The 62500-nt window shown below is 42.7% G+C and overlaps 1 protein-coding gene across 1 annotated transcript; it reads right to left on the bottom strand.

The window, feature by feature from the left end:
- Window positions 1-26951: 26951 nt before the first annotated feature.
- lmo1 (LIM domain only 1) lies at window positions 26952-49793 on the bottom strand. The gene is made up of 4 exons (XM_008290418.1): window positions 49549-49793; window positions 35912-36125; window positions 28849-28974; window positions 26952-27469 (listed from the first exon to the last, which is right to left on the bottom strand). The coding sequence occupies exons 1-4, from the start codon at window positions 49568-49570 to the stop codon at window positions 27364-27366; spliced, it is 468 nt and encodes a 155-aa protein (XP_008288640.1). The 5' UTR covers window positions 49571-49793; the 3' UTR covers window positions 26952-27363.
- Between the last annotated feature and the right edge of the window lie 12707 nt (window positions 49794-62500).

The following is a 62500-nucleotide window of genomic DNA, read 5'->3' on the forward strand; positions in this document are numbered from 1 at the left end:
AAATAGATAATAAACCGCTTTAGGATGTGGCTCCCTTGTGATTGACAAGTTGTACAGTTTGGTGGTGTGTGATGTTCTTTGGTCTTCAGTCAGATCTAACCATTGTTCATCACATCTGGTTTCAGAAGACCGAGCCGGCACGACCCAGCTTCCAAACACGAGGCTTCAGAACCGTTTGTGTCCGTCGTTTACATGCAGTCTGTTGACAGGCGCATAGGAGAGCTTAGTCTAAGTCATCCAGAAAATTTAAGCTAAGTGAAGAGTGTCAGGACACAACACTGCTCCGTGGTGGAGATTTTTATTCAAACACAACAAACAATACAACACAGTGTGCGTATTATCGACCAATCAAAGCCTGAAGCCCGTATCTGCTCTTGTCAGGTCAGTGTTAAAAAATACATTTCAAATTAGAACCTGTGTGCTTATCTTAACGTACTTTTCAGACTTTTTTGACAGTAAACTAAATTAAAAGCGGTAAATTGACAGCCACAACAGCATGGTATTGAATTGTTCAAACAGTAAGAAGGCTTAGTGCAACGAGTTTATTTCGGTGGCGGTGTTGGAGCCGTAGTTGGTTTTTCCTCCGTGTTCTGACTGGCATCTTATTTCTGCAGCCATGTAGGGTTTCATTTCAGTCAAACAATGGTTGGAGACCTTTTCAATCTTGGACTATGACCCGGCGACCTTCATGTGACAGCTTCGTTTGCTGACCACGAGGCGGCTCGCAGGCAGGGTTACAGAGCGACTATCTGAGAACTCGCACCACTTCTGCAAATCGGCCAAATGGTAAAATTATCATTGACACAGATGGAATATACACTTATCATGTCCCCGCATTAAAAATAGTGCAACGTTTCAGTCTGTGTTTCGTGTTCAGATACTTGGGATACTGCCTTGTGACTTAAAACAGAATCCTGTATCCCACAATACAGCTGAAAATTCTGTCATAGCTGGCATGGATGAACATTATTGGCCATGCCATACACCCTCTATAAGCTTTTAATCCTAGGAAACAAATATGCATTTGTGTACCCTCTCTGGATGAATGGATTATAGATTATCACTGCCAACCAGCATATGATGCCAACAGAGATTATGGCTGCTGTATGTTGAATAAAGCAGATACCACTGTTTGGGAAATTGTGGCACCATGAACTACTTCAAGGTAGTATGGACGTGCTGCAGAATGTGACACATGGAGGGTATTAGGGATTTTAGCTGTAGCTCTTTTTCATAACGGCCGGGTATTTTAGAGACAGTTGAGTTTCGAATTGCCATTTTCACCCCTGCTCCCTGTTTCTGTTTTCTATTCCTATTATTCCAGGCAACTCAACTGTGAACTGGCTCAAAATGTATTTCCATATTTTCCCATAATTGCAGCATTGTTGAAATAAGACTTTCATCGTTCTCATGGAAACCCCTGAGTACACATCAAGCTGTGCAATTACTCAAAAAATAAAACCCACTAATGTCAGAGTGGTGAAAATATCAGAGTGCACTCCCATTCCCAAAATCCAGCTGGGAAGTATTAAATTTTGAATTTGACCACGTGCATATTCACAGCCACAAGCTCTTTAAAGAAATGACATACAGACCGCTGGCCCATTTCGGCTGCTGCCTTTGATGCTTTGTCTTCGTTCGGTGATGCCATACTGGAGGTATGTCCAATTCACTCTGCACTGTTAATACCAGCACTTGTCTTTTATCTGTTTACTGTGCCTCTCTCTTATCAAGCCTTTAATTACTTAATTATTCTTCATTGGGCTCAATTAAAACACAATGGACTCTGCTGTTGTAAAAGTCAACTATTTCTGCTCTTGCACAGCAAGTTGTATAAAGAATGGGGGAGATAGGCTGTTGCAGTTGGCCTTCTATTATGTACTTGGAATAAATGAGATTCTGTTATTCTTTGGATGAAAGTCTGGCCTTTCTGATTATTATGCTAACAGCAAAATATAACATTGACTTTTATAAAATGTTCTGGCTCCTCGAGTCGAGTGAGAAATAGATTCACATACATGGCAATCAACGCACCTTACCCAAACAAAATTACTTTTTAGAAATAGAAATCGTTTTCTTTCTCTATTCATGCAAGTGATTTGTTGCGCAATGTCACCTTACTCAATAGTAGCGAAGCAGGTTTACATCAGGTTTTCCTTTTTTTCCTCCACTCCTCCCTGTGCCTCTATCTAAATCAGTCAATTTATTTCCAAATTGCATGTCGAGTGTAGGAGCAAGGGCTTATGGCAGTATATTAAATCACTGCACTCCTACAGTATATATTTTGAGAAGGTTTAATTTTTTTCCCTCTTTCTGCTGATATTGATGGGGATGCACCTGGCTTTGAGTGTCATGAAGGACACACTGTCACAAATTTGAATCTTGTATATTCATGGAAGAAAGACAGTTGTGAGAAGTGAATGAAGTGGATTAATGGAGTCGAAACATGTTTTACAATATGAGACAGACCTTGACTGTCTTTTAGTTGTATGGTTGCCAGTCTGCACACTTTAATTTATTAGTACGAGAAGGACAGACACTATCACTGAGGGATGCAATTTAAATTTGTGTTGCCTTTATGGACCGTCATGAACAAAACATGCACAATTCTTTCTGTGGAGAATTTGAATGGGAGCCCTTCCTGATGAATGCACAGCGACAGCACAATACCAGGACCCTGGAACAAGCTCACATAAATGGAACTGCGGTTGCTTTTAATGTTACGCCTGTGTTTTCCCTGATATGACAGGCAGGAGTGTCTGTTGTGAAACAGATCTATTGCTTTGTCTATAAAATGTCATAAAATAGTGAGAAATGCCCGCCGCTAGTTCCTTAAGCCCCACATATTATCATCTGCTTTGATTTTAGCTCAACTATCACAATAAATAAAAACCCCCAAAATATTCAGGTAGTGGAGGACAAAGAAAATAAAAAGCCTCAGAAGTTTTAAAATGTTTCTTTGGAAAAAAAAAACAAAAAGGTTGAACGATTAATCAGTGATCTAAAGATTTGCCCGTTTGTTTTCTCTCAGTCGAATAATCATCTAATGGGATGTTCTTTCAGCAAAGTGCATTGTTACCCCTGTTTGAAAGAGTCATTATATCTTAACCGTGTCTATGACGGCCGGCTTTTTGTGGAGCAGCTGCAGGACACAATAGAAGCGAATACACCCTCCTGCAACATCACTTAAATGTCAAGTGATGCAAATATCTGAAACCTTAAAGATGATTTCATAAGTTGGACGATCTGGTGCTTAAGTAAAATTAAAAACAGTTTAGATTTGCTGTATTAAAGAGATTCAGATCTTTTCTTCCTTTAAACTTTGTTCACCTTTCCTTGTGATGACAGACTGGATCCTCCTCAGCGTGGAGGATACCAGACTTCTGGGGAATTGTTCGGCCCGTTTTTGGAGACTATTTTTTCAGCTGTTCCATCCTGGAAGGCTTGTGTTTCTCTGTGTTTCTCTTTAAAAATACCCGCAAGGTGTTCTGTTGCATTCAAGTCAGGCAGCATACTTGGTCAGGTCATCGCTTTCACTTTTTCCTTCTTTAGAAATTCTTGTGTGATTTTGGCACCGTGCTTTGGATCGCTATCATGCAGGAATATTCCTCCTCTGCCAAGCCTGAGAGTCAACTTGTCAGCCGGTGTTTTGGTGTAACCACAGGTGTTCATGGTCCCCTCTATATATATACCACATACCCGACGACTTCTGCACTCGTGCGACCCCTCCTCGTCACACTCCCACCTCCGTGCTTCACTGCCAGGACGAAGCATTCACTGTGGAGGTTCTGTCCAGATATTTTGGACCCCATCTGAGCCGAACTATTTCACCTTGGTCTCATCGGACCCAAGAATGTGCTCCAACATTCGTCAAGCTTCTCTTCGGACTCTTTGGTTTCATCTTGCACTTTTGTTCTCAACAGCAAGCCAAGGTATTTGTCTTGCATACCGTCCATAGAGGTTGGCATCGAGCGCCGTCCTTCACAGACTGATAACCGCTGAGTGTGGAGCTGATGCCCCTCTGCTGTTCACAGATAGATTGTACGAGTAGGGCATCATCTGAGGCATCGTTTCATGATCACAACCAAGATTTTCAGTTGATCTGGCAATCCTTTTCCACGTGGAGCCATGATGCAAACATGAAGACAGACAGAACCGATTGGGTCCAAAGTGAAGAACGTTCTGGGTTTCACATGTCAGTTTATACTCATGTAATTAGGCTAATTGTAAACCATCAGTGTTCCTACCTTTGTGGGGTGTATTCACTTCTGTCGCATTACGTTTTTACTTTGGGGTCTGGCAGTTACAGTTTTAAGTCGTTCTAAAGAATTTGATTTTGTTTGTTGACATGTTGATAGATGGAAACACTGTTGTTAATTATGAATTATGCAGCTGAGAGGGGATACAGTTTGGAATCAGTTGACATTTTAGTGCCATTTCAAAGGGGTGTACTCACTTCTCACTCCTTTATACTCTACAAACACTTTGGTTCAAACAAACCATGGTCTTTAGTGCCTCCCTTGGATAACCTTTGCTAACATCTCTTTGTTGTATTTTTGCACTTGGGTGTCTATTGGAATGATTTAAGTCACTGTGTACAGTTCAGTATCTTTACTCCTTCTTGGGGTGTTATTGCACCTAAACTTTGGTTTAAATGCTCAGTTACAATTTGTTAAGTCTTGTGAGAAAACTGTTGTTCGAACCCTGATGTGACTCAAACAGATGAATTAAAACCAGTCTTTTTAAGTCTTACTGGAGGTTTACTGCGGTTTGGTTTGTTTGTGTTCTGAAAGCAAACAGTATTTCTGATGGTAAATCTGTGGTTTTAACATGAAATCACAAACTAAACTTTAAGATGCAGGATCTAATAATCTCATATCGCTGATGAGCTGAACTGGAACAGGGTCTGTTTTACAGACAGAGTGCATCCATACAACAGTTTATTCTGTAAACAAGAGACGGCATGGTGGACAAAGAGCAGTGAAGACATCCACAAGAATAGTCCTAAAAGATGCCTTGAAGCAGAAGAGATATGAATCAGGATTTTCAGAATAAAAGAGCAAAAGCGACATACTTTGTGGTTGAGCAACCGTTCACACAACGTCTCATGTGATCTCAGGAGTTCAACGATTCAGACTGTGGATCATGATTTTGCCCTAAAGATCTTCATGTGGTCTTTTGATCAGATCAACCACCTCTCCCTGAACTACTATAAATCATAAATACATGTTTTTGTGACGCCATCTGTGTCAGCAACGTATATGTAGATTAGATGGTCACCAGGGTAACACGTATGTGAGTCAGCAAACGAGTTAATTTTATCCCGATTAGTCAAAGTGAGTTAAAAGCGGGGCCTCTTTGTTTGTATACTCTGTGTTCATTGTCAGTTTGAGAAAACCTGGAGTAAAAATACCCAAATATTTCTCTATACGACACCTAAATCATCCTTTATCTACCTTTTGTTCATAATTAAGAGTTGATTTGTAGCCTGTTCATAGCAATAAAGCTCACTATGAGATATTTGTTTAGATAAAAAGGAGAGTGATGGTTGTTACTGGTTGAGATCATGCAAACAGAAGCTTCCTCTGACTTCATATTTACTCTTTTGTTTAATGTAATCACAAACTAGACCACAACTATAATGCATGAATGTTTTTTTTATTTTAAAACTATATATATTTCTCCCCTGATCCATGGGATTTATCTGCCACCAAAGGTTAAAAATAATCCAGAAACTCCAGCGGTTTGATTTATTTGCTGAAATTCACAAAGTTCATTGTGCTGCATGTCTGCACTTCACTTTAAGTATTAAATAGCAGCATGTCTCCCCTGTGTGTTTGAGGCACCTTGAATGCCCTTAACCAGCACTAATAGGAGATAATGATTGGTGCTCAACAAAAAGAGAGATTCATTTTGAATTATTAACAAGTTAACTTTGTAGTGGAGGCGCTTTATCCCCGAGGACAAACAGCCCAAATGTTTGCAAAATATAATTAAGCCGAGGCATCTTTAAATGTCATTGCTGCCTGTGCCATGTTTCAAATTGTTCTGCATCAACAGAATTTAACGAGATGGCTAAGGAATCCATTTCCTGCAAGCATGTGATAAGCCACACATACAGTGGAGCACTTTCATTGATTGCCAAAATAAAGCATTTTGTATGCAAATGGGGGAATGGAGTGGCTAAGCTGATTCAGCCTCATGGACACCAAATAATGGTCTTTACAATTAATACTTTTACATGCTATCCATTGAAAATTTCATCTTCCATTTAGTGGCTCTAAAACATTTACACATGCCCAGAAAAGAAGGGGAAAACGCACTGTGTTCCAATGGATTAATATGAAAGCCAACAAACAAATAAAGCCATGCATCCCTCCCTCCCCCCCAGAGTATTGGTCCCTTTCCTGTCGTCTCATGCTCCTGCACATTTTGGATTAACAGATAATCTTTGAACATGAAGGAAGGTCTGCTAACCCCGAGGGGGTGAGATGTAGTGAGTGAAAGAGAGCACAGGATTGGAGGCAGCGCTGCATTGTTTGAACGTAATGTGCTTGTCTTGTTCTTGTAAACATGTGGCTGTTTTTGTGGCGGCGATACGGCCGTAAATACCCCGACTTCGCTCTTGCAGGTTGCGTTGCCCCACAGGTCTAGATAGATAAAGGGTAACATGGGTGTCAACTAGAAGAAAAAAATCTTTTAACTGGAGATTCAAGAGAATTTTCAGGACCAACAAACCACTTGTGGTCCGTTAGTCCGTCCATGCAGCCTGCTGTTGACCTTCATCTGTTTTACATTAGTGTGAAGAAAAACCACTGAACCAAACAACAAGAACAAAGTGCAGTTGGATAAACTTTCTCCAGCCCTGGTCAGTGGATGCTCAGTGTGTCCTGTCCTGTGTTTTATGGTGGGTCATTTAGTGCCTCATCCGGAATAATGGAGGCAGTGTTGTGGCCACTGTGTCCTCGCCTGACCTTTGTCCTTCTGTGTTGTGGTCCGGTTGGTGTTGTGCAACTTGTAAGGCACCAACAATTATTTATTATTGATCAGCAGCACCGCCGCGCTTTCTTCCATTCAGCCATTAAAGCTATTTTACATGACCATTACTTGCACATTTAGAAAATAATAATCCAGTTCAGATTTGTAGCAGCTGTGTAGGCTGGAAACAAAAAAAATCACATTTATGGTGGTTTGCACATTCTTTTGGAATAACTAGAAAGCCCACACAGTGACGGCTCAGAGTCAGAGGTCCGACCTGGTTCTGCTTTTTAAAAATAACTTGCATGTTTAGCGTCTGCGTTGATTAATTCGGCTGAAGTCTATTAATACATCTGAGTGCACGGATGTCACCGTTTTTCCAAATGGCCAAAGGATGTAGTTTAATGACCGCTTTAAAAACACCGAGACCTCATCCGCCGTCCCTCTTCAGCTCCGTTGCACTCGTGCCCTTCACCCCCACAGCAGGCCATTCTCAAAACATGAACCCTTTTTTCATTTCAGAGCCAAGGACGGCAGCAAAAACTGTTGACAGCAGTGTTTGAAGTAAATGGGAAAGCTGAGCCCTTCCAGAGTTACTGAAAGGCGGCGAGAGTGCAAGATGGGCAAGAAGTACGATGATGATGGGGCTGACCTTCTCATCAGGTGAGTGCGAGGAGGCCTGAGGACAGAATCCCCTCTCTGCTGCCCAGGCTGGAATTTTGTGCTGGAGAAGTGTTTAACTTTCTCAAATCCCAATTGCACTCAGTGGGGAGTGTCCTCTTTCCTCTTTGCCCACAGGTTTAGCGACTGCCCTCGCGCCTGGGCCCCCGAGGAGGGGGCTGGGCATTTGGAGGCAGGGGGGGATCAATAGGATGGCGGCTGGTCTGTTTAACAGAGCTAAAGTAAAGCTAAGAGAGAGGGAGTGGGGTGAGATAGTGAAGGCTGTAGATATCAGAGTGGGAATTATCCATGACACCTGGGCTCTCAAGCTGCAACCTTTAAGCACATGATTTAGGATCACCTCTATTTGTGGGGTAGCCCCGGCACATTCAGCACATCCAAGCCCGGCCGTTGTGCTCCGTGTTAGCGCTCTCAGCCCAAAGCCACTGGCAGTTATTTGTTTGGAAATGCTCTCATTGTTTTAACCCCCCACCCCACCCCACCCTACCCCACGTTTAGCCGGGCAAATTTCATTTTATTTAGCTCCTTCTTTATTTTCATTTAGTTGTCAAGAAGACATCGGAAATCTCATTTCAGTCGTCCTGCCGATCCGTGTATTTCTCTGCACTGTTAAATTGATACAAAAGCCTCCTTTTTTTTTTCACAAGCAATGTCATTACTAATAATCTCCCTTCGCTGTGAGAATGGTGTCAATAAACTGACATGTGAAGAATAAAACGCAGTAGCCCATTTCTAAAAAAAAAAATTCACAGCCTTTGCTTCAAACAGACACCAACAAACTCTCAGCTTTCATGTTTTGCCTTAGTTTTTAAAAGGGGATAACCCTGGATGAGACTGAAAATGTTGGCTTTCAGAAGGTTGACATTTAACTACTGTAGATATTATGATGGATACAAGAGATGGAGCACGTTAATGGAAAATGACGATGTCACGGTTCGTCTTCCGAATTCAGGCAACATTAATCTAACAGCGTTATGGGAAACGCTGATAAAAAATAAATGCAGTGAATATTCGTAACAAGTGGCATCAATTTCCCTTTTGACTGTCAGTGAATGAAGATTTCTTAGCAGATTGCATTATTTACTTTGCTCAGAAAATCACAGAGCTGTAAAATCCTTGCTAGCATATTTCTTGGTGTTCTTGATTTCAGGGAGAGATCCCAACAAAGGCGATGTAAATGTCACCGATTTGAAAAGCCCCATAGTGACAACTTAGCTTTCATCATACCTACATTAATTAAACCTTGCTTTACCATAGACTCTGACACAGCCATCCGCGTATGCATGAGTGCTTCTGTCTCGGTCTGCTTTCTGATGATAGTCTGATGCCGTATGTTGGGGGGGAATAGCTCGAGATGATCCGAATCTCTGAAGAGATGACAGAGGTAGGGAAGTTTATAGATCCTTTAATTAAGTAAAGAGCATCAGATTGAGTGGCTAAGAGATGCCCAGATAAAGACATATTTAAAGGATGAAATGCCTGTAATGTAATGAAATATGTTTATTCTGTCCATTAAAGCTGAACCTGTCGGCTTGATACCAACATCCGTCATATTTGAATGTTTAAAACAGGAGATTTAAAAAAATATCTCTTTAAAGAATTGCAACCAAAACACTGCAGCGGCGTCACAGCAGCTGCTGGGAGATGAAACATACATTTCAATACGGTAAATGACACGTGTTTGTATCTGCGAGACAGAAACATGATTTAGAGTGGGAACCTCTCAGAGCAGAGATGCAAACAGGCTCTCGCTCGGACATCTCTCCATCCCGTGTACTTGTTGAATAAAACATCTGTCTCGTGCACGAGGTAGCGACAACGAGAGGGCTTGTGTTTACAGAGATGAAACTCCCTATCCTCCACTATGCCCGAGAGAGTTTAGCCTTGATGCATTTTACACCAGCCCAAAAACCTGCGTTGACAAGTTATCTGTGACCTGTGGTGAGAGCGGGAGTGGCTGCGGTGAAAATCAATCTTCGCCTCTCCTCTCGCCTTGAATACCAGCAGAGCAAACAAACAGGCCTAAACAATACGATATATACCACATATCAATTACACTAAATGCCTCAGTATCTATACTTCACTGTCCCAGGCACACACCGGTTACAAGGCACACACGCTGCTGTAAGACGATAATGGTGCTGCATTGTTCCTCACCATCTGGAGGACTGATAAGGCCTGCCTGTGCATAGTTGATAATGAGAACAGGCAGAGGAAAAACTGAGTGTTAAACATTTCCTTGGCCCATGAAAAAGGTTCCATTAAGTCCACTGACCCCAATTGAATATTAATGAGCTAATTAACGGATTTATTGTTATGCGCAATTTCTGGAGGGGCAATTTTTTTCAAGTGCTATTATTTTTTCTAATTATTTTCTGTACTTTTTATAATTGAATCTTTGTAGCTGCCAGCATCCTGTTTGTGCCTTGGCAACAAGAAAAAAGCGGCTGGCATCTGTTTTTCCTTCTTTTAGCTCGCTGTAGCTGCACGACAAAAACAAAACAATGTCCCCCTTCGATGGGAGCGTGCGCATCATCGGGACCACTCCCCACGCCGCCGTACACGACACAACGGCGCTCTTATGGTGCACCTTCTCGTAGCCGCGTTTTTAGGAATATACGGGGTGAGAGATGTTCAGGTGTTGGATTACAAAAAGTGCAATTACTTGGTTTACTGCAGGCTGCATTGCACGCAGGACTTGACAAAGGTTTAAATGGGCAATGACAGCTGGGCTTGATAGATAGCATAATCAGCTGATGTAGAGGATGCACTGAAGCAGTCCTCAGTGGACAGCTGGCGAGTACAGCCAGCTTCTGAGAGAGACGGTAACCTTGGGAGGAGTGAGCACTGATCATTTGTTTCATGGATGCATGGACGGCACCTTCAACATCCACCCACAGTAAATTGTGCCATTAATTGTGGGATTGCTGTTAAAGATTGCGTGTGGAGTCACTCGGTCCAGGGTTGGCTTTATGTGGGTTTTCAGATTCACCTTACATGCTTTAAATATTGAATAATGTCAACGAGTGCCTTTAAGCTCCTCCCTTTGGATGAACCCCGGATGTGCTGCAGGGACTACGTCTCCCAGCAGATGCCTGATGGTTCCATGTGGAGCAAAAGAACAAGCGAGATGGTTCCTGCTACTCTCACCCACATACTATTGGGCCTCTTGTTAAGCTTAAAACAGTAGCCTGGAATTGATGAATAGCAAACGTTGGATTTCCACCTGTGTATGAAGCTGTGGCCATGAAGTGAAGACATTCTGCTGAAGGCAGCGAGCGAGAGTTACCCCAGAGCAGAAAACACTACCTCTGTTTGAAAGCGATAAATAAGAAGAAGCAGCAGGGGCCGGTCTGATAACCTTTTCGATAACGCAAATGTAATTATTATTACATTTTGCAGTCTGCATGTTTGCCTAATTCTGTTTATGGCTGAAACTCAATTCTAGCTTAATAAAACCATCAATTTCTTTTGGTTACTTCACCAATATAACTTAGAGTAATGAACTCATTTTGCTGTTGTATGGAAATTTTGTCTCATTACAATAATTTTGCCTGATCCACTCCGCAGCCGATATTAAGAGTAAGGCCCTACAGTCATGGGCCGGGTTATTATGCTATACATCACAAAGTGCATTAGGCTCATAAAACCTGTCAACAGTAAGGTTGGAAAGTTTGTGTGCAGCCCAGCAGGTTAATATATTTCCTCCAAAGACTGACTGGAAGTGTCCAACATATATTGCTGCCGTACAGAAACCAATTTTCTGCTACTTGGGGATTCCAGATTCGGGACCCATCCCCCTCCTCACGCGCACGCCGCTTCGTCCTTAATCATTTCCCATCAAACCGCATAATTCGTCTGTCATCATTTCTTTACAGATTTGTAGATTTGTAAAGTTGAAATCTACATTCAGACTCACGGGGCAGCTGAGGGAGTGCAGTCCTTCAGTAACTGGGGATTTGTTTGCCCCCCTCCTCAGCATAGAGAAAGCAAGTGAAGCTAAATCAAGTCCAGACACAGCCATGTTTTGTCTTCATAAGGCAAACACTATGGTTCATTCAACCTCCCAGGGTCCCTGAAAAAGCCTCGGTATCCTGCAGCTGGATGCTATATTGACAATTTTAGCCTTTTTGTGAGTCATTCTCCACACCGAGGCCTGTGTAGGTTTTTGGAACGCTTGTAATACATTTAAAAAAAAAGAAAACGTAATGCTTCAAACTGCAACGCCGGCGTCACAGCGACTCGTCATGGGATGTAAAATAACTGCGTGCGGCCACAACTTTTCAACAGCAATTCATTATCATTTTAACTACATAATTTTGAAGCAGCTCCGTGTGTGTGCAGCTCTTTTTTGAACTTGTGTAGGAAATATGCGTCCCATTTGCCTACATCTCACATCCCTTGATGGAAGCCATGATTGCCGGCGTGGCTGGCAAGTGAGTTGTACTCACACTTATAAAGAACCAAAGTGGGGACAAAGATCAAACAACAGCGCATGGTAATTGTTTTGCAAACTGCATGTCAGCGTGAATGTGCGGCGCTGGAAGAACGTTCTTTGCACAGCACTTTAAGGCATCAGATGCAGTTCTGAAATAGCTCGGTGTTTTTCTTGAAGAGGTAATCTTTTGTAACAATCAATTACGATACATTTCCCCCTTTGTCTCGCCGCTAATAGCTCCTGTCTGCGCACATGGTGAGGCATGTCTAGTAAATATACACTGTTTTCCTTTTAAATGTCTTATAATATGCATGGGGAACACAGAAACACACTATGACAGAGGGATTGAGCATTAGAGCCGGAGAAGCAATTCAGCTGAGTTTCTCAGTCAAAGAAATGAGAATGGAGCAGTTTGTGGCTTTCCTCCCATTAGCCAGATTGAATTACTGTGTTTTACTTTTAAGGGCCATCTGTTCTGGTTTAATTCATATTTCTAAATCTGTCATGTTGTGTGTGTGTGTGTGTGTGAGCGTGTGTGTGTGTGTGTGTGCAGAACACTTCTTTGATGGGTGGTAACAGTTTTTTGCTGGAAATAAAATGATGTGTAGAGACTATTGTGACATCTGTGACTTGCATGGAGATGCTGTTGCAGTTTGCAGACTTCACGTCCTGAATTCAGGTCATGTGGCTGCAACGACAACAACGTGTAGGAGCCTCCTAAAGGTCGCCGACTACGGGACGGACGCCGACGCGTTCGTGAAAGTGTGTCCCATGTTCTTTCAGATTGGGAAGGATAAAGATGCATAGATAGTGTGTACAGATAGAGAGGAGGAGACAGCATTGTGGGGAGACGGATAAAGAGATGTAGTTCACTTAAAGGCTGCAGTGTAAGAAGCCTCATATTGAATTGCAATGTGAAAAGATTATTGAAATGCCAGAGAGTGCGTGAATGAGCCGAGGGATCTGACACTGCTTTATCATCAGTTACTTACAGCCCTGCAGATTGACTGTTTTAGTCATCAGCACTCCCACAAGCACAAAATTTCAAAGTTCTCACAAGAAAAAAATCACACCAAGCATGATGTCTGAGCAAAAATACTCAAATACACTGAAAGGAAACTTGTCAGCCTTCTCGCTAGCCCTTTGTCCTTCCTGCATCCATTCCCTCACACTTGGCAGAGCATCAGAGGACTCCAGTGGTGGGTCTTCAGCAGCAGACATCATTCCTGATTCTCCCCAGAGCAGAAAATCCCCCGACGAGTCGAGGTGTTGTCCTACAATAAACACAAAAACATACAGAAATGATGCAAAACATCATGATTTCTTCACTTCAGTTACTTGTGGTGGTAAATAGTTTTATGCTAAGTATAAATAAAAGTAATAAATCTTTCTTTATGTGCCTCATTTATGAATTAGAGCAGGAGGCTTCCTTTGCCAAACAGTCCTCAAACAGTCAATCACAAAAGAGGCCGTCCAAGAAATAGAAGAACGATGCAAAGAGGCCACACTGTGGGATTGTTTGTCTTTGTGTCTATAGGTAAAGATAACATCCTCAAACGATGTTATTCTGTCATTTTCATAATTTAAATAATAAAATCAGCAGTTATGTGAGAAAAAAAAGTAAGTACACCCCAACATTTATCACACTTTCAAATCCATAAATACATTAGAATTAATAGTTCAGTTTGGTACCGACATTTCCAACCACTTCCTATAGCAGCAGTGGGAACAGGTCTGATTCCTACCTTTAGAGTCTAAAGGTTGGAATAAGACCTCTAAAGTTTAGACCTTCAGAAAAAGCCGTTGTGGTTGCCTGTGGGTCTAGCAAAGGATTTAGAAAGACCCCTAAAAACACTGGAAATAATTTCCTGAAATGAGATGGAAATGTTTGCTTCACCTAATATGTGACAAAAGCCTCCCAATACTCCTGGGATGTATTTGTTTTTTCATGACTCTATCACAAATCGGCCTTAATGGTTGGAAATGTAACTGCAACCCGATCATGTCCTACCTTGATATAATAAATTCAATATTTGGTTTTGCATTGATCAAGACAGCGATATTGTTAATATGTATTCAAAATGCAGAAAACCGTTTCGGTGCCTGGAGACTTGATGTATGTGTTCCTGAAATCATCTTTGCCTGTCTGTGCTTCATGAGGATGATTGATGCGTCTAGTGTTCAGACAGGCTGTGAACACACCAGGATCTTAGTCTGTTCCATCCCTGCTGGCAGGCCTCAGTAGGACATCCAGGGCCTTGGACACATGTGGGAGTCATCCTGAGGTCCTCTTGGGTTGAGAACTCGAGCTTCTAGAGCTGCTTTCTAGGGGTGGCGCTGTAGGTGGAGTTTCAGATCAAGTCCAGCATTTTGTAACCGAACATCGTGTCCCTCTGATTTAACACAGACATCCTCCAGGGATAGTAACCCTTAATGTTATGAGTCTCATACAGTTGATTTTATTTTATTTATTATTTAAAAGGGACAGTGCACATTAATGAACAAATGTAAAATATTGTAAATGCGCTAAAGTTAGCATAAATGCTAATTTGCAGCTGTTGTCCCTTGGTGGGTCACAGACTAAAAAAATCAACTCACAAGGCTTTAAAATACACAAATACAATCAATCAATCAATCAATAATACAAAGGACATGATTATAAGTGTTAGAGTTGAAGTCCTGGAGTTTGAAGTGCTGAAGTTAAGGTGCTTATAGTGTGTATTAAAGCCAGTATGTGAGTTATTTGGAGACCAAATCAATGCAGAATTCACCATTCAATGATCCCAAAATCACCAGGAGCAGCACATGTATGCACAGGTGTATGTGAACATGTCTCGTTGGTGGTGATTGGGATTTCCTTTACAGATCGATCAGCTCATGAGGACGTATAGAAACACCCGCTAGTGATTGATGGTGGGGAACACATGTTCTCCTGCTACCCCTGAATATGGACAGCGACCTCTCTGCTGCTTCCAAGATTAACTGCTGCACCATCTGCTGTCAGCGCCACTGTTTTCTCCAGCCCCTCCTGGCACCCGTCACCCGGCTCTGCAAACCCAGTTTTTTTTTTTGTTGCATCATAGATTCCCAGAAGAACAATGATTCAGTTTTTAGCGTCACCCTGAGAATTCATAAAATCTATGGGGGAATAAAAAAAACTTAGATTTCTCTTGTTGAGAACCTAATGACTAGAGAAGCTGCGTTCTACAGACAATCACAGGCTGTTTGGTGCTAATTGAAAAACAGCCGTCAGCATGCACACGCTTTACTTTGATGTACTGATACGTTTCCTATTTTTACAAAATGCAGAGTCACAGTGTGAGATTCTTTGTCTCCGTCTATCATGAAGCTCTTTGATGAGGACAGAATCTCTGTCCACTGATGTGCTTTAACACTGATGTAGGATTTAAGTCCCTGTTTCTTTATCATTGGATTGGATTTAGTCCACAGAACATCTTGTTTTGCTGTCGTACATGCAGGAGAACTTAACTGCCTTTGTTACGACATTGATGAGCTTCCTGTGGTTCTGTGCATGTCTCTAAGGTTTTCAGTATTACCTGTATTTCACATGTAAGCTAAATTTCATGCGACCTTCAGAATCCAAAAGATGCACTGCTTGAATGTTTTCATGCCCCCATGTCTTCTCCTTTTACCTCCTGTAGCCAGAGAACCTCACTGAGCCACTGATCCTGGTATTTAGATTTCTTCTATACCTTCTTTAGTTTGATGAGATGGCTGTGGGTCGACATCAACACCGGCCTCAGCCCGGTACCGTGAAACTCTGGACATGGTTGTCATCGTGGGTTTGGTACACGGGCTTTGGTGCTCCGAGCCGAGCTGGAAAGAACAGTCACTGATGTAACCTAAGAATTTTTGCATGAATTTCACTTGCATGTGTTAACATAGATCCATTTAAAGGATATTAAGCCACTGTCCTGTTGTTTATTTGGTTTTTGGTTTTGTTAGATCTGCACCTACAGTCTTTTGCTCCAGTAGGTTGTCGCACGATTAGGTTTGGCCAAATATCTAAATGACATATGAGTTGGATATTATTTTTCCTGCCTTTATTATGACACTAAAACAAACTAGCTTGATGCTACGTCAGATCCATTTCTTTATTTCTGTGTATCCTTCATTGCTTCATTAGCTGGTAATGAGAAATGACGAGCCTGAAACTTGAGCCTGATTAACGAGCTGCAGAGGGTAAATCTGTAAGGTCCAGACCAGAGATCTCCAGCTCCAGTCCTCGTGAGCTTCTGTCCTGCAGGTTTTAGACTCCAGTTCTACACAAGTCTGTTAATGATCCATTAGTTTGAGTCCAGTGTGTTGCAGTAACGTCTAGAACCTGCAGGACAGTAGCTCACGAGGACCAGAGCTGGAGATCCCTGGTCCATACCATGTTAAACGCTGTGAGATGGCGTATGTTGTTAACTGCGCTATATAAATAAAATTGACTTGACTTAAATCTGCTCGCCACCAATATTGGGTCAGCAGGCAACGGCTGCTGGACAGAACCGAGGATCTGATTTTTGTCGATGTTTGTGAACCCATTTGAACCCAAATGTTTAAAATGGTGTCAGACATTTACAGTGTTACATCATTATCATTATAAACTACACAAACAGCTTGATGACGTAAGAGGAAGGTGAATGGTCAGTTATCAATAACTCTTTTGCAGCAGCAATCTGAACCATAAAAACCCAGACCGAGCCCGACCGGGCCCTTGTTCTTATCTCACATGTTTCAGATCCAGATGCACTCAGTCATCCTGCTCTTTACATCAGATGCACTTCACTGTATAGTTTAACACTTTTAATTTAATTAGCGCTCTCAGGCATGTTCCGTCATGTCCCGTTCTTTCGTATGAAACGCTGACACGAGGCTCGGCCCGGAAGAGCCTCTGAAATGTTAGCGATCCGCTGTGCTGCTGCAAAGATGGAGGTGCATAGCTTTAGGGGACAAACCATTTCCCTGGCAGCAGAAAGACTCTCCAGAACAACCTCTTCACAGCCCAGCAGGCCTTGCACTGTCACTGAGTCCCACGATTGAATTGAATGGTCCACAGATTACTCAATTATTTCTATATACCAGCCTTCCATGGCAGACTAAAGGCCTATTATTGGAGGGACTGAGACCATAGGAACTTATTACATGTGTGACCTTTTAAAGCCTTTCACCGTGATGGATCTCAGGTGAGAATTTACTGGAATCAATTTTTATCTGAAAGCTCGATGCTTGCTCACCAACCCAGCCCTGTGTGAAACATTCACTTTATGAAAAAAAGGAAAAAAAGGAAGGAGAGGAGAAGAAGAAGAAGAAGAAGAAGACAGGCCCTTGACTACTGGAAATGGGCAACATTTTAAAGAAGCCCAAATGCCTTTGTGTCCTTTCCTCCCAAATTAAAGAGACTTTGAAATGGAGGGCTGGAGGAAGTGCTGGAGTATTGTGCTTAATCAAGGTAGAAATACAAAGACAGAGCCAGCTCCCCAAAGGTTCACATCAAAAGGTGCATCCCACTTTGTGAGCTATTTAATCAGTTAAAACACAGATGGCAGGCTGCCGCAATTAATTAATCATATATGAGGCATCCTGTACCTGCTAGCAGAAAGTATGTCAGTGCTACAGAGATCTAATTTGGATTTCATTGTAACTATGTGCCACCAGAATAATTGCTGAATTTGAAAAGGACGAGCTGTGGAAGTTACAGTGGACCTAACGTGCAGAAGGCGCGGGGTAATATTCGGTTATTAATATTGGCAGGCGTTTCAGGAAGTCTGTGTTGACTGTGTCGCTGCTTGACTTTTCCCAGTGCGGTGTACGACACACACTCCTGCAGGGACGCACATGGAGACGCAGCAGAGCAGTGTATGTACAGGCCGGTGCTTTCTGCCGTATAGCGACACGGCGCCGAGGAGGGAGGAAGAGAATTGGACAACCTTTATTTAAAATCCTCGGTGCATCCCGTAAACCAAACACACATCAAATGAGTGATCACACTTCTGAGGAATTCCTAAACAAATTACGAAAAGGTGTCGGCTTCCCGTTCACAACGTCGGACCACCTTTAAATCACGAAGCTTAACGGTTATCGCTGTGGCTGCAGGAGAAAACCAGGTTTAACCAGCTCAACAACTGGACATTTTGTTTTAGACAATATTCATGTCGTAGATGGAAACTCACAATCGAATTTGCTGCCACTCAGTTATGTCCAGAGTTTCATTTACTATAAATATGAGAAAATGGGTGAAAATCAGTAACAGATAATAACTAATGAAAAAAGAAGCGAAGTCATTGGCCCAACATGTAGCATTGTGGTAGACAGCATGTACGAAAGGATGTTATGATCGTCTGTTTTAAATATAAGAACCAAACTACTGCAATAAAAGCATTAATCTGACTGGAAATAATAAAAAATAAAAAGCAAGCTTGGTATGTTTCCTTTCAAAGTTATAGAACAAAATCTGTCAAACTATAAAGTTGCATGAAGTCCCTGCACATTTAACTGAAGTTTAGTTTGCAGTACTTACTTTACTTTACAGTCCGGGTGCAGTATGTAGCTGTTGGATATTCTGTAGATATCATCTGTGGTCTGAACCTGTGTGACGTGCGATCAAAAGGTTTTAAAACTGTGCCTATAGGAAACAAAACCTGCACCTGATTTACGGTTCGTCGTCGTCCCTTCAGAGTCCTCTTCCTGTGCAGCGAAGCACTGCTCCCAGTGCTCCCAGTGCTCCTTACACGTCTGGATGGTTCCCAGGAAGTCCCATTGTGTAGCACCATCTGTGACGCTCTCTTGATCTCCCGCAGCTCGCCTCCACCTTCAGCTTCCTTTTGGGAAACAGGCAGAAGTAATAAGTAGTGTTGGTCCACAGTTGCACCAGAAGTTCTCCCTCAGGATGCCACGTTGAGGGATGAGTTCGTGATGCACGACCCCACGAACGCAGAACAACAACATGTTCTTGGCTTCACTGCTGACCTGATGAGTCTTGGGGATCCTCAACACGGAGGTCGGGTCGGTCTGAAACAATCTGGTGTTTGTTCTCTGTGCAGGTTTAACCTCCACGGTGAAACTCCAAATATGCAGGTGGACAGAAAGGGACTTGAAGAGAGCCTGTCAGACGTGGCAGGAGCTCCACATCGCTGCACAAGAAGTCGACTTTGAAGGAGACGGCAGTTAAATCAGCCTGTTTTTCTTCCAGATACAATAGTTCTTCATCACAACTCTTGTTGACTGGTTCACAGATTAGTAATTAAAAGCGTCGATGTAATTAGAAGTATACGTACAAAGTTTGATAATTGCAGTTATCTTTTGTGCATAAAGGTTCGGTTGTATCGACTAAAACCTTTTGGGGTTTCTGAAGCTTTTCGTACATCATTTTACAAAGGATAAGACATGACACAGGTTGTGGCACCTTGTCTCATAGTAGAGCAGCAGCTTCAGCTCTGGTCCTCTATTTGGGTCTACACAGGATGTGTTCAGGCACAACAGTGAGTGTAGGTCACCCGTGTTCTGGCAGCACACAGCCACTGTATAAAAATACCCTTCGGGTCAGGTGTATGCACCTGTAGAGGGAATGAAATACAAGCCATTACGCAGCCCATGTAGACAGCTGAATTATTTAGCATATAAGCCTGTTCATTCCATCACACGCGTGTGGGACGGGCGGCTGACAAACGCCTCTGAAATGCTTTTTTTTTCTTCTGGATGCTGTTGGAGACGTTGAATGAGCCGCTCAGAAGTCGCCCGTCAGATGTTTTGTCGCTCATAACAGTGGTTTTGATTTAGAGTTGATTTAAAATTGTGTTGTTGAGACAAAAAAAAGAAATGAAAGGATTCTTTGAAGTTGAACATTTTATTTTTTTGTGCCAATATTGTGAAGACTGAAAAAAAAAAAGCAAGCGTTTGAGATTGATGTCGGGGATTGGTTGAATTTCATAGCGCTGCGTGTTCTGTCATAGCTTGTAGTAAAATGCATTCACAAAGCTTAAATAAGATGAAGTGAAAACCAAAAGGGTTCTGAATGCTGACAACAAAGCCTGAAACAAGCCAGTGGGGTGACGCCGTGTTAGCTTTACGTTAACGGCGCTCCACAAAAGCACTTCGTACGTAATGATGGAACCGTGAAAGCAGCGCTGAGCACGTGCTCTGAGCAGTTTGTAAAGTCGAGCTACATCTTATCTTATATTCCAGTTGTACGAGCAGCACAAACTACTCTCAGTTTCCTTTTCTGCTCTCGTACACAAACACACAGTAACGCTGGTAGACTTTCTGATCCCTGTTTTTTGGACCTTTTTCACATGAACTGTCTTCATCCGTTCCCATGGTGTCCGTCCTGAGGAGTGTAAGGAGACGTAATCAAAACAGAGATGATAAAAATAATATACTATATACGTCTGGATCATCCGGACTCAACAAGGTGCTGCTCGCTCTGGCTGTTCGTTATGAGGGAGCAAAATTGCACATGTAATAAAATCCAATTTTATATTTTATTCTGAGAACTACAATAAACACAAAACAAGCAGTAAATAAGCTTTTCAAAAAGCTGATTACCAAAGCAATTTATTGCCAAGTCCAGGACTGTGTTAAAGCAGAGCGGCGCTGGAAAGTGGAGGGGCCCACATTCCAAATCTTCTCTCCCTCAAGCTCTTTGCTTGCCATGTTATTAGCTGGGCCGCTTGGTGAGGAGCCAATCTGATCAACTTATTTTACTATACAATGCCCTAGCTCCCGCTGAAAGCAGTTAAAAAAGGCTTGTGATTGAGGTCATCCTTGCATCCATGGCGGCGGTAAACACCGCCACGTCTATTACTAAGGCAGTGTTTGGGTTGGCTTTTGTACAACAGAGGGACGGAGCTCAGTAGCCATAACTGTAATGCCATTTTAGTGTTGACAAAGGGTCCCTGTATCAGAAGTATAATTGTTTATTCATGATCAGGCCCACATGCTCCCGAGCTGCGCTTTGTTATCAGGATTTAGATGCTGCTGAAGGGAATAAGTGCAGGACAGAAATGAAGGCCTGCACTCTTGTTTTCACTTCTGCACTAATGACACACATTCCCGTTATCACACACACACATCAGGTATTCTGTGAAACCGTTTGCTGTTTTACTCTCTGCTTTTTGTTCTCAAAAAAAAAAAAAAAAAAGTAAGCAATAATGTGAAAAACGTTCTGTTTTTTTGCTGCATTGCATTGTAGATATCTTAAATTAGCTCCAACTTTAGGTAGGGATGATTGGGGGGAATGAGCAAAAAAAAAAAAAAAAAGAAGTAAAAAGTCTGCATAATATTTTTGAATATAAATTGAGGCTGTGATGGCACAGGAGAAAATGCTATGTGGGGATTATTCACAGTTATATAATGTTAGGAAGAAAACCAGGCGCTTCTCATTTTGGTCACTTATCCCTCATTGTAAAGGTCTGTATATTTCATTGCTGGTGCAGCAGCTTAGGGGATACATTTCAAAGCAGCAAATAAAAATTGGCTAAACTTCCAAAATTAGCACTTCAAAGTCAAACATGATTTGCAGCGAGGGAAGGGGTGGAAGCAGTGTGACTGTGAAAGTGTGTTTGTAAAAGCTAGCTGTGTGTGTGTGTGTGTGCGCGCCCGCCCGTGTGTGTGTGTGTGTGCGCCCGCGTGTGTGTGTGTGTGTGTGTGTGTGTGTGCGGCGGAGCTGATGTGCAGAGTTCAACATTAGGCCTTAGAACCAATTTCTAGGCAAATTGGTTTCATTTAAGAATGAGATCACAGAGTAAGCAAACCTCTTTCAGGGCAAGTTCATGCATCTGTAGCCATTTATTTCAGTTTTATATGCATTGCTTGGCGCAGGCTGTTTGTAGGTAGAATATGCATAATCTTAGCCACGGGCACCATGCTATAGTTAACATGTTCACATTTACCTGTTATTACCATGAATTTAAATAGTTTCTTCCATTTTATTGCCGTTCTGTCACAAAGAGCTTCGGCAGTAATTTAGCATTTTGTTTTCTGCACACCTTCCAGCGCTGTTGTGGAATCGGCGCTAATCAAAGCCACGTGTAGCTAATTGCCCTCTGCAGTCTCTTGCGCGCAGCACAGGCAGCCCCATTAGGAATCAATGGAACATATGTTGGAGTTTCTGAGTGGTTGTGAAAATCTTTTTTTTTTGTTTTTGTCAAGGGGAAAAATAATCAGTTGACCACAGTTAGAATCTCTGCACATATTTTCACTTATGTTACATAACTGTGCTAAAAAAAAACATGCTTTGTCTCTGAAACATGATGGTTTATGTAAATTATAGATTTCAAATTGTATTTTTTTTTATCTTACACTGACGTTCTAGTTCAAAACTGGGTGACATTCGTTCTTTTTTATGTCACAAAACACAAACTGCCGTAATTATTTTGATCCTTTTCTTTGCTGTAGTTTGATTTCGATCTTTAAACTCATATTGCATTAGCTGCAAAAGTCTACTAGAGGACGTAATTGCATTTAATGTTTCATAGAAAACGTCTGAACGTGGAGCTGTTTGGGCTGCGTGCTGTCAACAGGAAGCTTCTTGTACTGGGAGCAGTTGGATTGTTGCACCAGAACAAACTCCTGGTATTGTGTGAACTATACCTGCCAATGAATCTGGTTCTGGTTCTGATAAGTTAATGTAGAATAAGAAGATGCTCTTCCTGCTGCAGCCCACCTGCGTAGGAATTAATGCTTAGACTCCTCCAACGGTAGAAAATGCCATCTCAATATCGACAGTTTTGACCCTGTGGTGTATTTTTACTCTGAAACAGTCGATATCTTATGACGCTGATTAACAAAGACGAGGAAGGTACGATTCCTGCCTGTTTCTCTTATTGCGCCCCCTCCTCAGATATGTTGTTGTTGTTGTTGTTGTTTTGTAGCCTCCAGAATGATTATTGTTGCTGCATAGAAGAATGAAATTCTTCATTATTGCGTAATATGGTTGAAATGTGGGCGTTCGATAGACTGTTTACACCGACCGTCGCTTTTTCGACGACTGTTCAGAGAGAAAACTCTTACGTCATGAACCCACGTTGCACTGGAATAATTCTAGTCATGAAATTGTTGTTTTGACTCTGATTGTGAACCAACACATGCACAACAGAGTTTTATTATTCTAATTTTGTGCTGCAGTAACGTGTAAACTGAAGGCCAACAGGTTCTGGACGGTTGTCGAGTTTGTAGCTCGTCTAAACTTGATCAGAGCTGGTAGATCAGAGTTTTCTTCCCACGTCACACCTCATGACTATTTATGTTTTTTAACCATAACATTGATCTTTCAGTTAACCGTAGCTTAACTGCAGTTCATTTGGTCGTAACCAGATTGAGTTTACTTTATCCAGACTATAGTTATCCTGAGCACACACTGTAGAAACACAAAACGTTGGCGCTGAATGGTACAAACTTTGTAGATCTGTTGACTCGTGTTGTGTGGTGGCAGTAAACCCTGACATCACTGTAGCACAGCAACACTTTTGTATTCCGACACAGAACAAATATCCTTCCAATCCTCGAGCTCTTTCCTCCACCAAGAAAGTTGTTGGGATTTAACTGATTGTCCAAAACTGTTTTGCGGATAATGATTAGGATTTCCCATATGGCAGTAATGAGGTTGATTCCTCGCCAAGAGTCGGACACCGCGCTAATTTAGAAAACACACTGGCAGGAGGTTAGTTTTGAATATTACCTGTAGTAATCAGAATGCATAGCCTACTATCAGTTCCCGCTCCCAAAAAACTCTCAACCATAAAATTAAATTCCGTATAATTAGAAGTGTTGCAGAGCCGATGGATCCAGAATGAAACGAGGAATCGCTAGTTTTCATTTAGGATCTTGGCAGTCTCTCCACTTATCTGCTCTCCTTGTGGTTTCCGTTCTATACGTGCACCCTTTATGACCGCGCGCCGCTGACAGCTGTCCCTATGTCAATATGAATGCCTGTCAAGAGAGATTATACATCACATGAATCGAGGCAGATAATGAGCAAGAGGGAAGGGCACTTTTTAACACCCCCTCGTGTGCAACATATGACACCAGCCAAGCTAATTAAGCAGATGCCATAATGCAGTAATCAGGAACACAGAGGAGGTTGGAGAATTCACAAACTTGAGTCATAACAGCGCAACATTTGGTGCTTAAGAACTTCTCCACCAACACAAGCAGATGGGAATGCCAAGCTGCAGTGCATGTGTATTTATGTGTGTGAGTATGTCCCCGAGTGTGTGTGTGTGTGTGTGTCTTGTTTTGTAATTCTTTGTGTGTATGAGTCTTAATAGCGTCTGTGAGCATGTCGTGTGTTTTATATGAGCGAAGAGAAATGTGCATTGTGAGCATGTGCACACGATAGATAGATAGATAGATAGATGGATCAATGGATAGATAGATGGATAGATGTGCATGCCTTTACAACATTCAGTCTGTATATGTGTGCATGAACCTACAGCTGAGGACGGTTACCTGGTGAGGGGGCTTTTCCTCATTATTTTGGGGGAAAATGAGCAATCAGCCATATTGCGTGGAGCCTGATTGTTTCCCTCTGTAAATCAATCCAGGAATTGCAATTAAAATGTTCTCTTATGTGGTATAATTGATGTCTACCTAATCCTTTATTTGCACACCTGCCGGTGAGTCTGAATTTTTAATGAATTTCTAATTAATGCTCTTTGCACACTTGATTTATGTGTTAGCAAATTATATTGCTGTTCTGTGTCCTGCTGCTCGGAGAGTGCCTACAGAATGTCACACCTGAGCTGAAATCTGAAGTTTGCCCCCAAAAAAAGGAGGAAGTGATGCTGTGCTGGATGCTAACGGTGGTGGAGATGAGACGTATGAAAGGCTCGTTCAGCTGAACCACATTTAGCCAACCTGCGTGTCTTAATTTATTTTTTTTAGGATTGTACGGCTATATCTGGGGCCTTTACGTCAAACGTACATCAATCGCAAATGGACGAGCAGCTTGTGTTTCAGCACAGACTGGTGAGAGGAATCCTCCCACTGAATGAGCGCCGGCCAAACCTTTTTGTTTCTCTGACGAATACGAGGTCTGGTAACGTGTGATATCTTTATACCGGAGTGAAATTAAAATCTGGTGACCTCTGTGCACGCCCCATGAATGTTACTTGGTACCGAGCTAGAAGGTAAATAGATGATTTAAATTGTGCTAATAGTTACATGATGGCAATAGTAAGATTATCAGAATTTGTTCATATTTGCTCCAGAATTAATTCTAAAATTCTGCTCAGTATTATAAACTATATTTAGTACCACTGGGTTACAAAAAAAATATTTTTTTAAGGTGTCCAGGATTTTGTTTTAAACTGATTTTGGACATTTTTGTAACCCTGAATCCAAAAACGACGTCAGCTTTCCTGTATCGGTCAGGTTTTTATGCCAACTCGATTTTTAAAAAATCGATTTTGCCACTAAATCGAATACATTCTTTGACATTAGCGATTAGCTTCATGCCAAAATAAGCATGAAAAGCAGGTTTTATGAAGTTGGTGAGTGGGTATCTGTTTGCAACCAGAGCGTATTCACCACAGATGAAGACATCAGGCGTATTTCTACAAGCCCTTCTGGCCGAAGCCGTTTGTTTTCAATGTATGTATTGAGGGAAAGAACACTAAATATAAAACAATATTGAAGCAGAGAAAACTATCATAAACTGCAACTAAAATTATGATCACACCATCCGGCGGCGTTCACTCAGATAAAATCACGTGACTCTAATGTGTTGCTCATAAACCAGGGGCTAAACTTTCCATCTAAATTTAATTCACTTGCAAATATTTACAGCATCAACTTGTAAAGGTTTCAGAATTTGTTCATTTCAGGAAATAGAAAAATAATTTTGTACGATTCAAAGCACAGATACCCGTACATGTGCACAAAAATGTAAAAAAAAGTGCATCAAAATTTGACCTCATTGAGCAAAACCAGTGTGATGTTTGGATTCAGCTCATTGAAATGGTCCAAAACCAGCTCAGAGAACTTTGACACCAAACTGGGTGCAGACCAGTGAAATAATAAACTGAAATGAACGACTGGTTATGGCTGCAGCGCTCTAATTAATCCTCCTATATGGCTGTTTATCACCGATATCGGGTTACCTGCTGCGAATAATCTTCATTTATTGGTACCTGCTATCATTTTCTCTAATATAGAGATCAATTCATTCAGCTACGTGTAATAAGAGAAGTCACTGAAGTGGATTATTACTTGACGGATCAGCCGAATATTTGACAGCTCTACCAGACGTGGTGCGTCGTCGGCTCCTGGTGTGTGTGTGCATCAGATATAACCTCATCAGATAAACAGACAGCGTCACACGTCTCCATTAACCCAGTCTTCTGGGAAAAGGATTTTTTTAATACAGCGCCGCACTTCTGTCGCTGATGAGTTTGAATGAGCTCAAAACTCAATGAGCATTTATTTTCTCTCTAATTTATTTGCTGTTGCATTTCATTTCCAGGCCAATTCACCCTCATAATCAGATGGCAATTAGTGAAGCATGAATCACAGAGAGCAGCCCGGCTTATCTCACTCCCTTTCATGACACCTGCACGCTCACAACAACACAGTTTTGGAGAAGCATTCTTTTATTCCAAATAAAATCTTATTTAGTTCATTTTAAACAGCATTTCTAATTCCATCAGAACTCTGCAAAATGTAATAAAACTTGTTTTGTTGCATCATGTTTTAAAGAGGACTTCAAATATATTTTTCTCTTGCAAGGCTTTTTTTTTTTCTCTTTTTTTTTTTCATGGCATTGCAGTTTTCTGGATACATGATTACATATCAACACATGGGCTTAAACCTCCTCCAACAACTTTGGTTTTGGTAAGAGAAAAAAACTCACTATGAACATTTAAGAATCTTTAATTCACACTAGTAATAAAATTGCATTACATTTCATAAAATAAATGTTCCAGTTTATATATACAGAGAAAACAGACTGTACATACCCTCCAGTGAACCATTTCTAAAAGAAACAGAAAACAAACCTGAAACAAATTTCACAAAACATACAAGCAATACAGTGCTCAGCTAAGCAGGCACAACTGTACATCAAAATCTGTAACTGCTCAGTGTTGGGGTGTGGGAGGGGCAAAAAGATGAACATGTACAATAGAGTCCTTAGGGACTGATAAAGGGGTCTTAAAAAGTATTGCAGGCAAGCAGACAGACGCTTGTCTTTTTTCCAAGTGCAGCAGAACATCCATCTTTCTGTGTAAAGTGTGGAGCCGACTGTTGCTGCCGTGAGGTTCCAACTATTGAACCTGTGTCTCAAAGCTGCCGTTCAGCTGGCCCTCCTCATAGTCCATTTGACACAAAATCATGTTGTTTTTAAGGAAAAACTTGTCCCCCACGCAAAACCTGTTGGCAGACACAAACACAAGACAAAAGCCGCCGTTAGAAGCACAAAGACGATTAGCGCTGGCGTCCTGACAAAGCCGCCGCCCGGCCGACTCCGTCCGGCTCTGGCAGTTAGAGGCGTCGCATTTAAGATCAGTAGGTAACGACGGTTTCATTTGATTGCGCACATTTGGCTCGCGCACGCCGACGCCGTGCCTCGGCGCACTCGGAGCCCGTTTTGATGGTCATCATAAATGTGCGGCTTCAAATAGAAGTAGATTAAAAAGCTATCCTGGTTCAAAGCAAACGGACACGAGCGCTGGCACCCAGTGAAAGGCAGGTCAGCTCTCTCCGGCCTGGCAAAAGCCGCGGTGGCGCCGCCAGAGTTTCCAAGGAAACTCTGCTACGGGGTTAGCAGTTTGGTTCCAGTGCTCCAGAACATTTTTCCCTCTAAAGTCTCAGAGCCAATTGAAGAGGGAGAATAACACGCAGCAGCCTGCCCTGCTGATGTTCTCCTCCTCTATGCTGCTGTTTGTTTGTGTGACAGTGGACACAGCTCCATAATGTGACTGAAGGGGAGCGAAGATAAGAATATAGCTGAAAATAGCTTGGCTTTAGTGATGTGCCAGGCTGGTAACACAGTAAATAAAGCTGGTAACAGTCACAGCCATGGCAATGCTATGCCAGATGAGACCTGGCTTCGTGTCTGCCAGCTGAGAAGAGAGACTGCAGTCATAATTCCCTTACAGCAGGTGTTCACTATGGTAACTGAATCTGGCCTGCAGAAGGTTAATGGGCTTGTGCTGTGTGGAGGAACAGGGTCACAGCACCCCTGACAAGCATGCAAAGGACGTTCTGCTCTCAGAGTGGTGCCATTACTGACAGTATATTAATGGGAAAAAGCAATATTTGGGTATGTCATATTCTATGTACATCACAGCATAGGCTTTGTGCTCTCTCCAATTTCATAATAGTTCCTCTCCCTTAGGAAACATCATTTCACACCGATGTGGGTCTTTTCTCCCTCATGCACACCTCTGGAGGAGGTTTTTTTTTTTAACCTCCTGGACACATAAGAAAAAGAGCTAATTTTACATCCCGCTGGCTTAAAAGATTTACAGATTTAGGCACAAACGAGGACAAATTGGCTGGCAGTGTGTCATAATAGAAAATAATTAGCGGGGCATTGCACATGCAGTAAAGCAACCTTTATTCCTACAACACAACAGGACAACGACAGTTTGATTTTTTTGCAACCTGTGGTTTGCAATAGAGCGCTATTAAAACGTACTAGAAGATATAATTTCAGTTGCACCAATGAGTCACTAATATTTAAGCGACCGGCCGTTTTAGCGCTTAAAAAAAAGGCGATGCTGTTGTGTGCGATCCCCCATTCTTACCTCTGGTTACAAAGCTGACAGGCAAAACAGTCCAAATGGTAAACATTATCTCTGGCTCTCATCACCATTTCAAAGGCTGGGATCAGTTTACTGCAGGCAGCACAGTTCCCTGTTGTACCAAAGAGCCTGAAAGACAGAGAGCACAGGCAGAGATTAACCCACCTTCCCTTTACCTTGATGCAATAAGAGAGCAAACAAAAACGTAGCAAAGTGACAGAAAGAACAACAGCAAAGAAAAAAAAAAGAGCCGCAGTGGAAAGAAAGAGGAAACGGACCCAAATCAAAAATATGCAGGATGTAAAAAAAATCTTTCCTGGCATTCGGTTGGTATTTTTGTTAATGAGAGTTACAAACATAGATCTTAATTCTTGGCTAATGATCTCATTAAAATGATCACATGGTTTTAATCTCCTTCTTCAAAGAATTTCCCCACTTGAACGCTGCGAAAGCAATGAAAACAGGTCCGAGGCAAACCATTTGAACCGCTGAAAGTTTTCGTCTTTCAAAAACTAAAACACCTAATGAGTCTGTCTCCGACCAAAGCCGGCTGGATTTTTACACAGAGGCTACGTTCTATAATGTAGTCATAAGTTCAAAAAGATTTCCGCTGCAAGGATTCACGCTCAATCCCTCCTCTGGCTGTCTGTCTGTCTGTCTGTCTGTCTCTCGCCGGCGTCCTCTTTCATTCAGAGAAGAACCTGGAACAGTGACGGCGGATGTAACCTTGAAGAGTTAACTAAATGTTTCACGGTGAACAGACTCTCTGCAGCTTGTTTAGGGCTTATTAAATAGGAGCCAAATGATAAAGGTCACAAACACAGCAAGAAGGCGCTGGTGTAGATCTCTTTCTTTCCTCAAAGCAAAGGAACCTCAAATGCTTTTCCCAGTCAGATTTACATTTTCATTTTCCAAGCGCCTGCCTCTATGTTTAATTTGGAGATTCTGAGGCACAGATAGATTTATATATTCTGCAGCAGGAGAAGGACCGCTTCACAGCTTTGCAAGAGGGGATAAGGCAACAGCAGATTGTCATTCCAACAGTATGTTAAACACTCTTCCCCCCCAAAACTTGTAGAGCTCAGACGGAGGAGTCGCAGTGTTGATATTCTGCCTCGTTTATGCTAGTCCCATTCAGTTGCTTTCACCTTGTTAAAGAAAATGTCTATCCAGCAGCTCTGCTTCTAATTAGGGGCCACTGCCCCAGAGGAGCAGGAGAGACAGAAACAGAGGGAGAAAGGTTGTTATGTTCCATGAGAGGGATTCACGGGGTGTTAAACTGAGACATTGTTACAACTGGTTACTGTTTCAGTGAGAAACCGAATGTCCTCGTACAGTCGACATCTGCCACCCACAGGGCGCTCTGTGGCACCGACATGTGTGTGTTCACAGGGAGACACAAAGACTTTAGCTTATCTACAAAAAATAAAAACCCGACACATTCAGTATTGATCCAAAACACACCAAATATCACAAACCCACCTTGTTATCAATATATTCCAGCGTTTGTATTTGGAGTTTTTTCTTGCACAAAAACCAACAACTACGAGTTTTTCAGTCTCCAAACTTGGATTAAGTGAAGGTTAATTCACGCAGCGATGTCCTTTTCTCTCCCCCGGGGAAGCGAGCGAGTGAAAGAGCCCAGAGAGCCTCGGTCACTCTCACAGGCTGACTGGCACACACCTATAACAGCTCCTAGGATTATTCTAACCCATCTCCATTACGCCCTGCTGGGCTGCAGACATGGTGCTCAGTTGATACATACAGGTTGTGAAAACGCCTGGTGGGGAAGCCCAGCTTGCTGCTGACACTAAGTTCTACCTTCAGTCAAAGCAGTGTCTCACATCTGTGGCCAGTTTTTTTTTTTTTTCTTACCTCGCAGCTCTATATTCTCTGCAAACCAATAATTCAAATACTGTGGGTATAACCTCTTTCCGGCTTTATTATGAGGCTTATTTGAGCTTGGTATTGGAAACTACAAATTTATAACCTCTGTGTCTGGTAAACGCCCACATCTTTCAAACTCCACACCCTGGGTCTGTGAGGAAACTAAATATTCTAGAAATAGCACAGAACGATGACACGGGCCTTGGAAGCAGCGCTGTGGCGTGTTCTCCTCACCGACGCCGCTTCCTCCTAATCACCTAAATAGTCTTCACGCCATGAAGCAATTCACTTCTTTCATGCTAACCTGATTTCCTTATCTGCTTTGTGATTTACAATCACAGGCAGAGTTTTGGCACAGAAGAGCCGGATTATAGGAGAGTGCTCCGGATGTGGCTGTGTCCCACTCACACAGTTCTTCAGCCAACAGTTGATGTGTCTGGGTTATAATGTGGCATCAACATATGGCTTAATTGAGCTCCTTGTGCTAAGAGGAGATTACAGCCTGAGAGAACTGTTCAAACACATTACACTCTTCTCTTCCTGCCCCTGTGAAGCTAAAAGCAGCCAAAAAAGAGCCACCGATGCAGCAGAGTAACAGCTGAGGGGCCACGCTATGTTTAGTAAGCAATGAATTTCACACCAAAACTCGATGTAAGCGCCGAGGATGCAGCGCGTTACTGCAAAGAAACCAAAAAGTACGTGTGTTTAAGGTTTTGAAATGGAATCCAGTGATGAGGTCAATTATCAGCTGTGATTAGAGATCTGTGGAGCAGCCCAACGATGGCTGTTTAGGCGTTAAAAGGTGTTTTACTGAAACGACGCCTTCAGAGAACACAAGCTGTAAATTGCTTTTGAAAAACACGAATTCATTTAATTAAAAATAGATTTTTTTTTGTTGTTGTCGTCTGAATGGACTATTTTCTAAAGAATTCCCGCGTTTTGTTCTGACACATATCCCACATTGTAGGTGTGCAGTGGCTCATGCACTTCCATTTCCCGCTCATTTGGATTGAATACACCAATATTCTCTAAGGCAGAGTAGGAGAAAAAAAAATCAACATCAACACTGTTTTTTTTTTTTTTTTTTCAGCCTTTCTGTTTAAATAAAATGGCAAATTTCTCAAAAATGTTATTATCCAAGCTGCCTGTAATACACTGCAGCCTGCGTGTTGCACAGATCAGGCATCATGAATGATTTAAATTTCATTTTAAAAATAAAATTTAAATGGATTAGAGGGTTAGGAGTGCTGATTTGGATTTGCTCTCCACAACCGGTGAGACATTCAGGCGCAGGTTTCTGTGCAGGAGAATTCAAAGTCAAAGTGAGTGTGTTTTTTTTTCAAATTTAATTATCTGATGTATTCAGATATAATATGACATTTTTTTTTTATTATTCATTCATAATAGTTTGTAGGGCTGCAACTAGAGTAGCAGCTTCTCATGTCTGGTTTGATCCAGCACAATAAATGATATTTAGTTTACTTTCTTATACGACAAGTAAAGCAGCAAATCATCTCTTTATGCACACACCTGTCCTACATCTAAAACATACCTGTTACTGCACCCACATTTTGTTTTACTGTGCAATACATATTTTAGTATAATTCTTTTTACAGTCTGCAAGTTCATTTCATTTTTACTATTGTGGCCTAAATGTTGTTGTTTTCTTCACACATTTGTTTTTCATTTTAATTCATGACCATACTGTACTTCCAGCGGTAACTTCTATTATATCTACCAGACACTGAGTTTCCCTCTGACTGTCTCAGACTGTCGGCTTTAGCACTTGGATCACTCGTCACCATTGTTGTAGCGCAGATCTAATTATATGTCTACTGGCTTGGTTTGTAAACAATCCAGTTTCGGTTCTTAATTTCTGTTGGCTCATTGTTACGTCTGGAGATACTTTCCCGCTGCTTACAGGCCTCCTATGGCGGCGTCTCCACCGCCCGCTCTCTGTCACCTGTAAAGGAGTTCTGATTCAGTCGCTAGAAACCAAACTCTGTTTGCCGGTGTGGGATGTTGCGAGCAGCGTTGGACCGCAGGAACGTAAAGCGGCTCTCCTTCCTCTGTTATTGAGTTATTACAATGGGTCTTTAGAGAAAAGAGGGCCTTCTTTAGTTCTTTCAACTTCCTGCTTTGCTAACTTCAAACCCCTTAAAGCTCCTACAGTGCATCATCTGCCTCTCTGTATTGCTTCCCTCAGATTGGGCTGTGGCTCTTGAAGTTTTCTACCTGTTCTCTGAGCTCTTTGAGACTTCCCTGCCTGCTCTGGGTTTGTCAGATTTCATAAAAGGGAAAGCTGTTAATGCATGCATCGCATGTTCTGACCTTCCCCAACAGTTGTGTCTTTTTTCAAAGTGTAAACCTTTCTGTTCAGATCCGTCTCGCCTAAAAAAAGAAGAGCAACTGTTACGGAGGAAGAGCAACTGTTTTACTTCCTAGAGGAGCGAGGAGAGGACAGATTTGAAAAACAGTCACATCCAGATGGAGCTATCATCTTCCCCCTGCTATTTCATCGGTTTGTGGATAACTTATAATGTTCATTATCTTGAAAACGTTTTCCTCTTACAGTTAATTATACCCAATTTTGATAAGTGGAGGACTATTATGTCCTCTCTAGTATATGAAATAGAAGATTAAATGATTTCAGGCTCCGAGTCCTGATGATCACACCACGACTATATTGTCAACCCTCTGGTGAAGTCGTAAATCCTTTGGCCCCAGACATAAAGGAAATGCCTAATTAATTCCTGCTTCTTATTTTTTGATGAAACAAGTTGCTCATAAAAAAACCCTCTCTTGATACAGAGCAGGTAGATTGGAGCCGAACTTTTTGTTGGTGCATGATTTTGAAGGGCAGGGGAGGACACTGGCAGAGGTGTGTGTGCGCATTTCTGATGCCTGTGTGTGTGTGTGTGTGTTGAAGGGAAAGATTGGGGGAAAGTGTGAGTGCATTCAATAAGTTGCTAATGCCACTGAAGGACAATCACAGATGGAGCTCCTATAATAATTAATGTGAGCATGGCAGGGTTCCAAACCCTGGGAAATAACCAAAGTGTGTTTGATCCACTGCTTGTCTTTAATGAAGTGCAGGAGGCTAATTCAGTGCACAGATTTAACTTCATTACTGCAGGTGAGGGGAGCCTTCGTCTTACTGCTCAGAAAAGAAGGAATGAAAAGGAAACCGGCGCCGGATGGAGGCTGCATCACCTACTTTCGAATACTCTGGTCTCTCAAACTGCCTCTTCTCTATACGCAAGGCAAGGTTTTTAATTTGTTCCATAATAGAATTCATCTCAAGCATCTCAGCCATTAAGTGTTCTGCATTTGTCGCAGGCTGAAGAGCAGGCGAGTGGGATGGATTTCATTAGACAATCTGGGGCAGCACAGGAGCACAGGAAGCTCTCTACTCCTCTTCCCTTTTTATTCTTATTTTAGTATTCCTTACTCTTGATTTTATATGTCATTCTCCGTATTTTATCCCTTCTCTGACCTCTACATCTCGCCGGTCTAATGTGCAGGAAAGCTTCTCCGTCTCCCCTCGCCGTGCCGGTGAGGCCCTCATGACTTTGGGGTTGGGGTTGCTATCCTTTCAGCTGATGTATTTTACCAAGCGAAACTCCGAGCTTCATCATTTTTGCCTTCTCTCGGTCATTTGCCCATTTATTATTACCTCATCTGCACCATCTGCCCCTTCTGGGGGCAACATCAGGTCTTACTGGACCTCTCACTGCATCTTAAAAGCATTAACTGTGGGTGGGGACTGATGGATGGTAATGGCCTATCTCAACGTAACGTCCCTAAGCGCCTCTCAAGTGGGCTGCGGGCTTCTTCCAGGTCAGAGAAGAGCCGAGATGAAAGTGAAATATCATTGGAAGCCGTGAGTGGGGCAGGAGGAAGACCAAGCTGATTAAAGGCCTCCTTGCGTTGGATTTTTAGCAGTGATTTGAAATTAGGAAGCTCTTTTTAATTTACTCTCTCGAATTAGAATAATAAATGGATCCGAAGCGAGTCAGTAAGTCAGAGATAAGAGTGAGGGTGAGCTGAAAGACAAGCAGGCAGAAGGGCCACGGGGAGGCGGCGGCGGGGGGAGGACGGTGCAGGATAGGCAGTTTTGAGAAAGGGGGTAGTAGGGGGGGGTAAGGCACCGGCATCCCTAAGTCGGCCCCAAGGGGATTCCCTCCCGGATAAATGGTAGGGAATGTGACCTAACGCCCAGGAAATGGTCATGTTTAATTTAACAAGCAGATGGCAGGGGCATCTGACAGGGGGGTGGGGGGTGGCACTGGAGAAGCAACAAGCCTGCCTGGAGGTTTCTCACAGCTTACAGCTCTGGTACAACTGAGAGCATGTCTCCTCCATGACACGAGTAAACACACAGAAAAAAAAAAGACTCATCGACGACGACAGAGTGTGATTTTCATCTTTAGGTCGCGTCATGTCTGTTAAAGCTAAAGCCAGAGCTGCTCATCCAGATTCAGGAAACATCTCCTCACAGTCTGCTGTCTGTCCATTAAAAGAAATAAATAAAAATCTGCTGTTTCCACACAACCCGGACCGATCCAGACATCACTATTCGAGGCGAGAGACAGTGAATGAGAGGGATGCTAGTTAGCTACTGTCTGAATGTTAGCAATAGTTCTCCAGAATCACAGACTCCACCTTTAATACGATAAAACTAATACTTATTAGGAAACAATCAGTAACAGCAGTTAAAGCTAGAAACAGTTTGCTGTCATAGATTTTATTTGCATGTCTGCATTCTGTGGATGCAGCCAAACACAACGACTGTGTTTCATGCTTTGCAGATTATTTTTATATATTATTTATGGAATACAAAATATGGCGTAATGCTGCTCCCAAAATTCCCAAAATGTTTTTTGTTTTTTTCCTGCCTATGCAAAATACAAGCATCCCAAACCAGCATTACCTTCTGCTGTATGCAGGCTGTAAAAAGAATATGATGCAAACTCATAGCGCCGAGTCATGGTTACCACAATGATGACGTCGGCTGATTTTAACTGTGTTCAGGAGCCACGGTGAGCTCACCGACAAACCGACGGGGGTTAAAACAAAACAAAGAGGCGTAGTGATCCCTTTAAGTCACACAGCTCATGAAATGGCACGGCTTTTCTAATTGTTGTGAGTGGAGAAAAGGTAATTGTGTCTTTCTTGCCTCAGGTAGTCCCTGCGACAGAGGATGAGGTTGGCTTTCGTATAGAGGGTGGAGCCCACCTCCCCCAGGCGGCAGTCACAGCAGGCACATTTGAGACAGTCCTCATGCCAGTATTTGTCCAGGGCCTTGAGCAGGTAGCGGTCTTTAATCTTGCGATTGCAGCCAGCACACCCCTTCTGTTTCCCTTTGGGCTGGACGGAGAGCATCGGCACACCTGTAGTGATAAGGAGACAAACAGCCATGCGTGATTTACGGCCCAGGAACACGAGTGACTTTTCATGTTCTCTTTTTGATAAGCTGGCTGCTTCTCGAGGCGTCTAAGCCTGGCCTCGCACACGGCCACAGCACACTGCCACAGCACACTGCCTACCTGCTTCATATGCATTAAAGAAAACATTCTTCCATGTAGATAGGCACACAGGTCACATTGGACTACAAAGCCTTGACTTACTTGTTCCACTACGAACACGCTGTAATACAAAAGTTACACGATCACTGGCAGCGGGCTGCAGGAGCACGGCCATGTCTTATGTATTCCTGAGAATAGGAGACACACTGTTTGTTTTGCCTACTGTGGTATTTACAACAAGCTGCGTAGTATGTTAGTTACCTACCATTTCATCAAAGCCCATTTCACTCAACTGTCCACAGCTGTAAAAGCTCCTCATGGGCTTTGTTTGGTATAGATTAACATTAACCTTTTAAAAAGCCTCTGACCACAAAAACGTTGCTACCAGACCCCAGTGAGATATGTTATGGCCTAAGTGCCTTTTAGCATACACTCACTGTGTGTGTTTCAATCCAGACACACTCAGGGACACACACACTGCCACGGACTCACGCACACACACACACACACACACACAAGCACGTGTGCACACAAACCACAAACACACACACACACACACACACTGTTCCCTGCTCAGTGCATTACAGCCTTTCCTCCTTTTACACTTATCTGTACTCATGTGTCTGCAATGAGCGAGCCTAAGTTACCAAACTCGCAAATTGCCCTGCTGTCACGCAGGTCCCCTTTAAGTGCGCCTTTTAGCCTCCTAAAGGACAAATAAAGTCCATTTAATAACTGCACTAAACACTAATAGTCTATGTGTGGTTGACATTTGTGTTTGGACTAAAAGCCCCCCTCAGGCCACTGCTGGTACAGAGGCAGGGGCGCGCAGCTCCCCTCTGTAGCACTAACAGGTCTGCCACAGCTGAAAGCACAAGACAACAGCTCTTAAGACACTCTCTCACACACTGAGCTATTGATCCGTCTAAAAGAACACACAGTGGACGCCACTTGCCACTCTACTTTCAAAACACATTTCTCTCTCTCTTTCTAAAAAAAAAAAAGACTGGACACTCTGCATCACAGGGGGTTCGACCAGCGGTTTGTATGTGTGGGTATCCGTAAAGGCCCGTTTTAAAGACATTACACAGAGTTTTACATGAAATGTCACTGTTCTGCTGCTGCACTTCAGCGCCGTGCACAGGTACATGTTGTCCAGGCCGGATAAACTTTTTGTTTGCATTTTTTTTTGGCAGAAAAGTATGCGCGGTTGCGACGGCGTGCTCGGCAGTCGTGTAAAGCGTGAATACGGTCATTTTGGCTTTAACTTCTGCAGCTGGCTGTGTGATAAACACGGCGTCGGCTGGCGACGTGGGACTGCTTCACTCTGTGCACTGTTTTTCTTAGTTAAGTCTGTCAGGTTCACTCTCTTTCACAAAAAGCCCTATTCCACCCTTCAGAAGAACTTCTTTAGAATAGCAAATCATTTCTCGCTGCCTTTCTGTCTCCTTCGTATGCGCATACACACATGTAAATGGACTCACAAAGTACCTTATTGAATCCAGATTTGCTCTGCAATTTTTGGCCATCCCCACATCAATATTGCTATGAATGTAATATAATTAGCATTTCCCCTTTTAAAAAAGAGGTGAAAGGAATAGGAGAGCTTGTTAGTCAAATTTATGGCTTTGGTTTATATGTCAGTAAGTGCTCCAGTGGTGTTGAGCCGTCTTATTTCTTTATCAGAAGTGGAAAGGAGAGGCTAATTGGTCCAGTGCTGGTGATGGGAGCCATCAATTAGCGTTCTGCCTGCCCTCCAGCTCCCTCACCTCCCTCCCTTCCCAAAACAGAACCCTTGAAGCTGCCGCATTAGGATCACAAAACCTGCTATAAATACCAATGTTCAGTGTAAATGAAGCTAAAAAGCTTCAAATTCAAGCCACACTGGATAAGGGCGGACTCTTCTACCTGTATTTCATGGCTTGTTAGGGGAGCTCTCTGCAGGTATGCCAACAGTGCTCGCCTGACAGGCTTCTACAGAACTAAAAACAGTCTTAATGAGGAGAGAGAGCGAATGCCGGCGTGTGTGTGTGTGTGTGTGTGTGTGTGTGTGTGTGTGTGTGTGTGTGTGTGCGCGCCTGTATATATGTGTGTGTGTGTATGTGTGTCTGTGTACATGTGCACGCGTGTGCGCTCCAGAGCTTGTGCAAAGAAAACGAAAGGAGTTGCTGCAATTCCCCCAGGGATCACAAAAATCTTTAATTTGCCTTTTATGACACCTAATTAGTTATTCTACTCAAAATCTTTGCTTTAAATAAGAGAACTAATTATACAAAAAGGTCGTTCCTCCACCTCCAGAGAACTGCTTCTAATTGGTTGAGACCACCGCCCGCCACACACTCCGCAGCCGTATCATGTGTGTGTTTTACATCACGTTTGAAAAGGCCAAAGCTTAACCTATCCTGCAGTCAGCGTGTGCAGCTCAACCCCGCCACTGGATGCACGCGTTGCTTAAAACCCTGCTCAGCATCATTAAAGTGACAACGCCGTCTGTGTGTTAGCGCGACCCGGCTTCCGTGTTTGCAGTTAGTCAGACATTCATTTCTCCAAGCATACGTCCCGGTCCTTGAGGCTTGTCTGTAAGAGAGAGAGATGTTTCTGTGAAGGCACACCTAATGTCTGCCAGGAAACCAGTGTGCACATTTCAACTGCTGCCTTTTTCTTGAAGCCATTGCGGGGAACAAACACGGGTTTGATGTCTTCTACCAAAGCAGCCTCTGGAAAACAGCTTTAATAGTAGTGTAGCAAGCAGTAGCTAAAACCTACTAAACAAAGAGCGGTGACAGAAAAAAAAAAATGATTGTGTAAAGTAAATGTCTTTTCAATTCCCTTAATGCCATGAGACATTTTCTTGCACCTGTCACCACTCCCGGCGCTCTGTGAAACGGTGGAGTACAACAGAACCTCCAATGCTTGCCACCTCCCAGAAAGAAAAGCTGCATTATGAAAGGAAGCAGCAGCCTCCACTTAATCCAATCCATTTAACAGATACAAGTGCCACTGACCTTCCAGTGTCATTTGATGTCACCAAAAGCATGCCTCTCCACATCACGATTCATTCTCCAACAAGGGATGCATTTTACCCCTCAAAGTGGAGAGACAGCACTTGCCCTGCCAAATATCCTTTCCTGAGAAGGAATTTAATTTGCCATTAGCACCGTGTGTAAAGGCCTGTCATCTCTCTCCCTTTTTTTTAAGATTCTATCTTTCAAGAATATGTATAGTTAGTTTTACTCGGCCCAAGCAGTCTGTCAGAGCATGTATTTTCCATTATAGATAGCATCCGATTCCTGTTACCCCATTTACACTTCCATCTTTGCAGCTATCAAAAAATCACATCAGTCCACTAACCTTTTTTTTTTTTTTTTTTTGATATATTTAAGGTTTTAAAAGAAAATCTGTTCGGAGCACTCAAGGAAATAGAAAATAGAAAACTACAATTACCACATAGACATGGTGAGACTGAAAAGACAGATGTTTTGGCCCGAACCCCGTTTTCCCGTCATTATCACTAAACTGTTTGGTTGCTATTTTTAAAGCAGGCAAGTGAGCAGGTGCTTGAATCGTATGCGACATAAGAGTAATGTACACCGGCTCCCTATGAATCCAAAGACCATCATCACATTTGTCATTTAATTCACATCACAAGGAGACTGTTTTCTTCTTGGCATCAACTGCTATGAGTTTAAAGCAGCTAAATTTAACGTTATTTTCTATTCCAGCTTCAGTTTATATAAAATAGAAAAGCTCTGAGAACTTAAACTTGCAGATGTTAATGTGACAAACTGCGAATCATTTTAAAGTTGATCAACTATTCGGTTTATATGATGTTTTCTTGTAAATTGTGAGGAGATTCACTTAGAAACTGGTGGTTTTTTAGCACTACACTAGTAAACATGATCCCAGAGGAACAGCTGCTCTCACAGGCACTCAACCTTAATGGCAGAGAGGACAGTTACATCTGCTTCTCTGTTTTGTTAAATGTCTTTTGATCAATTAAGAGCACTGACGCCATGGTGTGATGCAGACTTTGCCGGTGCGCGGGGAGGTAAAGGATCTTGATGAGAATCGCTCTGCCTTCCTGACACATGGGGAGGGAGGTGGGCTTTCAAGGAAGTGGAAGCCGGCCCTGGGTGGGCCTCCTCTCGGGGGCCCCTATAATTCCGACTCCCAGCTGCACTAAATAAGACGGCGTTAGCCACCAGCGTGGTGAATAAACAGACTGCGAAGCTCGAGGAAATTAGATACTACATTACCAAATGATTGCATTTATCTGGAACAAGTGCATTTGTCATCATCATCAGCAGCAGCAGCACCCCCATCATCTCTTAATTCAAAGCACTCCTGCACAAGACATCAGCCAGACGCTAATGGCCGACGATGAATGTCTGAACTGCTGCATGAAGTTACCAAACCAGCGCACATTAACCCCGAATGACTGAATGAATCATCTTAAATAAATCCAAGAGGCAACTATATTATATTATATTATATTATATTATATTATATTATATTATATTATATTATATTATATTATATTATGTTTAAGTATACAGTTATGTAATTCCTCCTATGGATGGTAGGAGGCAAAAACAGGAATGAACGTATAGAACAGGAAAAAAATCTGAAATGACTGTGTCGGTTTTGTATTAGACAAACTCCCACAGTCTCTCTGAGTCTGCAGTTTACAGGCTTCAGGGGCCGATTTGCCCCAGTCCTTTGTGTTTTAGCCACCACTGTAAATGCTGTGGCCATGGCAATTCCAAATAAAACCTGTCCCTGGGCCAAGGTGTCTGCCACTAAGGTTAATGGGGATCTCATGCAGATGTCTTGCCATTGTGCGCATAAATCAGCCCCTTTCATTCAGCTTCCATCATGGCTGTAATTGAGCCCATAGACACGTTTCTTTATCGCCAAGACAAAATACAAGACATCTGGTAATAATATCAGCTGGAATACACATGTCAGTTGAAAGCTGATGAGAATATTCTGAATGATAAACAAAACGAAGACCACTAATTCATGTTCCTATCGTTAGCTGGAGCATATGCAGGAAAAGATATGCATGAAAACACACACACACACACACACACACACACACACACACACACACACACACACACACACACTCAGGGAGAGGGACACATGCACTCTCTTTCAAATTAGGTAGTTTCTTACAAGGCCCAAGTCAATATTACATTTCATACGGGCTGTGTTTTTTTCTTATAATTTGCTCTAAGAGCCTTCTATGTTACTGTACGGCATGCTACTTTTCCAGATGGTTGTGTATGAATGCTGGGGTCTGTGAGGTGATTTCTGGGACTGTATGCATGCTATGATTATGACATAATTAACACCCACAGTAAGTGGGAGAGAGAGCAGACAGGGCCGGTGCAGTTGAGGAGGGGACTGTTCATTAACAAGATGCACTCTCTCAAACTTTGCAGCTTGCTGTGGCTAATAAGCCCCGCTGAAACGGAGACCAGCCGTCCCTTGCATTGACCCTGGCGCTGCCCAGGATAAGGGAGGGTTTTGTCTCCTGGAATAATTGCTCTTTTCACATGTTACAAGTGTCCTGACCCCCACGGTCGGCAGCCACTTTCCCTACCATAATTACTCCTGATCCGCTCCAAATGAGTCAGCCGCATTAGGGCTGCAATAACACTGGCCCAGCTTCAAGCGCGGCATGGGGAGTCTCAGCAGAGCAGCCTGGAACAGGACTGCCTTTTCTCCCAGCCCACGGTCATTTCCATCACGTCAGAGGTGCATTTCTTACACTTGAAGTCAGCACGAAGGCCCTGGGCCCTTTTCTGAGGCTTACAGAAGGCATTGTTAGCTCCTGGTGCTCGCTGCTCACTGTGGTTTGGCTGCAGACTCCATCCCAATTAACGGAAAACTTCATTAGGGTGTTTTTTTCCACACTTTTCAGCCCCCTATTATTTTTAATTTATTCACATGGGGTTAATTAAAAGAAATGTATCACAGAGATATGCAACAGCTTTCTAATTAAATTCATTGCTGCTTTTTTTAAAGACATGAAACTGGCAGAGTTTCCAAATTATTACAGAAGGCGACTTGTTCCAACACTTGGTTGCTCAGTAGTAGGTTGAGATTAGAGCTCTGCAAGGTAAGCTGTCAACAGCAGAAAGAGTGAGAAACGGAGAGCTGGGAAAAGAAAATGAGAGTGGGGGAATAAGATGAAGGAGGACGAGGAGGAGGAGGAGGAGGAGGAGGAGAAGAGACACAAAACATTCATGGTTTTTATCATGCAGGTTTTACCCCAAATAAACCCATGAGAGCTTTTAAAAAGAGGAGGACTGTCAGAGTGTTAACGAAGCGGGGAGAAGATTTGGAATTTCATCTAGCCAATCACGTGTGACCGCACTGCTGGGCTTTGACTGCTGTTGCTCTGGGATGTTTAGTTCCTTAAACCTGCCATTTAACTGTTTTTCATTTAGATGCGAGCTGCCAATAACCGAGAAGGTGGACGCATCTTCATCTTTGGTCCTTGTACATTCAAGATAAACTGTCCTCCAGCATTTGAGACTGAATACAGAACAAAAAAACCCCAAAACATATACTCTCAAACTATATGCATTTAAACTTTCATGGAAGAGGCAGCCTGATCTGCCACTTCATGATTCCTGTCAAAAACAAAAGAAATCAAACCATTAGACCTGTCACAGCCACTTTCCGCCGTCCGGAACAGAATGCACAAACACTTTTTAGTCCGCATTAAAAATGCATCTGGAGAGGAATAAATGTAGCCCTCTAAAGTTTGTGTCACTCATGAGGTCAGGAAGTGATGTACAAAATCCTCCCCACTCCCCTGCAATTACCGCGCACTTATTATTTCAAAGGATATGCCAGGAGACAGGTGTGCCATTCAGGGTCCTCGGTGTGTTGAAAATGGAAGGGAAGAAGGAACACCATACTGTGGTGCACTGTGTGAGGTTCTTTAATCTTGAATAATGCAAATTCCCCACAGGGGGCAGTTATTTGGCAGCATGGGCCTCTAATGTCATTCAAGCACCTATTCCCACACCTGATAGGGTAAATAATGAGGGCAGTCGGTTGGCTGGGTGGGTGCACAATTAGAGACGCTGGTGTTGGTGAAGATTGGTGGTGATGTCACGCGGGACGGTAAAACCACGCCGTCATTCTATCCTAAAGCTCTCAGGAGGGAAATACTATGGATAACACTGGATGTTTCATTATGGATTAATGAATTAACTCTTTTATATTAGCTCATAATATAAAGACTGTTTCCTCACGGAGTCGTTCTGGGTACCGGCTAAAGTCAAACGGCACCTCAGCTCGAGACAACTGGTCAAATGAAATGAAAAGCAATGCGAGTGGAGGGATGGAGAGTCTCAGAGGCAGGTTTAAGTTCACGTGGAGTTCAGCTGGAACGTGTGCGAATGGCAGCTGTCATTTACATCTGAATCTGCAGCTACAAACATCTCAGTTCTTAAATCAACAGCTTCATATCCAGAAGCTAATCCATTAGGTTTAAGGGTAAAACGAACTACCCTCCTTAATCACAAGCTTTAATTAAGATTTTATTTACTGAAGGTCACCCAATAAGAGGTTCGCTCTCAGCAAGTTTCCTATTTACCAGCAAGATTACTGGAATATCTTGTGAAAGTGTGAAGCCTCCATCTTCATTTTCTTTGAATTTTTGGAGTAAAAATCAGCTCTAACGAAGCTTTTAATTGAGCTGTGTTTGACATGAATGCATTCTTGTTAGATTTTTTCCACCAAAAGCAAGCAAAGGTGATTTTAAGCTGAGTTACTGTGTGTGAAAACCGAAGAGCTGCAAGTTACAGGGCTGCAAAGCAGAGACTAAACCAACTTATGGGTTATTAAACAGAGCAGCATCTTCATCTGACTGTGCAGGCAGGTAGAAGGCAAAAGCAGTGTGAAGGAAAAGTCACGGCGCGTCACAACAAGAACCCCGAAGTTCAGACCGAAGGCGAAACTTTACTTTTTGACATTCAACCTGCAGGAAACTGCAAACAGCAACGGGGAATTCAATAAAGTGGTGTGGAGTTAACACTGCCAGTCTAAAAGCCCCGCTAGCAGCCCCTAGAGGCCGTCCTGCTCCTTACACCCACAAGAACAAAGTAGCTTTGACTGACCGACCAACAGTGCCATCCTCAGAGCCACACACTCGCACAGCAACGGCCGAAAACGAATAAAAACGCTCAGCATAGGAGACCGGGGCATTTGGAAATGGCAGTTATGGCAAGAAGTCCTGTTGGCACCATGGCCTGTGCTCTATAGAGGGAACACAACAGACCTCTTCATACAGACTCCTAAAAATATATTAGTAATATAATGTAATATTGGATTTCTGCAGGTGTCCATTTCCTCGTGTTTAGAGTAGAGCGGTCAGTCAAACCGATGAATACCTGCTTTACAACTTGAAATGGCACACGGCCGCTTTTAGAACCGTCCGCTGCTTTTTCCACCTTAAAAAATAACATCAGTTTCATCAAATGCCATCATTTTTATATTACTTTTTTTTTTTACCCTGTTCCATAGATGCCGCCAAGATCTGCTCCATACTAATAAATAATAGCGTTCAGTGAGTAATGATCAAACAAACAGATCAACTTTTATTTCTATTCTGGTCTAAAATCCTCTCAGATGTGTCACATGCTGCATGTTGGGCTGTAATACAGCCCTCAGCTACCTGGTGACACCGTGCTTCTGACATCTGCTCATCTCAGGAACTTTGCTGCATGCCATTTCTCTTTCCTGTCTTCCTTTTCTAAGCCTACGATGACAGAAGAAAGGAGAAATGATTTTGCATAGAGCAAAGAATTAGCTTAACAAAGTACATCCGAGTGCCACATGAGTCAGAACAGAGAGAGAGAACTGATAAACAGGTGAATAAATAACCTTATGTAAAAAAAAAAAAACACTACTAATGAGCCGTTGCAGGGAGTGTGTGTGTGTGTGTGTGTTTGTAGAGGCATCAGTGTATGAATTCTTGTTTTTTCACCTTGACATGAGTGTTGTCAACAGCAGCTGGAGACAGGCAGCTTTGCAATGGCAGGTGGCAGTGAGACCTGCCTGCAGCAGGTTCAAACTTATAAGTAACTAGCAACATATACATGCTATATGCAGTGTGTGTGTGTGTGTGTGTGTGTGTGTACATGGTAGTTATATTTGAGAATGCGTACTTTGCCTATGCATGTTTACTGTCTACATATATTTCAGAGCTTTACTAGGTCACTGTGTTTCCCAGTAATTCTTCATCTCTGTTTGTCATCCTAACATTTCTACTGCTCTTACATTTTTCTAGGAGTTTGAATTTTCACTATTCACAAACAACTTCATACCAGAAATTCCTCTTGAAGCTGAAAATATCTTCCGGGGTGAGCAAAAAAAAAAACAAAGGGTCAGGCCTGGGACAAAACAACAGAGATCGACTGTTCTCTGTGATGCATGTGGTAGCCACGGATCTGGTTGTGAGAATTTGTGCGATAACGTGGCTAGCATGTGGCCTCTGGCAATAATAAAAGGGATGCTCTTACAGCTCAAGAGTGCATAATTGAGTTTGTGCGCCACACTGATGAGTGCAGCCATTTACATCGAAGGCAGGTGGGTGCACTCGCTAACACGTGTCTCTTAAGTCTCAATTCGGTCCCTTTGAATTCCACTTAAATCGCGGAAAACGATACAAATCTCCCGCACTCGTAAATGTGAGACGATCAGGACTGATAGGGATCTAGAGGTTTAGTGGTGACGGACGAAATTGTCTCTAGTGAGAATTCTGTATTTGTAAGATCAGACTCAGATTAGATGGAATTAAACACTCGCAGCTGAAAATAGTATTAATGTGATTTTTTTTTGTTAATTTTTTTTTCTTCCCCTGAGCTTAGCTAAAACGAATAATGAGAACAGACTTAGTATAATATGGTCGGACTGAACAGTGAGGGTGCAGGACGTGCTACCTGTCAGTGCAGGGTGGATAATGGTGTTACCACATGTGTGTGTTGGTGCTGCTTTGTGGAGTGAATGCAAATGCACGAGGAGATTAATCTGTGCAACTTGCAATTGTTTGAAACACCGCTGTCTCCTGACAAACTGTGTTTGAGTAGAAATTGGAAAAGTACAGCAGAGGCGATGCAGGTGCCTATAATAAAGCTTAATGAAAAAAACTGTAGTGACATAAGAAATATCAAACGAAGCAATGTGTTTGTAATATTGTTCAAGGCCTAGAGCACAAAAACCAGATGTAATTTCAATATTTGAAATGGGCAAGTTTAATTTTGAAGTAAGAGCAAACCAATAAGCTGAGAAAATAGCAAATACAAGAGAGCAAATTGCATTCCTTTGTAAAAGTGAAAAGACTTAAGGAACATATAAAAGTAATCTCCAACTGGAAATTAGAAATCAACCCTCAGAAACCAAATAACAGAAAAGAAATATTACTGTCCACTTTCTAAATCAATATAACATCGCTACAAGACAGTATTACCATGGTAACACTGGTAAAGAATGAAGCAATTCTTATTATTTCAAAATAAAAATCGGAGCCTGAAGCCCAAGTTTTATTACAGCAGCCGAGAGATCGTCAGTCTGTATTCATCTGAAGCATTGCTTTTCAATCACATGCTTTATGAATGTACAAATTTCAGTGGACAGGATGATAACAGGATCTTAAATTAACAAGCAAAGGTAACCAGAAATTTATCAGCAGCTGGAGGATTTCTCTTTTGCTCAGGTCTGTAAAGAGTATACTGTAGTTATGTTAATGTTCAGCAAAAATATGCCTTCAGCGTGGACCCACTTTCTTCTCCTGCAGTTGGTATGAAGAAAGAGAGAAAATGGCTGAGTTGCTTTTTTCCCCCCTCAAATTAGACGCAAATTGGAACCTCATATCATGGGGTGAAATAAAATGTTGACACAGAATATTTTGGTACATGTGTTGCTATTCATTGCTAACTATAACCTGCACATTAGGTCATTGCACAGAGCACTGCCTGTATTCCTTCTGCAGTCCTCCTCCGTACTCCCAGACTCAGGCTCCACCACAGAGTGTATATTACAAGTTAGTGACCTAATCATCTGAAAATAAAGTGATTAGTTTACAATGTGCATGCGACAGACGGGACATGCAACGTGCACATGCAGCATGAAACTGGCATCATCAGGAATGTTTCGGGTTTGATCCCAGCAAGTAATTGTGGAAATTACAACTTACAGCAGTATGTCTAAAAATGTTGGATTTTGGCTCCTAATAGGCCGATGCAGTGGGACGTTATTCGTTTTAGGCAGATTTTCTCAATGGAGCTAAGATAAGGGAGCACAGGGATTCGTTTCTGGTAATTGCTTTTGCAGCACAAATTGTTGCAGACTTTTCTAAGACAAGTCAGAGTTCAAAAACAGTCTGCCAAACAAGCAGCATCATTACTTGGTTGCCAACTTGGATCGGCGACTTTGAACACAAGACCAGACACAGCGACGATCTGTTTCATAGGCCGCATACGAACCTGAAATATGAACACTTAAAGCCACTCGCACAAACAAATGCAGGGATAATCGTAAATCAATCAAGAAAAACAGAGCGATCGCACGCCCATGTGGCCGCCCAAAACACCGACGCACACCTCCCTCGCCACGTACGCACGCATTTATTTGTGCAAGGCACTAAGTGGATACATTAGACAAGAAGGTTGAATTGACAAGCCTATAACTTTAGAGCCAATAAACGCTAAGAGGCACCACAGTGAGGGGAGACCAGATCCAAGCTGCTCTGTCGACAACCTGGCCAAAACGCTGGAGCTGCTGGTAGGGCCCAGCAAATAAAGGGTGAAGCTTTTAGGCAATGAGCAGCAGGTGATCTCAGCTTTTCTGCAAGTCCTAATGCTCCTAAAAGCCTCTCTCCCTGGTTCTGTAATTGGGCATCAGTAGTTAATGTAGTATTGACTGCATTACATGCTCCTGTGCATCCTTTCCCACTAATGCCATTTGCATCACCTTGTACATTTACCATATTGCTTAGCCAATAACTGTTAAAAGCAATCTGAATCATGAATCATATGGCGAACTTTTAGCTAGACAGACATCCAAAGGAGACAATTTACAGTTGAGTTAATTTGAGTACATTAGCAGCACAACATGGATTCAGTCAGACAGACCAATTTATGTCTCTGCCGCAATCCTTTTATTGGTTTTTAGATGTGTAAGTGAAAGGATGCTCTGCTAAGATAAATGAAATATCCATTTTCAAACATAAATAATGGGTTACAAATGCATCCATTACTTTTGGGTGGAGGAGGAACCCCGGACAAACTCGAGTGCAACACTGGAAATACACTTTGCTTTGAGAAATAACACCGAGAATTTGTTTTATGGTGTGTGCAGGCTGTCATTGTGCATGCCAGCAGGTGGTCTGAATTGTTTGCAAATCAACCCTCAAAATACTCTTAAAGAAGTGACAGGATGGAGGGGAAACATCCCCGGATTGCTTCATCTCAGACCACCTAAACCCTCCAGTGGGACTCCTGTAAATAAGTCTCTTTATGAATATTTCCATCATGTTGCATAAACGCATTGGGTGCATGCACACCGAGAGGCTGGACGTGATGAATGCACTGCACATCTCAACATCAGTTTAATCCAAAATGGGACGTCATTAGAGGCGAGTTTGATTTAAATTAAAATTAATTAGATTGCCTCACCCATTAACCTAAATACATTGAAATAGATAAGTAATGCAAGTAGGCCTATTTTGATGGAAAGTAAGTGAACGTTGCACGGCGCTATCCATAATTTGCAATCAAGTTAAAAGCACTCTGCTGTCATCTCCCATCCCGTGGTGATGTCAAAGGCTGCCTCGCCAACTTCACAGACGCAAAAAGCACTTAGAGGAGGAAAAAGAAACGAGGAGCCACATGCACTGCAGTCCGCGGAGTATCCTCAAACTCCGGGTTACCCACCAGCAAAAAAATCAAATCATAAAAAAAATCTGCTCTGAATAAACATGCAACTCCTCCAGGAGAAAAAAAACCCACAAAAAACTAAACTGCAGGTTCGGCCGTGGCGTGTATTTGTGGCAACTTCACGGTGCAGAGAGCAGCCCCGGTTACGCACGTTTCTGGGGCGAAAACACGGAGCCTGTCGAGTCTGAACGGGGGCTGAGAGGAGCCACCGTGGAGGCTGCGGGGTCCGGGGCGGACAGGGGGGGACGCGTAAACGTGTAAAATGTCAGTAGTTTGTTTCTGCCCCCCTCCCCAGGCTCCAGCATCCCACGGCGGTGCACGGTACTCACCCTCTTCCTTGTCCAACACCATCGTCCTGAGGAACGAGGAGTCCTTCCCCGGGCGATCCGTCCTCGGCTCCAGCGGGCTGCACCGCTCGGTCTGCTCGGAGCTGCTCCTGGAAATGGCTTTGAAACGCGCGGCTGACTAGACTACGCCTCGATAAAAACCGAAAAAACCCTGGAAAGATGAATTGCCGTCTGCACGTTTTCTCCCCCCTCCTATCAATAATAATTCATACGCGGAATACGGCGATAAACACGGCGAGGAGCCTCTATCCGGGCTGAGCTGTAACGCGAATAAATAGCGATCAAACCGCGCTGGTTGCTCTTGATAAATTCCATGCGAATAAAGCAGAAGGGCTACACAAAAAAAGAAGAGAGGCAAAACAATGAAAAGCGATAGAAATCGAGTGGTTTCCTATCTGTAAGTGTGCACACACGGTCGGATCAGGCGCTCAGACTGAACGGCTGAGTCTCCTCTGCGCTTAATATTCTCTCTTTCTCGCTCTCATTTGCTCCCAAACAGCAACTATATTCAAACAAATCCAATTGCAAATCTGACAATTGCTAAAAGCGAACTCGCGCCGCCTCTCTCCCAGTTTATGTGCCGCGCTCGCCTCTGCTGCTACTGAATAAATGCGCGCAGTTTCCAGAGACCCTCGGATTCCCCTGTTAATTAAATCAATTCATTATGCTCAGATCTGATTAGCAGCCCTTCCCCCCTCTTTGAATCAATTATTCAATACACAAACATAATTGCTTGTGCCAGAGGTGTCTAAGTATTAGCTTATTTAACTCCAAGGACACTAATTACCCCTAGGGCAAGGGAACTTTTCTCATTAATTCTGACAAAACACAAAAGCACAGCTAAGGGAAAGTGTGTGTGTGTGTGTGTGTGTGTGTGTGTGTGTGTGACTTGGTCTGCCTGCCAGTCTGAATGTGTGTGATAGAGAGAGAGAGAGAGAGAGAGAGAGAGAGAGAGCAGGAGGGAGCGCGCATGCACGTAAGGTTGTATTGATGCACGTGTGCACGCACGCGGGTGCGTGTGTCAAAGAGAGAGAGAGAGAGAGAGAGAGAGAGAGAGAGAGAGACAGTGAGTGAGAGTGATGCTGCTCCATCGGTGCCTGGTACAGTTTGAGTAAACACAAAATGCGCTTATTGTTTTCTTCTTCTTCTTCTTCTCCTCCTGACTTTTTTCTTCTCTCTCTCTTTTTCCTGCAAGAATCTAATAGAAATAGCATCTAATTGCGGTCTATTTAGCAGTTAATTAGTGTCCAGACGCAGTTATCATACAGGCTGCAGATAAACAGTCGTTTCAAAAGAGACGGCACAACAGATGGGCTGCGTTTTTGATTAGTGGGTAGATAGAAGGTTCAGTTTCGAATCTGGTAATATAATTGTTGCCTGTTATTGCCAAGATGAAAGTGTTGCTGTTTCATGGTGGAGCCTTAAATAGCACCACTTTCACTTGCCCTGCGGAGACTGTTAACCAATTAAGGGTGAGATCCAACAAAGATTAGCCATTTAGGAGAGTGGAGTGGAGTATAGCTATAATAATGCTGGTTCGTCAGCAGCCAGCAGGCTGTCTGTGGTGTGAGCTTGCTCAGTCTGTCCTTGCCTTCTGTTACATTTTGCACCAGATATTACAGCCCTACTCTAAGCACATTATCATTAGCCTCTCTATAACCAAATGACTGGGATAAATAATTGTGATAATAATTATTCTCAAACTACTTCCATTAGGCCACATTTTAGGGACTGTTTGCTGTGAAACCTCATCTTTTTGTGTTTAAACTTCAGTGGAGCAGCTCAAAAAAAAAAAAACTTTGAAGAATATGTGCTGGCTAAAAATCCACAGAGAAGTGCTTTTATTTTTTAGTTAAATCCGACTGCAGTGTTTCTACAGGCTGGGTTTTTACAGTAGGCTCCAGTGTGTGGCCTACGCATGCATTTCTGTGTGATAATTACCCTGCTCTGCATTCGAAATAAAGATTTTATAGTCCCTTCTAATGTGACTATGCGCTACAAATCTGAGGTATAAAGCTCACTGTACATAGCCCATAGGGATAATTTCAGTTCTCAGGGCAGCAGGCTGTGGTGAGATTGGGTTGGCCCTGAAATCAATGGGCTGATCCCTCTCTGTGCAGCTTTCTGGCTGACACGCCTGACTTTTCATCTCCACGGTCACATAGATTGATGACTTATGACCGAGAATGTATGTTTGCTGACCTCTAGCAAAGTGAGTGACACATAATTAATCCAATCACACAGAAAACTGGAAAAGGAAAAGGGAAGAATGGTTCAGTATCATCAGGGCTCGACTTCAAATAGCCATTTGACATTTGAATGTGAGGACCATTCAGTGGGAGAATGAAAGTGGTGTGTGTGAAGGGTGTGTAATAATGGATGGAGCTGTGAATTTACCACAATAACCTCACCAGTGAATCAGGTTTTTGAGTCGACGTGTTATATAAAGTCGTGTAGCTGATGAAGTTTCCTGTGTATTAAAGTGTCACCAGTGTTTGGTCGTGTCTCGGTGAAGCATCTGCAGAGTTTAAAGTCCTGTTTTAACGATGATCATATGTGAAGACACGGTCAGGCTGCACCTCAGTAAAGCTGCTTCTTATATTACCTTTGTGTTAGGACACAGCATCCTGTGTGTCTGCGATACGTGGTTCATGGAGGCCGTGGCGTACTTTCCAGCCCCTCACGGTGTCTTGGGTGCAGACCCTTCCCTTCTCCACATCCAGCGGCTGGGTCAGTGAATACTAGAAACAAGCCCCTGAGTGGGCTTCTCTGATACACAGTTAATTAAAATTCATTTCTGAGCATGCATTAGCCATGCCCATCTATTTATGGGCGGCTCTCAAATGCAGCCACTACAAAACAGTGCTCTGTAATTAACCCCACCTAATCAGATAGCGCACTAGTGTTGTGTTCCTATTCGTCCTCAGGCACACAGCCATTGGACAGGGGTTTCAGAGAGAGGATGAGCCCATTCTATAGTTCAGAATGGCTAAGCAGATTAAAACCTCATATCAAACATGATATTTACAGGCAAGGCTCAGTGGAGAGTGCTCCTTTTATGTGGGATGGGGAGAGGCTTCAGGGCTGGGCTTTTAAAGCCATGTCCCTTAATTGTATTCTGGCTAAGTGGGATGAATGGTGCTTTTTAATCAGACTACTGACGGGGCTCTGTGTTGTAAAAGTATAGAGATGGTGCCTGATAGTTAAGATGCTGAATGATATGCTTTTAGTCCAGGCTTCCCAGCTTCCAACAATATTTAAATGCATTCTAGCATCACACTGACACCTGTAAACATCAGTGTGATTTCTCCTCTCTGCTACTGGAGGAAGCATCGGTTTGGGGAGTTATTGTAAAGCAAATTACACTATCTGTCTGCCCCGAGTTTATTAGGTCTATAACTTAAAAGCAGACATTTAGTTACTGTTGGTGAATGTACACTATGCTTAATATATAATTTAATGTTCAGAGAGAAAAACATTGACAAGCAAATGAATGAAGTTTCATTTAACACTGAGCTCCTGTTTCTACTTTGCTGCTCTGAGGCTGAACGCTCTGCTCCTCCTAGTGGCCGATGCCGGCTATGTTTCCCCTCAGACTCAGGCACAAATGGCTCTGATAGCAGAGGTTTAGCACATCACACAGGAAAAACTGTGGCCGCTTTTCGTTCTCTTTGTTTCTCTGACGGTGGGTGGAAAACAGGAATTATTGGAATCTTTTTTTTGACGCCACCTGACAGGCTCGCCGTATAGAAAGTAATAGAAACAGTGTAAGCCTTGCTGTTCACCTAGTCAATTTGAATTTCATGACCAATCAAATGTAGACAAGGTGTCATTTGGTGGGTAGGGAAGAGGGGAGAGTGAATCCCTTTCCCAAACAGTTAATCCAACTTTAATCCTAGTCATTAGGAATTAGACATGCCGAGCTGTCCGGCCGTGCCTCTAAATTACAATCAAACGGTTACCAATTACACAAATTATTGATGGTAGATTCTCTTTTCAACTGCAAATTAAGGCTATTAAGGAAGGCTCCTTTTTAATGCAAAAGTGACTAATTAACCAGCGGATAGGAAATCTGCTGCCCAGATATCAAAAAAGTTCTCAGCACACATTGCAGAAACACAAGGGAACCAATTAGTTTAATTATCAAAACAGCTAATTAAAATTGCACAGTTCCTAATTAGTTCTTTGCTTTTGCCTCTAATTGACAGCATGGAGATAAATGGGCTGCCGATGAAAATGGGGAGAGGAGAAAAACAGGAGAAACTTCGGCAGAATATTTATGCTGACTTTATCTCCGTCTGTGTGGCAGCCCTTGAAAGTGGAAAATTAATGACCTTAATTCCCAAACTGTTTTTCCTCTAACGGTGCTCCCCTCTGCGCTCCTGGTGCATGCTCCTTTGTATGGCCCTGCCACCCTGCCAACTGCTGGAATGGGAAAAAAGGGGGTACTTGGGGGTGGGAAGGAGCCACGATTCTCCTCCTAATGTGACAGCTCCCACCTAACAATGGAGAAAGATGAAAGAATGGAGCAGATGTAACCACTGGGAGCGTTGCATCATGGGACTGCGACTCTGTTGCACGTTTTTTTTTTTTTCTTAAAGCGCCTCTATCATCTAGAGGGCCACTAATTTGTCCCATGAAAAAGAGGAAACTCTGCTGGGACACAGATAAAAGACATTTGATGTCCCAGAAATACTTTAAATAAGTTTTTTTTTTTTTATTTGAATTTTAGATTGATTAATGCGCCTTCACTCAGCTGCCTTTGAAACTTTGCACAAACACATATTTGTTGGTTGGTCGTGTTACCAAGTTGGTCCAAAGCCTGCAAACACGACGGAGAACCTATTGTTGTATCCTTCAGATTTATTCTTACGGTTCTCCCTCCTTATTGGTATGATCTGTTTAAAGGTCCTTGAAAATAAAGAAGAAAGATGGATCCTGTTACAGAGAATTGCTACACTGGCAAACCTGAACGACAACCATTTACCTCGCAAGATTCTGTGCTCGACTTTGTGTGTGTTTGCGAGTGTGTGTGGTACCTTTTTATCTGCTGTCTGTCCTTCTGGCAGGCATTGTCTCTTTGTCTGTGTTCCTGCAAGGCCAACCTTGTCATGTGTAATCCTGCCCCCCCCCCCCCAGCCTGGATGCAAGTGACATGTGGGTCCTATTGGCACATTAGTAGATAACTATCAACTAATCAGTTTACTTTTGGGACTGTGTTAAAATGTAAATTACATTAATGCTCGAATTATGCATCAAACTACGCAGATAGGCCAGACCAGAGGACACATAATGCTAGGATCATTCAGTTAGTGCCTTCTACATGCAGTGTTAATGCACTCTGATTTCCCCTGCTCTGGTTCAAATCAAGTGTGATACGTCAGCCGGTTGGTGTCTGGGAAACTGGAGGAGCTTTGTATGAAGTGGAGGAGAAAGGCTTTTTGCAAAACTCCATTAAAAGGCAGAGAGATGACAGCTGCCCTTTGGATTTCTTTTGTGTAATTCAGTGGAAAGGACTTTCTGCTCCATGTGCATTCTAACATTTTACTCATCTCTCGGCTGAAACTGTAGATATTAATTTACTTGTAATCTGTGCGAGCAGATTGCCCGAAGTGCATTCGCTAACATTCAAAATGTGATTTATCTGAACTCGTCCTATCTATTTCAAAATTACACCCTGAAGAGGCAGGTCTGCTGCAAAGCCTTGGCCTGGAGGAACTTGCTGCCCGTGACTAACAAACACACGTCTACCACTAATTGATTGTCTTGTGTTTTATTTATGGTGCAGTAGTAATTAGTGGACAGCATAATGTAAGCCATTCATTAGCACCTGGCTACTGCTATGGATTTCACTGCTTTGTCTCAGATGCACACATCATTAGGGAGAAACAAAGACTGGAATTTATTAGCACGGCTTCTTATAAATATTCTTAAAGTCGGTGTGCCTTTAAGGAAGAACACAGGCCTGTAAAACTTTTGTCAGCATTTGCTCACTGATTCCATTTTCTGCAGAATATGTTAAGGAAGAGCAGTATAAATTTAATTTTAATTGTTTTGTACACACGCCAGTGAAAAGGAACTGATTGGATACAGTTCAGAGACAGTATATTAATACGTTATTTTCATATGTTAATTGGTTTGCATAATCTCTCCCTTTGCTTGGTTTGGAAGTACCTGGCATTGAGAAGGGGACTGAAGAGAATAGAAGACTCCAATTTACATAAAACCAGCTCCTCTGAACATTAAATAATAATGCATCTGCAAGCTGAAGGTGTGTTCAGTTAGCAGAAAGCACATCTTTATAATTTATAGTCCAGCTGTTTCAGTGCTTTTGAGTCCATTTTCCTCCCTGCCTGCTTTTAATGAAATCTTGTTACTGGAGAATTGACTGGAATGAATTGAGATTTTAATCCCATTGACGTTCTCGCCTGGTAATGCACACTGGTAGGAACTTTTAATGGTTGGCCCGGTAATCAGAAGACACTTGTATTCAGCTCCCTACAATAATGAATCTCATCAAATGTTAAAGCCCGGGTCGTGTGCAAGGGGCTCAAATTTCAAGGTTTTTGACCATCCCCATTTGAGAAATTCCTCAGGGAGTGTGTGATTACTCAAGTTTAGCAGTTTATTGCCTCATCTTTCAATAGCCACTGAAGCACAAAATTCTCATCTAGGTTGCTCTTTTTTTTTTTTTCTCTCCCCCCCACTTGAAGAACAGGCCAATATAGACTGCAGAACAGCTGCTCGGATCCCGAGGAACTGCTGTTGGCACCGCAATGTTATTAGCTGCCACCATCATTGTCCACTCACTGTGTCATTTAAAGAATGAAAACTAAATTCCATGACAAAAATCATTGGTGTGATTTTAATTGAGGGCTGTGTTGTCCGCGGTGCTGCTCGTGCCTTTGTTTCTGCCGTGGCTCTCTCACAGCACGAGGTTTAATACGTAGATATATCCTGTCATGTTTGTACGGGTAAAGATAGATGGAACAATATAAAGATGTACATGAATGTATAGTTGCAAGGTTTTATCTCAAACCCAACTTAACCTCACGGAGGAGCAATGCCTCATCCCTGAGCATTATTAAAACTGAGTTTATAGATATACTCACCAATATATCTACATTAAACATAGGCAGGAGCATAATTTTGGTGACCTCAGAGGCTAATTATTGCTAAAGGATAAAGTCCAGCTCGTCTTACAAACTGCATAGATGTGCAACTTTTGCATTCTTTATGGAAACCGATCCGTCTGTTGTCGCTGCACCTCGACTCCGGAGAAGACCCGAGTCGGTCACATGGGCGCGAGGGATGTGTGATGCTGTTTTTTTTTTTTATTTGAATGACTAAATGTGACCTTTGAGATTAGAGGAGGAGTTGCTTCTCAGGGGGCTGAAGAGAGTCCCCGCTGCTATGAAGCTCATGTCCCTTTGATCCCTCTGTAATGAGACTAACACCAGGCGTTGTGGTCACTGAACACATTGACACACCACTGGAGAGCCGACAGCTCTACTGCCTGGTACTAGAGGACGGTGGCTGTGTGTGTGTGTGTGTGTGCATGTGTGTGTCCTCAGGTACAATAGCGCCCGGAGACATGCAGTATATCCACTGGGATTTACTATTTGACTATAATACACTGCTCCATGCAGTAATTTGCAGTTAACATACCATATGAATGATGTATGCAAATGGACACAATTTGTCATGCCAATTAAAAACTCTCATGTGGCAGCGACGCTCACGATCACACACGCCAAGACATCTCATTTTCTCCACACAAAGGGACTTAAATCAGCAAAACAAAAGAGTTCCAGCGCGTTTGTGTCGAGCTAACCAAAGTTTCCAGTTGTGATGTGATGCCACACACTCAAGTTCGAGGTCATTCGCTCTGACCTGAACGCGACTCTGGTGAAACCCAGTTCTCTTAGACATCTTCAGAGATCCACTGAAGATCAATCATGACCGGGCCCGTCCCCACGAGACCCTTAGTAACAGCCACTGATTGCTTTCTGCTGTGCAGGCCGTTAAGTGGAGTCTGGCAATGGGCTCCTGGACAACACTTAACAATCAATCAGAGGGCACAACCACTTCTCATTGCATCCCAGTTCTTCCCCTGCATTACACACAAACAATAATTCAGGTGGACACAAGTGACACTTAAGAATCACAGCCGGAGCATGCCCCATGATTTAGCTGGAGAGAGGGTACACTGGACTGTAGACAGAAACTTGAGTTGTCAGATTTACATAAAGCCAGCGTTGGAGGACTCTGGTGACTTTTCACCCGTTGCCGTTGGGACGGTGTTGTAAGGATACGGCAGCAGGAATGTGATGACTCCCCAACATAACCAACTGTTTGACTTTGAGAATAAAGACCAGACGTTGCTGCCGATCAGTGCTTCCCCGTCATTATTGTCTCAAAACCTCCACACAGCACTGAGGTTTTGGAACATATCTGTGAAACCTTTTCTCCATGACTGCTTGAAGTAACGAATGATGTGAGCGTCGTGTAGGACGAGCTGTTTACCGAGGACCAAACACACAAGTCAGGAAGCACAGGATTAGCATGAACATGAGACGAAGGCTGTTTACTGCTTCGTCCCTTAACAGTGTAACTACATACGCAGTAGAAAGTCTGCCATAAAAGCCTGGACTTAAAGTTTGCCTATTGATTAAGGATTCCATTGACTTAATGAACCTTCAACCCTCCATCAGATGACTAGCCAATATACGCACTAATCTCTAAAACGGATGTCTGGCTGTGGTTCCTTTTAAATGAATTGATCTACTCAGCTCACCCCAAATGGGGAAATGGGCAAGTATTGATATGATTCCTGACTTGGTGATGGATGTGTGTGATGGTAAAACACGAGCTACATGGGCCAGCTCTCTGAACGGTAAGCACAAATTGAGGGGAAAAGCTTTACCGGTGCTCTTCATAGACAATGCAATATCATTTGTGTCGGTGCCAATACTCAGGCCGCCCGTTTGTCGACCAGGATAGAGAAAAAAAACATAAAATCTCAAACATACAGAGTAAAAACCCTCTTTGCATTGCTTTGGATGTTTTCATGTCAAGAATAATTACATCATTTTTGTGTTGTTTGTGAAGTTATTGGAGGCACTTTGGCTTCATTCTTCACGGGTTTTCATTCCACTTTCAGCTGCTGCTTGGTTATATATTTTACCAAAGAATGAACATTTTAAGTGAAAGTCACTTGAAGGCTGAAATCCATCTCTGCAGTGGAGTAAAGCAATCACAGCAAGCGTCGCGAGAGCATCACAATGGTTTTGTGTGATGTTCAGACTGCATGGCAAATATTTATCTAAGTCAGATTACACCCAAGGGAGACAGAGATGTCTGCATCCCTCCAGCCCTCTGTTGTTTCACTGCTGAGAGAAATGCATAGGACGATTGTTTTGGCAGAGGTTAGAACTTCTAACTGCTCACTTCCCACAACAGAAAGCCATTGTTCAATCTCTCCACAATAATAAGCGTGAGTGCCATGAATAATCACCAGTGTGTCAGCTAGCTGTATTGTGATCCTCAGCACTGGTGAGCCTCAGATGGCATCAAATAATTTTGTCTGTCTTCCCTCTGAGAGCTGCGCAGCCAAGAATGTTTGATGTCCCTTCAGTTCATTTCAATAGCAGAAAGGCATTTTGAGAAAATTGAAACAACCTATTTCTTTCTCTGATCTTCTTCTTGCCGTACTCGCTTGTCAAAAATGTTCAGCTTTCCTTTGACACACAGTAATGAGTCAGCTGTGCAGGTCAAAGGCCCTGATCATTTGAGCTCTTGCTTTATGAACCCATTTCTCGTCACAAACTGCTCTGATGAAGAAATAATAAATCAAAAACACATTTTCTGAGATCTGAAGATTGCATTGTAAATGCCAGCCTAGAAGGAAATTGTAATTAGGGAGAGGAAATTGTTTCAGTAAAGTGCTCGAATTTTAAAATTAAGCAAAATGAACCGATGTATTATGCAATCATTTAATTATAGTCCCATGTTCTGAGAGCCCGGCGACCTGTCCGGCGTGCGGCCCGTCTCTGGCCCAGCGTGAGTCAGGACAGGCTGCAGCCCTCCCACGACTCTCCAGGATGAAGTGGGTTTAGCTAATGGACGGATGGATTCCTTGTCTGTCACTTCTGCTGGTTCTTGTTCTATTCTCGTCACCAGAGCTTTTGAAGGTCGGAAACAAACAACAATTATTTCGGTCCCAGCCTGATCTGATGTATGTCACTCTATTTCTGACTCGATGTACACTCGACGAAGAACATTTACCAAAAAAACAACAACATTTTGCATGCTGTGCTACTGTTTTCAAGGTAATACAGTAAATGGAGCACGACACGAGCTGCTGTTTCTGTGTTGTTAAAGATTATGCAGATTAAAACCGAGGCTTTGACCACAGGTTGGTTGGACACCACATGGTTGGTAGCTGGTCTCTGACATGGTCCACATGAACATGCAGGTGTAGCAAACCGACAATGTTTTCCTGCGTTTGTCTTTCTGTGTCAGACAAAGTGCAGCTCGTTGTCTGAACCTTTCCTGAAGCATCCATCCACAGCCTGCACTTCCCAAATCAACACACGCATAGATTTTCCCACCTGGTCGACCGACTCTACGTTAGGTTTGGTGAATCTGTGAGGTGGCGATGTGACACATAACCTCAGTTAAGATCCAAAGGCTTTGTATTGGCTTCAGAGGCTGAAACACGACACTCACGCCTCTTCCTGTGACATCGGTGTGACATAAAATCAACATCAACTGGTTGCACTGGATCAAGCGCTGTTCCCCTTTTGTGAAGGAGGACGGCAAAATATTGTGATCGACTGACGACCAATATATAAACAAGGACTCAGAGGTTAACCTGCAAACCGCCACTGACTCCTCGAGTGAAAGGACGTTAGAGGGACGTCGGTGATGCAGGTTCGCTCACATTAAACAGATTTTCTTACAACTACATGTGCAGTACACAACAGCCGACCACAACAAACACCAGCTCAAAGGGGAAAACGCCTGACAGCCTTCAGACTTGGACCAAACAGAAGAACTACGAGTCCAACCAGTTTCCATCAGAAGCCTTTAGCATCCAGATTTGGCCCGTCTACACATGGCATGAGGTGCTGCTCCAGATGCTCGACACACAGCTGCATGCTCCTCATATGCAGGCGACCCGAGAGATCGACTGTCGCCAACAAACCTACAAGATGCAGGAAAATCAAAGCTGCCATTCTTGTGCATCTGGACCCAGAGGGTCTGTGGCAGAAGTCAGTCCCCCTCCCCTATTAGGCACCTGTTTGATGGGACATTTTTAACCTATTTTCTGATTTGTTGAGCTGCTCCATCGACTGTGTGGAGCATCTTTAGGTAGAAGCAGAACCTGTCCACCCAGACAGAAGTTCAACGACTTGCAAACTGCTTTTTAGAAAGCTACACAGAACTTTTTTGTCTCGGGGCAGCGCTGTAAACATCTTTCAGACTGATAGTGGAGAAGCGCTCGGCTCAGCCAGCTCTAGTAGGCTTTTAATGTGGGTGAGCTGAGAGGCAAGTAGATCACAAACAGATCCAAGAAGTGTCTGGTGTCCTGTTTTTGTTAGAACCAGGAAATAGCCAGACCAAAACCCCTCTTGCTCTCTACAATCTGAATTAACCTCCTTAAGGCAACATGTGCTTCAATACGACCAAGAGGAGTGTTCACATCCTCTTCAGAACCTTCCTTCCAACATTGAAATGATATGAGAGCCTCTGAAGCTGGAGTGAGTAGCCATAATGCTGCAGTTCATCTCCTTTATTCCAACCAGACTTTGTGGTAGAAGAGCTGAATGACGACATGATTATTAAAAAAAAGAAAAGGTATGGTGACATATGAGTAAACAGTTATTAGGAGTCACCAGTAATTACTTGCAAGCAGTCAAATCATTGATCTTAACGTCTGTTTCCTCATTTTATGAGTTTGTTTGGATCCCTGTGCTGTGACAGTGGTGCAGCGCCGTCTCCAGAGCAGATAGCAGAGTTGTATAAAGCCGGCAAAGTACGATACGACTGGACTTAAGCTTGATTTGACACACAAGAACAGGCACAATCCAGCAAGCCTTTTGTTTCTCTGCACAGCATCGAGAGCGTCTCTAACTACGTCTAACATGTTTGCGCTGTGCAATACTCGATCAAATCTTCAAACAACGAAGCCGGCCGGCTTTAAATTAGTCCATAAATCAGATAATAATCATATGCACGCACAAAGGGGGCTGTCACGAATGCAATGCAAGTAGCAAAATAAAATATCCATAAATAATGTACTTAAAGTGAGAGAATCAAGATTTTAATTGCTAATGTTCATAGAGTTTAGAAAATTTTGTATTATGTGCACATAGAAGTTTGTCCAGAGCTGCTCTGTGCAGGTATTACTCATATTGTGGGGACTTAAATCAGTTACATTATGGGAATATGTCTTTCTTATGGGGATGAAAAGCAAATACACATAATAGAAATAATTACATTTTAAGGTGAAGATATGTTTTCAGAATAAGTTTAGGGTTATGTGAGTAGTAGTTAAGGTTAAATTAAGTCTCCAGGAAATGAATGTAAGTCAATGTAATGTCCTCTGAAGTAATGGAAACGCTGTATGTGTGTGTGTGTGTGTGTGTGTGTGTGTGTGTGTGTGTGTGCATGGTTGCGTGGCCTGTGTGTGTGTTTTCCAGCGAGGCTATGGTGAGGTACAAGCCCCTGTTCACAGTGATGTCACGCAGACTCTCCGCAGACTGGCTGAGTAAGAGGAACAACAGAATTTCAACTGGAGAGATCAATTATAGATAGAAGAAAATGAATGGGAAAAGTAATTTAATAAATTATTGACTTGATGTCTTATATCATGTACAAAAGCAAATGAAAAATTAGATTGTGCATTTGGATGAAGTTGGATTTAAAG

The sequence above is a fragment of the Stegastes partitus genome, unplaced genomic scaffold (genome assembly GCF_000690725.1).
Source record: "Stegastes partitus isolate 25-593 unplaced genomic scaffold, Stegastes_partitus-1.0.2 Scaffold672, whole genome shotgun sequence".
Taxonomy (NCBI): domain Eukaryota; kingdom Metazoa; phylum Chordata; class Actinopteri; family Pomacentridae; genus Stegastes; species Stegastes partitus.

Coding starts and splice junctions, on each gene's coding strand:
- lmo1 (XM_008290418.1), bottom strand. CDS start 49,570: ATGGTGTTGGACAAGGAAGAGG. Junction 28,975..35,911: donor TGTCGCAGGGACTACCTGAG/GCAAGAAAGACA, acceptor TCTGTCTTTCAG/GCTCTTTGGTACAACAGGGA. Junction 27,470..28,848: donor TGTCAGCTTTGTAACCAGAG/GTAAGAATGGGG, acceptor GTCTGCCAACAG/GTTTTGCGTGGGGGACAAGT.